Source organism: Haplochromis burtoni, unplaced genomic scaffold (genome assembly GCF_018398535.1).
Source record: "Haplochromis burtoni strain Fernald_Lab_line unplaced genomic scaffold, NCSU_Asbu1 Contig_68, whole genome shotgun sequence".
Lineage (NCBI taxonomy): Eukaryota > Metazoa > Chordata > Actinopteri > Cichliformes > Cichlidae > Haplochromis > Haplochromis burtoni.
In genome coordinates this window covers 865,594-937,682 of record NW_024582429.1, presented here as the reverse complement: position 1 = coordinate 937,682, position 72,089 = coordinate 865,594, and the positions used below count along the sequence as shown (strand labels likewise).

General features: G+C 41.6%; 2 protein-coding genes across 2 annotated transcripts; both read right to left on the bottom strand.

The window, feature by feature from the left end:
* Positions 1-25,868: 25,868 nt before the first annotated feature.
* Positions 25,869-46,861, bottom strand: foxk2b (forkhead box K2b). Its single transcript, XM_005924171.2, has 9 exons — positions 46,358-46,861; positions 37,638-37,832; positions 36,397-36,550; positions 35,230-35,376; positions 34,940-35,133; positions 34,644-34,846; positions 34,293-34,538; positions 32,405-32,605; positions 25,869-31,758 (listed from the first exon to the last, which is right to left on the bottom strand). Exons 1-9 carry the CDS (start codon positions 46,636-46,638, stop codon positions 31,556-31,558), a joined length of 1,824 nt encoding a protein of 607 aa, XP_005924233.1. The 5' UTR covers positions 46,639-46,861; the 3' UTR covers positions 25,869-31,555.
* A 10,925-nt stretch (positions 46,862-57,786) lies between these two features.
* Positions 57,787-60,183, bottom strand: LOC102312500 (phosphoinositide-interacting protein). The gene is made up of 2 exons (XM_005924172.3): positions 59,682-60,183; positions 57,787-59,421 (listed from the first exon to the last, which is right to left on the bottom strand). Exon 2 carries the CDS (start codon positions 59,405-59,407, stop codon positions 59,000-59,002), a length of 408 nt encoding a protein of 135 aa, XP_005924234.1. The 5' UTR covers positions 59,408-59,421; positions 59,682-60,183; the 3' UTR covers positions 57,787-58,999.
* Positions 60,184-72,089: the final 11,906 nt, after the last annotated feature.

Here is a 72,089-nt window from a genome sequence, read left to right as displayed (position 1 = left end):
CTGTGTTGATACAACAGGGTCTGCAGGACGCTCTGGCTCACAGTTGTGAACAAACTGAGGAGTTGGTCGTTGCGTGTGAGTGAACAGCATTCCAAACCTGATAAAAGAATTAATCAACAGATAAAACCAACCTCCAGGTCGGTTTTCCTATAAAGTCGTGTTGCAGTCTGCTGTCACTTCCAAGTTTGCGTGAGGTCGAGAGATACAAGAACTAATGTGCTTCTATAAAATTCAATTTGCGTCAGTTTGTAGTTTGAAAAATATCATAGCCAGCAACCTTCACGGGATCTGTGAGCCCAAGGCATCAGGCTGTTTGTTTGGATAACGAGGAACAGTTTCTCATGAAAACTTAATGTCCCTCTTAATTTGTTATTTGAAAAACAATTAAAACTATTCCCAATCTAATCTCTGTAAAAAAAAATAAAAAAATTTGCAGGCATTTGAATGTAGTACATCTTCTGCTGACTCTCAAGCAGGCTTTGGTTGCAGGTAAACAGTTCACGTGGAGAGCAACCTGTGCTGAAAACCCTTGTACAGACTTTATCGGACAACAATTTATCTTTCAATAGACTTTTTTGGAAATGCATCTGTGTTCATTAACAATATGTCTTGACGAGTGCTGGAAGAAGCACCCAAGTGCAGGATTCAAGATGGAAGCTTAACTTCAGGCACAGCTTTATTCGCCGGGAAAAACAACTCGCAAAACAAACCAAAACCTCAAACGTGAAACCTAAGCTAAATTGACACTAGGAAACACGGGCTCAGAACATGCCGGGAGAAAACACAGCACAAAGAGAGTCAACAGAGGAGATGGCAGGGGACTAAAATACACGGTGGTGTAATCAGGAAACGGGATACAGAAGGGAAACACAGCTGCGACTAATTGGGCAGGATGAGACAAGGGAAGCAAAACTGAATACTCTGACATAAGACACAGACTTTCAAAGTAAAACAGGAAAAACACGGGAGATGTGGGACCTGGACAGGCACTGAGAAAACATGAGAAGAGAGACTGAATGCAGAAAAGGGAATTTCAAAATAAAACAAGGAGCACACGGCAGGCAGAGAGACACAGAGGAAGCATGGGAACAAAAACCTAAGAACTAGAAATTCTCCAGAAACATATCCAACAATTAAACTGAAACATAAGATAATATTAATGAAGTCACCAGACTCAGGACCATGACACGATAACTGCTGGACCGAAACCAAAAGTTTGGCCAGACACTCGCTGGTTACAAATTAGCTGTTTCCCCCAGAGACAAGTCAACTGAAGGTTCCCCAAACGGGTTAAACTGTAGCCAGTGTGCACTAAATTAACAAACTGCAATATTTTATGCAATTTGTAATGAAACTTCAGTCTTTATATTTTTAAAAAGGAGGCTTTCTAAGTAAAAATGAATAGGAAATCTGCTGTAGCTTTGTGAATAAGCGATGATTCATTGCAGCCTGTACAAACTTATCTTTTATCTCCTCGACTCTCAAAGCAGGGAGGGGGTTAGTAAGTTTGTGAGCATGCATAAAAGCGGCGCTTTGGGGTTGTACGGGGTAATGCTGTCCTGATTTGCATCTATTTAATGGCCAAGCTCAGGCCACACAGCAGATGGCTTGTGCAGGTTACGCACCAGTCTTACTTTGACCCTTTGTCTCAGCAGTCTCCATCTATGAATAAATGACAAGGTGTATCTGGAACAACAGAACAGGTAGACGCTGAACATTACTGACTCACCCGCAGGCTTAATCGCTGCTTAACAAGTCTTTACTGCATATATGATAACTGATTTAAAGAAGAAACACTAAACAGTGAGATGGGAACTTTATCTGCTCATTCGTTCTGATGCCATCAGCAGCAAACTGATAAAATGTTTATGAGTAACGCAGAAAATGTTTCTTCTCATAACCTGCTGTTTCCTCACATTTTCATTTCTTTGGAGAAATACAGGAAGGTTGCATTTTTTAAACTCACAGTAGATTTTTTTTTTTTAAATCTTGTTTTCTTCTACAAGATGAATTGAATCTTGCTGTAGGACACATTGGGCTCCTGTGCATCCCTGTGCTGGCAAGCAAGTGCTCCTGTACATGACAGAAAAGGGAAGGAGCCACCACTTGTGTTGTGGTGTGTGGGCACACTTATGACAAAGTAAGGAACTGTTATTTTGTTATGATACTAGTATCTTAAAAGGAGCTGACATAATTTGAATTATGAAGCTTTCTGCTACCAACATTGTTCAGTTTGTCGGTCAAAATGTGTGGATGCCGTTGTTTTTCTCCACCCATGTTTGGGCTCATCAGGGCTAAAGAATAACATTTCACCAGCTACCTCAGTCAATTTTCATCTGAGACAAGGGGGTTCAAACATGGTAATTTTCATCACTTTGTGGAAGGAGGAAAGTGTAAACATCATCCAGAACTGCCACAGACCTTGCTTATGTGTGAAAGGAAACAAAAACAAAGCGTCCTCACAAAAGAAAGCGTTTCAATCGAGCAGTCTTTACGCTAAAGGAGAATATTTATCACCTCCGCACAGAGCTTATTTTAAATAGACAATGTCTTCAATCTCTGGCTCTGCAAGACTTTGCTGATTTTCTGTTGTTCTCTGTGGAGGATGAGGCAGATAACAATACCATTTACAAACCCACCACTGAGCCAGACAACAGAGACCCAATGAAGCAACCAGGCAGCTGTGTGGGCTGCATCTTCCCACTGAAACCATGTTGGCCTGGTGCGCTCAATTTTGCTGCTGAATGGAAAGGTTTTAAGCTCTAACATTATCATACCAACATTATCGTAAGTATAATGAATATCACCAATTTTTTCTCTTCTCGGTGACAAATGTTTTTTAAATGGTAACAAAGCTGTAACATTTAGATAAAGAAATGATGCAAATTTTCCATTTTTTGCTGACATCAAAGCCCTTTAACACTCAGAAAATCACAAGTGTTTGGTGTTCAAGAAGATACGACACTTCCATACCTAAAGCTGATCTCCTCTGGTCCAAATCAGTTGATGAGTTTTAAAAATCATTTTTCTCTCAATTCAGTTTCTATTAATGGACAAAAATCCAGCTCAACCAAAAACAAAACAAAAAACGCTCACGTTCCTACTAAACTCATTTGGACCCAAAAAGTGCACAAAGCCTTTTCAATCTACACATCCTACAAATCAACCTTAATTACTAAACAATGTTTTTAGATGCATGCATTTCAGTTTGGATATGAGGGTGTGAAGCTGTGAAGCTAACACTAGCTGTAACAAACTAGCTAGCTCTGGTTAGCTAGCTAGTTCCCTGGTTAGCTAGCTAGTTTGGTACGTCTGTGATTATTTCCAATATAAAATGATACAGATTTGAAACAAATGTACTTAACTTAAGAACTAAACAGGTCACCCCTTAGAGCACAATTAAAATGGCTTCCATCAGCAGCTATGGCACTAAAAATAAGTTCAAATTGAGCATCAGAATGGGGTAGAAAGTGACTTTCAACAAGACGCGCGCAGAGTATTTCAGAAACTGTTGATCTACTGGGATTTTCCCACGTGACCATCTTCAGGGTTTAAAGAGAAGAAGAGAAACTATCCAGTGAGCGGCTGTTCTTGGCAGGACATGCCTCATTGATGCCAGTGGTCACAGGACAATGGATAATTGGTGACCCGAAATAGGCACTCTGGCAGAGTTACTTTTTGTGTGTCTTTTTAAGTAGTTTTAAACTTGTGATCCACAAAAAGTAACAGCGAAAGAAGACTATTTTTAACCATAACGTTTTTAACAAACTACATTAATAATCAAAATGGACATAGCAAGCCTCACCAGAACGGCTTTAGTCAAAATTGGATATACAAGATGGAGTTAAGGCTCTGCAAGGACATCTGATTTCTAAGTTTGCAATGATTAGAATGATGTATTTTAGTGCATTGATTTATTTTAGACAAAGAAAAATATACATTTATTGCTGCTCCCGCCCTGCGTTACAATCAGCGCGGGAGCAGTGGCTTTGCTAATGCACGATTCATTTGCAGTTTGGACGCATAGGGGTGAACTCTGATAGCAGCTGGGGGGGACAGCTGTGTGAGGACTATCTGCTGCCTGTGAGTGCTTTGGAACGAGCGAGGTGCCCACGGCAGCACCTGCTGCTTGTTGAGAGTAAGAGCGATAGCTACTTGCTTTCATGTCAAAAAGTCATCATAAGTCTCCAATAAGTCGCCAGATTTGTTGCTAGTCGCTTTTTAGAAAAAAAGGCGCTAAGGGGGTCTGAAAACTCGCTAAATATAGTGACAAAGTCACTAAGGTGGCTACACTGGCCGATAGGAAGGAAACAGTGTATCAAATAATCAATCATTTCACCCAAGATATGCAGAAGAGCATCTCTGAACCTTGAAGAGGATTAGATACAGCCGCAGAAGACCACACCAGGTACCACTTCAACTAAGCACAGCAGACTGAGGCAACAGTTGGCATGGCCTCACCAAAATTAGGCAACATAAGATTGAAACATTGGTTTATCTGGTAAGTCTCAGTTTCTTCTGTGGATGCTAGAATCCAGATTTTTCACACACAACATGAAAGCATGAAAGGGTTCAACCTGCTTGTACTGGTTCAGGCGGCTGCTGGTGGTGTAAAGGTATGGCAATATTTTCTTGGCACACTTTTGAGCCCCTTAGGATCAACTGACCATCGTTTAAACATCACAACCTCCCTCAGGATTGTTGCTAACTGCATCCACTGTGTACCTAACCACACCAAGCCACAAAGTTAAAATAATCTCAAACGGTTTTCCTGAACATGACAATGAGTTCACCGTCCACAAATAGCTTCAGCTGTCACCGGATTTCAAACCAGTATAGCAACTTTGGAATGTGATGGAAGAGAAAGATTGCGTTATTGATGTGCAGCAACTGTGTGACGTTTTCATGTCAACATAGACTAAAATCTTGAATGTTTGAGGCACCTTGGTGAAGCTATAGCAAGAATAGCTAAGGCAGTTCTGAAGGACTGAGTATAAATTCATTCTTTAGTGTTTTGCTGTGCAGTCAGAGTTTGAATAGGTGACAAACACATTCAGACAGTTCTGGAATGTGAGTAGGATTAACTGCATAGTATAACTTACGATAAACAAAGAGCAAAGTTATTTGTTCCTCTTCCTTGTTTTACCATTGTTCACTTTCTCAGACGTGTTACTTCGGCCACAGAGGCAGCTCATATGAAAATATTTCATCTAATTTTTGTGAGTGAAGAATTTGACCAGCAGTCTCATGTACTGACATCAATGAGAATCTGAAACCTGAAGTATGGGATCAAAGCTGAAAGCCAGAATTTACACTTAAATTCTCCTCATTTTCTACTTTAATAGCGTTAAATAAAAGGGATGCGAAGTGGGATGGCGGAGTCTAACAACTCTAACAAATCACGGCATTGTCTGGTTTTCTTACATAACACACCTGTCATCTCACCCACACATACAGACCAGTTTGGTTAGACATTTTTCCTCATAATCATTCATAAAACACAAACAAAGAATTCCCGTATTTAAGAAACCACTTAAGGAAAGTACCAGATAAATGTTCTTGCAGGAAGTCACACTCATACTCATACTTTTAGGTTTAATGGATTAAGATTAATTACAAAGATGAATGCAGGAGCCACAAACTCGAAGCGTTTCTATCAGGCTAAGAAGGAAGTGTGACAGATTTCCAAAAAACATCAGTAATCTCCAGCTGTTAATAAGGAAAAGAAGAAAGGATCAGAAACGCAGCAAGAATATAACAGATCATTTATTCCTGCTCATATGCTTTCTTTTTTCTGGTCAGCGGTTCAATTTGACACCTACGGCTCAGTGCTGGGACGTATTTGGGCTTTTCATCAATGGCATCAACACTGTGGCAGCGTACATCATGAATGCAAGGAGAGCCAGCATGAGTGGCAGTTATTTATTCAGCCTGAGGAAAATGGGAACAAGCCGCATCAAGAAATAAAGAAAGTAAGAGAATTTATTAGAATTATGCGGACAGCTGGCTTTTTTTCATGCTTTGACTCAAGGAAACAAACTCAAAGACATAAAATCATGGCATTACGTCCCAGAGAAGCTCTGCTGATACCATTCGTGGAGTCGGCATATCCTGGTATATCCTATATCCCTGTATACTGTGAGGCTGGTTTAGGCCGTCCCACAGTAGCTGCACATCATGCAGATGAAAATAACAGCTTTTAATTATAGAGCTCTAGAGCATTGTTATTCTTACAATGGCCAACATCACTGGATGAGATCATAATCAGGACCATAGGCTGAATGTGATGTAGAACAATAAAGTACTTGTACTTCTACTCCAATATCATTTGAATATGAATAAATATATAAAACTTATTTTAAAAACTTTATTAATTATTTACTGATTTTTTTAAATGAGCAGATGTTAAAACTATATCAATCCATTCACTTCCTCTTATATGTTTCACAGAAACAGTGGTGCTGGAGCCTTTCCCAGCTGTCAGGGGGAATATCAGAATATTTAATCAGAAATAAATAGGAGCTACGCAGTGCAGAAGAAAACTGTAAAGGAAACACTGAGCGTGGTTTTGAGGAGACTCGTGTACAGCCGTGTGCACTAATATTCACATGAAAAGCAGCAGTGCATAAGAAGGAGGTAGAGGGGGACAGACCCCTGCACTCCTAGTGCCAGTTTTAAAGCCATCTAAATGGGAAGGGTTACATTAGGAAGGAGATCCAGTGTAAATTCTTTACCAAGTCAAACATGAGAATCAAGAATCGAGAATTCAATATCTGATCGATCGGCGCTCAGGTATTAACAACAAACGCCTCCGGTGCTGATGGTCAACACGGTGCTGCTGTTGGCTGAAGGGGAGAGGGGGAAGGTGTGTTAGGAGGCAGTGAGAGAGAAGGAAACGTAGAGGTCAGGAGGTGACAGTCGGAAATTTAAATGTAGGGATGATCCGTTAAAGAAGAGCGATAGCTTATAGGAGGAAGGTGGGAGATGAGTGTAGAAGGGAAGCAAGGCCAGCAGCACTGAAGGTGGGCTCAAACTGTTATACCATGGCGTAAACAGGAAGAGAAACTGTAAGTACTATTGTGGTATTCCAAGATGGAAGTGAGACCTGCTATGATGTGTGCTGTGAAGATGGTGACACTAAGAAAAAGGCAGGACACAGGGCTGGAGGTGTTAAGAAGTTGGGAGGGACCAGGATGGACAGAATTAAAAATGAGTACATCAGAGGGAGAGTTTAGTCTGGAGTTAAAGTTGCTTTTTAACTGCTGCAATGGTTTAGACCTGTGCAGAGGGCAGATAGTGGGTATGTTGGACAGCAGATGTTGAATATAGAAGCGACAGGCAGAAGGTAAAGACCACAGAGAAAACTCATGGATGTTGTGAGGGAGGACATGGGTGTGACAGAGGAAGATGCTAGGAGTAGGGTGAGGTAGAGAGAGATAATCCGAGGCTACCATTAAAAAAGACGATGAAGAAGAAGGGGCCGGTCCAAGAGAGCACAAAACTGTGGATATGATGTAAGGTTCATACTTTTATCCAGTGATGCTTTATAAATCCTAAAAGATGATGCTAAATTCTTTAGTTTTCAGTGTTGTGAATGTACTGTTTTAATGAGTTGGGTCCTTTATGAATTCATTTAAATGGCCCACATTGTATTTAAATGCCGATACTATTTTAATGTTGTTAGAAATGATGGAAAACCAAACATGTTTCCCAAATCCACCAGCCACTCTTGTCCTGAGCCAAGAGCTACTAACTGAATGGTTATTACTACAGTCAGGGGCTTAATGAACCAGCAGGCGGTAGCTCTGTGCTGCTCCAAGGGAAGGCTGACATCAAATAAAAATGTTTTGCATAACAAGCAGATAAGAAATCACATAAACCTTTTCCTCTTTTGCTCTTTTGTACCTGGGTCATTTTTGCATGCCCCCAAGCCTGAGATCAGCAGTGATTCAGCACTCGATAACACGTTTTCTTAATATTACCACAGAGCTTTACAGTGCCGCTCGTCATTTTTTTTATTGTGTGCTTTTGCTTTCTCCGTGTCACTGCTGGAGCCAGTCCTAAATAACATGCCACAAAAGTACATCAATCACAGAGCATCCAAAGTCCTCCTGGTTATGTAACAGTCCTGCATTCCAGGTAGGATCCCAGCCGAGACTAAAGCCTCTGCGGACGGGGCTTATTTTGCGCCAGAAAACGGACAATATTTCACACCGAGTGGGCACAGATATGCCTCATGTACCTGCACACGCTCAGACCAAACTCCTGCCAGGTTTTATGAATGTACTGCAAGCTGCGCCAGGCGTGTTGCGAGGAGGCAATGAACTCGACGCGAGTTCATCCTGTCCACATGAGTGTGCATTTCTGCAGAGGTCTCACTTCGTTTCACATGCTCTTTAACGTTAAAACATTTCGTGACCCCTGCCACTGTGACCTCCCCGCTCTTCAGCTTAAAGCTTCAGCTACTATTTATTCATCGTCCTCCTCACGACTGCTCATTAAGGATCCATCTGTTTCCTCAGTGGCATGAAATTTACAACCTGATGTGGGTGGAGAGGTCTCGTACTGAGCTTGCAGTTTTAGCATGAGAAAACAAACCTGATGGGAAAGTTTCACTTTGCTTCCCACTGCAAAACATATTCATCAGTTGGGGTATGTTGTTATTGCTTGCTGGGTCCTTCTATCTCTCTCGCTTGCCCTGCACACCACTGGCTGGCTGCATGTCACCCAGATCACAGTCAAGAGCCCTCACCACACAATCATTCCAGTTGCTGAATAATACAAAGCAAACAGTGACCTACTTTCAATGTAGGGAACAAGCTAGAGGAAAGACTTGGAGTGGAATCCTGCAAGGAAGTGGACTGTGGGAGGGGTGGAGTGACATCGGGAGGTGGGTGGAGCAGTGATGGACATGTTTAAGCATTGGTTTGAGTCAGCATTTAGGAGAAAAGAGGCGTGCCTTTGTGGTTAAGATGCCAGCAGCAAGCATGGCCTGCCATGTGAGCTCTGAGTTCGGTCCAGGAAGCCTGCCGATCCCAATCCGCTGCTTGTATCCCCCTGTAAATGTGATTAAACAGGCAGGCACAAGAATACTGCAGCAAGCCCCTATCCTGGAGGCCTCCCTGCACAAGGAATGCAGTTCACAGAAACAGGGCCTCACACATGTGTCACACCATCAATCTGGGCAGAGTACACTCCTTGACCGAGTACCCGCCCTTCTGCATTCCAGCTATTTTTCTACCTTTTGTTTATGTTGTGTTTATTGCAGGTACGCTGTAATGTTGCACTTGTTGCTAAGGGCGTTTTCTTCTTCCCCGTCATTGTCATCAAGACAGAAAACCACACGCAGGACGGAGAAAACAAACAGCAACCGTACTGCAAATTAAGACAAATGTCCCCAAAAGTTTTCCCCCCAAAACAAAAACTTGTAAGTATTGTATTGGCGTCATTTATTAGTACAGTGACATTAAACATGCCTCACATGTTAATTCAGTGATTAACTAGAGCCATAAATTACGTTTTGTATTAAAGATAATTAATGCGATTTCCAATAAATATGCACTTTTAATCAGTTTGTTCCCCAAAGACATAAATGCCAAGTTTGAATGAGAAGAAGTTCATCACTGACTGAAAGATGTTTCTGTGCTTCATTCTGCAAAAAGCTGCCCACAGCATAAATTAGTAAATGAGGTAGAAACAGGAATTTCACTCTGGGGCATTTTGATGTTTGGCTGCTCCGTGTGCACGAGGTGACAAATAAAGTTGCATTGTGTCATAAACATTAAAAATGTTTTCTTCTCTTTCTGCTGCTTTACACATACAGGTAACAAACCATTTCTGCAGTGTAAGGCTGACAAAGAAAGTAATGAAGTTCAGGTTTGTCAGACCTTTACCTTTCCCCTGGCACATGGAGCCAAAACATGCAACAAGTTGCCCAACGTGGACGCCAGACAAACACAGATGTGGGTTAGTGTTTTTAAAATAAACAGTTTCTTCATTTGTACATTTTGGACCCCAGATTCTTACTAGAATCTTTGGTTGGACAATCTTTAAATTTGTAAAATAAACTGACCAAATTTTCCTTTAATTATTAGGATTTTATATAAAACAAGTCACCTTTGTTGGAACAAATCAACTAGCTTTGAGATGGCTATCAAGCTAAGTTCCTAAACAGATTGCGGTTAAGAAAGCTGGTAACTTAGCCCTCAGCCACACTGACATACAGACTGGTTGATGACCCCCAGCAGCCTCCAGTTGCCAGGGAAAAATGTGTATTCCCTGTCTGGGTGGTGAGTGTCTTTTGCTTTGAAAAATCGATTGCAACGTAGATACCAAAAACCTTGTGACTGCCCATGGTTTGCATGAAAGATGCCAACTTCTCTGCCAAAACGCACTATTTACCCCCTGAGCTGTCTTGAAAAAGGCTGGTGCAAACTGGAAACAGAATGTTGTACCTTACCGCTGCAGCCAACAGAATTAAAAAGGCCATCAGCAGGCTGTTTTTGCCTGAGGTTTCTTCCTGTTATAAAAGGTTTGTCCTCCCACTGTCAGCCAAGTGCTTGCTCAGCAGGGGGTCGTCTGAGTGCTGGGCTTTTCTCTGTATTACAATAAAAAGTGCCCTTGAAGTAACTTGTTGTGATTTAATGTTATACGGAGAAAATGGAATTGAATTAATTTGAATTGTTCACATATTCACTGTCTCTTGGAGAATAGTTTGAGAGTTGGCGTCTAGCATGCAAACTACTGGTGATGAACTTTTTCAGCGATGCTTAAGAGCCGAGTCCAAAATGGGGGGTGCTGTCATGGTCACTTAGCTGTGTTGTACCATTAGCTTTGATTTGACCTCCTCTGCTGGAGCATAAACAGCTAAAGAAACTAAAGATTTACAGACAGGCACAACACAGGAGCTTAGACTTTGTGAACTTGCTATATTCTTAGTAACTGAGTTAAGCTAGTGCTGCAAATATTGTAACTATGCCCTCGTTGATAAAACAACTTGCACAGATATGTGTGGATTAGTGTAAATAACACTATTATATTACTATGATGTCCTCATGAAAATGTGCCAATTATGTCTTGACAGTGTGAGCCCAGTGCTGCAGGAGCTGTTCTCAAATTATCCTCTAGTGGCCAAGTGTTGTACTGCGTCCCTTTGGCTCAAAATAGGTCACACATTAACCCATATACAGGATGTGAAATGTTTCAGACAAAGGTGTTGCACAACTCTTTTATGTGACAGTCGGTGTTTCCTGTGCTGCTCCTCTTGCAGTGACACAGAATCAGTCACGTAGCACAGCTCGGAGACGCTGTAATATGTATGTCTGAGAGGGAAATGTAGGACACTTCATCAGCAATTTGCATCTAACAGCGATATATATGCATGTGAGTGTACGCAAGGTTGGCTAAAAATAGATCAGTAAACAGTTGGCTGAGGCTCCGTGTGACCGGCGTCCCAGGGTTACCAGCTTGTCACTGCCCGCTGTCAAAAGCCTGGGTTGGCTTGACCTTCAATTTGCTTTTTGATTTCAAACTAAGGTAGATGTCATGATGACTAACGGTAAATGGCCTGTATTTGTATAGTGCTTTACTAGCCCCTACGGACCCCAAAGCGCTTTACACATCCAGTCATCCACCCATTCACACACACATTCACACACTGGCAATGGCAAGCTACATTGTAGCCACAGCCACCCTGGGGTGCACTGACAGACTAATGGATTAAGCACAGTGACTGTGGAAGTATGAGTCCATGATGTTAAGTACTGACTAAATCAGACCATTTATCAAAAAAAATGGCATTTGCCTTTGAGTGTTGCATGTAAGACTACATACATACTACAGATTAAGGCTATTAGGCCTATACATCTGTCAGAGAGTGGAGAGCTATGTACCTCCTTAGTGTTTACAACATATTAAATCCTTTTAACCTCATTATTTTCAATGAAATAAAAACAACAGACCAGCAAACACCTGCCTGTATTTATATGCTTTCTGAAAACAGAACTTATTAACAGGTGATTCACATCAAGGAACTAAGCACAAAGGCAAGCATCCCCTTTCCATGTCCATGAGGGAGGTAGCTTATTCTGTGTAGCTGCTGCTACGGACAAAAGCTCAAACATTAGACCAAACAAATATGAAACGGCATCAAAAGCCTAAACACTTTCCAATTTCTTCAGCATGATGTCAGTTGATGTCAGTAAGTCTCTGATGCCAAAAATGAATGAATTAGTATCCAGAGGCTGTTGAAGTGATCTCCTCCATTCAAAGTAACTCTATACATATATAGTATCAATTTTTCAGCCTAAATGTGACCAACTCTTTGCAGTTCTCTTTGATCTGCGTTTGACCCTGACCGACACCATTGACTGGGTGAGTGTGGCTGCCTCGGCTCAGGCCAAGGTTCATCTCATATTGGCCCAATGTCGAGTGTGTTCTGGTATTTGGGCCCACATAACATTTGCCAGCGCCAGAGGTGTGGCGAGCCCAGATGAGGCCAGAATGCGTTCGAGATCTGACCAGAAATTGTATAACCAGTTTGGTCGGAGACCATACCAGTGAACCGTAGGGAAACACAATGAAAACAATGACACAATTTAACGGAATCATTTACAGTCTGGTGGAAATAATCCTTTCTGTAAAGTAAAAACATCTGGAAGAATACAAATATTCACTGAAAAGCTATGAACACTTCACATGCTCATTGCTCATATAATCCTTATTTGTATCAGCAGGGCACACCCTAAAACATATCTTCCTTTTCCCTCACTTTTTCACTCAAACGTCCATCACAGCCCGAGTGCGCTGTTAAAAAAATGACACAAAATTCCAAATTTACCAAATCCAAACTTGTAACTTATATACACACTGAATCTGTTGTGTTTTTCCAAAATATTCATTCTAAAAAAAAACAGTGAAAAAGTGAAGTCGACATCAGAATCATCACACTTTTACTTTATCACCACTAGTGCATCGAAAACCTTCACTTTCCTCCACCAAACATGAGAGATGGTGTCCACCCATCATCTGGTACAAAATACTTACGAGTAATTTGTCTGCATTTTGTAGTAATAATTGCAAAATACAGACTAGAAACTGATGCACTTATCATTTTTGTTTAGTTGTGGGCTGTATCCTTCACGTCTCGTTCAATTGTGGTTGGAGCACTGGTTGCACTGGTTACCAACTGGACACCAACTGTCTGCCATCTATAATGCAGTTTAGAGATCCCCTTCCAGACGCCTTAACGCCCACTCACATCCAGGGCTATTTGGCCTCAGGAAATCACATGATAGAGTGGGCTAGGCTTCACAATGGGTTCACCCGAAACCCTGGCTGATTGTGACCTACACCCATTTTCACAACTTAGCTCGTGTGATTAGGTGGAGGATCAAAAAGGGGTCCATGACCCTCTTGGGGAGACTCCCATAGTGCTTAAATCTGGGACTCTCCACCAGCTGCTTGTAGAACTGAGAAGCTTCTTGGATGAGAGGTGAAACGTCTTAAAGGAAACTAAAAGAAGTCCAGACGCTTTTCTTTCTAAGCTCTTTAGACTACGATGACCTGGATGACTGAGAACCTTCACAAACATACTGGTTAACATTACAGGTTTTACGGGAACTGTTTTCTCTTTTGGCCATTTTAAAAAACAAATTTGAAGTCACAGAAGCTCTCTGCTAGACAAATTGATTGCTTCTTTAATAAAGAGGTTGCAGCTGCGCTAACATCATTTGAAAATTATTATTTAGCCTGTAGGATGAAAAAAGCAAAGAAACTCCCCTTTTCACAATTAAATGGATACTAATTTGATAGTGCCTTTCATCCAGATTAATAATGGTAACACGAAGACTGAATCAAGACTGAGAGCTGAAAACAAATGTTGGTTTCATTCAAGTGACAAAGACCATGATGAAAACCTCCAGTTAGTTCAGGTCTCAACAAAGGGGGCCTGAGACTCTGAAGGAAACATTCAGTGCTTTTTAATCAGTCTTATTCAATCATTACAAAATAGAGTGAAGTGTATTGATCGGAGCCTCTCCGGAGAGTCCACTAATCATTACGAGCAGTCGCTGTGACCTCACGGGTTTATTGCTGTTAAATGATGGCTTGTAGGTGGTTATGTAAGTCACCTTCAACTACTCTGCATGTGAACATGAGCAGGTCAGTCATGTAAGACCTGAAAATACAGGATGGGCCATTTATATGGATACACCGTAATAAAATGTATCCATATAAATGGCCCACCCTGTAGAATAAAAATCTCTAATCATCTCAGAATCGTAACTGTTGCTTTGCTGTCACAGTACCTGTTCTGTTATAGGCAGAACATAAAACTCTAAAAATTGAATTACACATTTCAATACGATTGTTTCTGTCTATCTGGATTTTGGTCCCACAGATCCTTAAGTATCCAAAGCAAGAGATATACAGTGTTGTTTATTTTGCAGAAAGGAGTCACATATACTTTGTGTTGTCATTCCAGTGCATGCATTTACATGAAACATATTTAAAATGCAGCATAAATAGGAAAATTGGAAATATAAGAAATGAACAGTTAGTTTCCGAGCGTACAGATTTGCGTGCAGCGGATCATGCAAACTTTGAACTGCGTGTGCAGATACAGTTACCACTGAACTAGCTCTCCACGCTCTTTACCTCCTGCCTGTAGACAGACTCATCATTATTGGCGACACATCCCAAAGAAGACAAATTAAAACTATTGGAGATAAAGTATCTGAATTTCAGGAGCGGGACCACGCCTCCAAACACTCTCCTTCTGTATAGGTTCTCATCTATATATGTTCCCCCAGTTCTACAAGCTGTTCGTTCTTGTTTATGTGCCCCACCCTCCCTCTCCTTTTCAATTCTTTAACCTCTTTGCTTTTATTTAGTACACGGGGATCTGCCAGCCCCCGTGTTTGGCCTTCCCCAAACTGCAGATCAATTCCTGTCCAAGCCATTCACCTTTATCTACTAAAACGCTGTCAAACCTAAAATGAGGACGTGGGTACAGCGAGTGAATACGAAAGAAAAAGAAAATGTTAAATAAAAGAACATGAAATTGAAGAAACAGCAAAATGTAATTTTTTTCAGGTGATGGGGTTCTTTTGGCTTCAACCTACAGCTCACACAGGGGCAGTTCAGAATTAGCTTGTCAGTGTCCGAGGCCATGGTTCTTGGTTAAAAGGGATGCCCAGCTGCTGCCCTGAGGTGGACGAGTTTAAGTATCTCTGGGTTTCGTTGATGACTCAGAGGAGAGTGGACTGAGAGACTGACAGATGGGCTGATGTGGTGTCAGCAGTGATGCAAACGCAGCACCGGTCTGCTGTGGTGGAGAGAGCTAAATGTGAAAGTGTTGATCTACGTTCCGACCCTGACCTACAGCGGCTGTGAGAAGTGACAGATCATGTGACCTTCACTCATCTGTTTTCATTCTCCATGTTCATACACCACCCTAAATTTAATCATTAGTCATTTAATCAGCTTTGGCTCTGAATTAATTAGATAATTAATTAAATAACTGAAGTAATCTTAGATACTTTTTTGCACCAACAAAAACCTTTGAAACCTCTTTATTTAGTGGTTGTGTTTAAAAGAGCTAACCAAATCACAGAGCACACGCTGGATTCAGCTGCTTTTCAAGTTCCCTGTGAAGAGCTTAAATTATTAGATGATGAGGACACTGTAACCTTCCTCACATTCATTTAAAAAAAGCAGACAAAATCATGTGTGGTGTTAAATTGTAAGTGCTTCAAGTTCTTGAAGATAACTGAATGAAAAACCATCACAATTTGCACAACTTTTGCTTTGGGGGATGCTCATATGGATCCTGCTGCTGGTTACTGGTTACTTTAATGTAGAATTAATACCTCCATTAAACCTAATGATAATATCTGTGTATGTTTTGGATGAAAATGCACATGATGTTGAATTTTCTGATATATCTGCATATATTTAGATTGAAATTGGATATTTGTTTTTGTAGAAGAATAACTTAGGTACCCTATCTTAAACCAAACATGGCTTCATTCTCCTCACACCCAGGTTAAATAGGAAAACTCTTCATAACCAAGGCTAAGATTTGATCTTGTCTTAAAGTTTTTAAATTCCAGCTACAGTGACTTGCCTGCACATCTGCAGAGTTCACAGCCAGCCACAGGTGTGCAGGTACATTTTCCTCATGACAACACATTATTCATAACATTCATAACAGGTTACAAAAGCTGCCACCATCAGAAAGTCCTGGAGACATGATGCAACGAGCAAGCATGAAGTAAGTATTATAAAATGGAAACGTGGAGGGAGATGTGATCATTCAGCAACGGGAAGTCTTACGTGCAGGATGAGATTGTTTACTAAGAACTTGGAGTTTATTCATCTCAGTGAAAAAAGCTAAATGACTCAAAGAAAAATCTCTGATTGAAAAACATTCTGTCTGTCTGTGTTGGCTGTGTGGAAGCCCACAACTCTATGCTGGCGGGAGCTGAAAAAGAGCCTGCTGCAGTGTGAAAAGTGGCCTCGTTGTTTCCTTGGGAACTAAAAGGAGGCTTTCCATCTTTGAGTTGAGTGCTGTGAGAGAGTGACACCGACCAATTAGGAGGTTAGAGAGCCGGCGGCGCAGTGCCTCTCACGTGGCCTTGGTAAATTATCTTCAAGAGCCTTCAGAGTCGCACTAGTGAAGATTGTAATTAAAAAGCAGGAAGAAAACAGCTCGGAAAATTATTAAAGCTCTGGACTTTATGCATTAAAATTTTTCAATCCGCTACAGTTCCTCCTAAAATGTTCTCCTTCTTAATTGGCACTAGTGGCATAGGAATATTTTGTTTGATGCAGCACTCAAAATCTATTACTCTAAGTGGACCTTTTAGCTTGTATTTGGTTAAAAGAGGCACACAAATAGATTTTGGTGCATACTAATATGATCTGAGTTTCTTTAAGATCATTTAAACACTCAAATCTGAAGGTAAATCACCGTGAACAGGGGAGTGTTGTGTGATTACCAGCCCTGCTTTCATGTTGTGAACATCAAACTCTGACCCTGCAGTTTAAATATCAGAGCGGAAATTAAGATGCATCAGGCTAGACGACCTTTTTCCTCTTCTTAACACATTATGCATTCAGAGATGATCTTCTGCTTATTCTGACGAGTGGTTATTTGAGTTACTGTTGCCCTCTGTCTGCCCACTGTTCACCTCTGACATCTGCAAGGCTTTTCCTTACAGAGAACTTCTATTCACTGGATATCTTAATATTTTTTTTTAGCCCCTTGAAATCACCTTTCTCCTTTGGACTTCAGCAGATTAATGTGAATAAACCGAATCACTGCCATGTGATTGGCTGATTATATATTTGTGTGTGTAAAAAGTAGGCCATTATCTGTTTTTGTGAAACTACTTTTGGGAATAAAGGAAAGATTATAGCGTCCCCGTCTAGTTGTACCTGATTTCTTGACTCTTTCAAATGACAGCGCTTGTAGATACTGTGAATATCCTTTGTGATGATAAATAAAATATCAGGAGCATTGCATCTAACCAAAGACAGAATAAAAACCTCTCTGCAGATGAAAATAATCATTGCTGTATTTCTTGCACAGCAGCTTGAATTAATGACTTGACTGTTAAATAAACTCCACACAGGGCTGAGTGGATCTCTACAACATTTCCAGGGGGCAGAGGAGGCAAATTTGGGGTTTTCAGGGGTTTTTTGTAGGCGAACCATCTCTCCCCGAGGTTAATATCCGATGTCGCACAGTCCTCAGTGTGTTCTGGTGCATGGGGATCTTGTTACCAGGCCAAGCAGACATGAGATCTCGTGTTGTCGTCTGTTCGGTGTTACGAAATAAACGTCTGCCTCCCTTAATCAGTCTCCACCAGCAGTTGCTCCTTGTCAACACATTTAACTGCTGATGGCAATTAACATGATGATTTCAAAAGCCAAATGCTCTGACATTCACACATTCAGCGTAATTCAAAGCTGCTGTTATCATGTTTTCTGCACACTTTGGTAATTAAAGAAGCACACACAGGCCTCTAAATACAAACAGTGAATTAATGAAAATGTCTCCGGAACACGAGGGGTCATCGGGCTTTCTAAATTTCTGCAATCAGTGAAAATCAAGAGGCAGCAGATGTAGAGCAAATCCACCATGAGATCAGTGTACTAGGCAGGCCAATATAATCATAAAACCAAGCAGTTCACGGGTCACAGCAGCGGCTATTATGATGCAGATTCTTCCTTGAAGTCTGAGTAAATAAACTCTATTGAGACCTTTGAACGCAGCAGCAGAGTGATCCTTTACAGCTCCTGTGAAAATATTTTAATGTGCTTTCGGGGATTGTACTGTAGATGGTGAGACATGCAGAAAACAGACCTTCCCCCGAACACAGGTTTCAAACGTGTTCTAGTTTCAGGGCCACACAGAGCCCAAGTTGAACTCAAGTGGGTCAGACAGGATTAGGAGCTTAGCGAGGTAATTCCAGGTTTAACCACAAACGGTATAAAAATGGACGTAGCCACGCTGACACCACATACTGGCTTGTGTTGAGAGGCCTCGAGCTGAGCGTCGGCATCCTGGATGGTTAAAACTGGACGTAACGAAGGAGGGAGGGATCCGACTGTGAAGCCACATGCTTAATGGCTAGCCAAAATCCCTAAAAATGTTTTATTCGGCGTGCCCTGAAACATGTGACCGAGCCTATCCGATTGTTCAGTCTGACGTCACTAGCCGTGTCTGGGCCTAAACTCCGCTGCAGGTCCATATATCAAACGATCACTGTGGCATTACTGAGAGTTGAAAAATTGTCTAAAGTCTTTCATCTTTAATAAAATGATCAGCGTTCTGCTCTACCAGGTGTAACAATTGAGTTTAACATCCAGGCATCCATGAAAACGGAATTTATGACATTTAACGGACTTAGAAGTTAGCAGGAAGTTAGCTCGCTAGCTTCTATCTAAATACAATATAGCATGTCCTGACTGCGGGGTTTTGGAAACAAATTAAAACGTACAGCTCTGCTATCACTTCCAACATAAATGAAGACAGAAAACTAAACAGCAGTGACGTTTGTAGGGTTACTGAAGTTGGGCTAGCTGGTATATAATGATGTGCTACGTGACCGCTAGCGACACAGCTATGTTAGCATAATATAAACAAGCTAACTTTTTTCCACTCGATAAAAGTTAACGTGAGTGTTCTCGGTGGTCAGGAACAAATGTAATCGCATGGCAGGATGCTGTAAAAGGACCAAACTTCAGCCAGGAGAACAACTGAGATAATCCATCCACAATACGAGGTTAGTCATTCATATACTGCTGCATGGGCTGGGCTGTAGTTACATCCTAAGGTTTTAAAAACTGAGCTTAAATAAATGATTAGCGGTAATAAAAGCCAAGGGAGGTCAACAGGGATCACTGACTGTTTTAGGAGCTTTTTGAGATCAAATAGAAGAAAATACATAACATTAAACATGTTAACAACACAAAAGCCATATTAAACGCAGACTACTTTAGACCCGGAAGTAGGATTCGTCGCGTCATCACTGAACAACCGGATAAACTCACGAGGGAAGTGTTTTCTGAGTTCAGGTGAGCGGTGGGTTAGTTACGAATATGTTTTATATTTGCAAAGTATTCAGATCTGCAGCTACGTCTCTAACACTGCTGGAACTGCGACTACTAGACGACGGATCAAGCACAGCGGACCTGTCATCTTTAACCTTTCATCTGGATCCAGTTTAAAGTTTAAAAGCTGTACTGTGCAGCTGTGAGCTTAAGCACTAAGAGAAAACTTAATGTCACAATAAACTTAAGCAAAAATAACTTTCACCACTAAATCCCAAGATGAACATCTTTCTCCAGCATTACTTGCAACATTGTTACATTTTATTGCTTTTTTATGCTCTTTATAGAATGTTATCACCATTTTGTCACCATCATCTGGTGACATCTCTGACTGGAGTACAAAGTACATTCCAGACAGAAGTGAAAGTATTTTGTTAACCACAAAGGTCGCCTCCTCACTGCACTGACCTCCCGTTTCAGACCCAGTACCAATTCATTCATACTTTATAAGAAGCTGTTATGGAGCAACTATGGCAACTTATGCGGCACACCTAAACTGTGGTTATGTCTGACGTATGCTATTTTATGATCGATAACTTATGATGCCGTTAAACATTAAACACATATTTAAACAAGCCGGCATATTAACTTAATAAATTATGCAGTTGTAATTAGACTCAGGTCTTTCCGTCTTTTAACACTCACAGTTTTTACCGGCTTTCCCTCCGGGCTCAAAACAGGCCTGATTTTACTTTTGTAAAATCATATAAACAAAGCGCACAATGATATAGTGCTGTTTAACACCATACTAATACCTGCACACTACCTTCAGCTATCATACATGCACGCTGCTGCACTGGCTGCAGTGGCCGCCTTCATTTCAGCCTCTGTGTTTTTGTAACATAAAATATTCCACCCTCATCAAGTTAATGACCATCATCATGTGACCGCCTATAGCCTGGCTGCTGATTGTAGGGTAACTGAACCCAGACAAGGAAAAGATATCTTGATTTGCTGAACATGTGTTGTAGTCAAAGATCCTAAACTGCTGCTTGTGTGCTTGACAAAGATATAGATAAAATACACCCCACGCACACGCAGCCCAAATGGCGGCATGGAAAAAGCACACTCCTCATGTTATGCACTGCTGGTGGTGACTATTGAGTTGAGACCACATCCACACAACAACCCACAGTACACCTGCTCAGCTCGTGACAAGACAAATTTACTGCATGAATGAAAGAAAAAATATATTTTCAGAAAAATTCATTGGCTTATCCAAATATGGTCACTTCTGGCTCCAAAATAATCAGATGGTCCTGACCGAGATGAAAAACCTCAGGGTTTAAAATGCTTGCAGATGAGTGACGTCACTGTTTCACTAAAGATTGTTATTTTCTTTGTATAAGTTATTCAGTTCTCTTTTGTCTTTCCCTTCTTCTGCCAATCAGCTGAGGCAGATAACTCCCCCGTACTGAGCCTGGAAGTGTTTCTTCTTTCCCTCCTTCGCCAATCGCTTCCTCGTAGAGGTGTCATGGTCCGTGGGAGCAGCTGAGGAGTTTTTGCTGTGGTCATTCTGTGGTCAGTTACAGGAAGACTATCTAAGCTACTCATTGCCAGTTCGTTCAGTCTACAGCCTACTTTGGTAACTGGGCCTCGTCTAGGCTCCGCTCTTCCCTCGTCCTGTCTTCGAATTTAACTCTGCTCCCTCGTGCACAGGTCTCCGTACCATCTCGCCCTGGACTCACCGGCTATTGTTCACTTCCTCCAGCGCTGGTTTCCTCGTTCCACCTCCGTCGTCAGCTCTCACTAAGGAAATCATCATCCAGTCACTTCACCTGCCTGTCATCCTGCCAGCCCTCACGCTCTTGGCAACTCAGGGAACCATTCCTCCCCCTGTACTGCCCCTGTCCCATGGAAACTCTCCCCACAGCTCTTCAGCCTGGCCCTGCATGTAAGCCAACAGCACCTTTGTCAGATTCTCCTTACTCACCTGCCAGTAACTGTTTCTCCCTGGTTATCTCGGGACAGCCCTCCTCATAAGCTGTCCCGTTACCTCCAGCTTCTGCTTCACTCTTCTTATCCTCGTAAATAAAGTCTTGTACATAGTTCTCAGCGAGTGCATGGCGTCTGCTTTTGGGTCCAGCTCTCATATGAACCTCATGACAAGAAGAGCATCTCTCTGGTATTGCACATTCTGATTTTTATTTGATTCATTTATTTATTTAATGCGGACTTTAGTTTGTACAGGAGATACAAAAATGAGTGATCACTTCCCTGATTCGGGGCTGAGAACCATGACCTCAGACTTGTGTTACAAAGTAACGCAAAAGTAAACAAATTATTTAAGCGTCTTCCCTTAAAACAATTTCAGTGACAAAAATATGAGTTAAAAATATGTCCATACAATCTTTAAAATTATAGAGCAAAAGTCTCCACAAAGATTTCCAGATTTCTCAGACTGGGTGATTTAAGAGTTGCTTCAATCACCACATTTCTTCTGTCAACTATCTAATATAAACATGATTTATATGACAGGATACAAGCCATGAACACTTGTGCATCTACACATTTTGCACACATGCACCTTGTAACACGCACTGATAATTTTAGAAAAGGCTGAAGAATCAACACAGTTTGCTCAGTGTCTCTATGTTCTTGCTTTACAACTGGAACAATCTGTTTTTCGAAGCAATGTTCTGGTATAAAATTCACCACAAGAGCTGCCTCTGATGTGCATCCAAGAGGATCTCATGTGATGCTTTCAAGACCACTCGATGATCTGTAGGCACCTCTTCACCCAGAGCGAACGGTCACCCAGTACACAATCCACCAGAGATGGAGAGATAAAACACGGCACAGAGAGAGATGAGGTCAAAGAAAAGCAAAAGGATGGTCCTCGTGAAGCTGACACAAAGCCGAAGCACCTCATATGTATTATGGCGATATTATTTAGCATTTCATTTGCATGTAAACATCATCAGAGCACTGTGTGTGTCAGGCCTCTCAGTGAAATACCTCTGAGTGCTCTTAGCATCTATTTGCTCCTGCTGTTGCTGTGAAAGAGGTTTTTAAAACACTGAGATTTGTGGGAGTCCTGCATGTTTGGGGCTCTGGGATCTGGTCCAGGCCAGGTGCGGAGCAGCTGTTATCCAGGGGTTAAAATCTCCACAGAGGGTCACAGGCGGCTTGGCTCATCCCCGAGCTACTCGCCGGCAACGAACGCCCACACAGCCTTCCAGAGCAGAGCATCTTTCCTCTCTGCTCAAAACCACCCACATCTCTCTATCTCTCTCTTTCGCTCCCTTTCGCTGTGTTTTTTTTTAACTCTCCCACTCTGTCTCCATCAAGCTCTCATCCCTCTATCCCCATTCTCCTCACTCACTGCTTACGGAAATGGCTGCTGCTCAGCATCAGCCATCAGATGTCAGGGAGGTGAGAGGCTGAGAGAGTGAAAAAAAAAATTACATTCACCAAAGGAGGCACTTCTGCTGTGCGGTGTTGTGACCACTACTGTTTGGTCCAGCACTTGTTGTAGTGTGTGTGTGTGTGTGTGTGTGTGTGTGTGTGTGTGTGTGTGTGTGTGTGTGTGTGTGTGTGTGTGTGTGTGTGTGTGTGTGTTTGTGGACCAAGAGTGCTAGTTGGCATGCTTTGCTCTGCACTGCCATCATGTGGTCAGTAAGAGCACAAATAAGAGCTCAGTTTCTCACTTAAATCTTGGCTGTTTGTTCACATACAGTTAGTTTGTGTCATTTTTTTCTGATTAAGATGTGAGGGACAAATTGTCTTGATTGAATTAAATGTGTTTATTCCTTAATAGTCAGTTTCTCCACATCTTTTTTGTGACAGCTGAAAATTTGGTCCCAACAGAACACGGAAATCGTTTCGTTCAACTCAATTCAATTAAAAAAACAAAACAAAAAAAACACAGAGCCAAATAACAACAAACAAGTCACTCCAGGGTGTTTTACATTGTAGGGTAAAGACCCTACAGTAATACAGAGAAAACCCCAACAATCAGAGAACCCCCATGAGCAAATAGTTGGCGACAGCGGGGAGGAAAAACTCCCCTTTAACGGAAAGACACCTCTAGCAGAACCAGGCTCAGGGAGGGCTGCGACCACTTGGGGGTGAGGAGGAAAAGTAACTAATGATTAAATGGTTGATGCACTGAGCACAGTTTTCATCCAATGCAGTCTTCGTGGCATTTATTTTACAAAAATGTTAGCTCACTTTCAAAACAGTAGACCTCATCTTACTATAATGATTGTAACGTCTGCATGTATGGCTGTTCAGTAATTCGTTTTATTTAATCAATCAGGGAGGGACTTACTATAAAAACTGCTCAGGATACCAGCAACATGTAGCTAATGCTACAATGGTACATTCGCTATGTAAGCTATAGCTAGCTTGCTAATTGTAGCTTTGTTCCCCGTTAATGTTACTGATAGCAAAATCATTCTAAATGGTAATGCTTGTAGACTTGTGTGATCAAAGAACTAACTTATTTAAGGTGTAAAACAATATTTATTTTACATAATTAATCAATTATTAGCACAAAGAAAATGAGTGCTGCTAGCTACAGTGATAGGTTAGCGCAGAGCTGGTCAGCCAGGTGTTTTATTAGATCCACAGCAAACCTCTATCATTATACTCAGGTATACATGTATATTTGGGCAACTCTAAACCATTTTTAGCACTAGCCTGTAAATATGTTTATTTCAGTGGTACTGCCATGTAAGTTTAACATCAGTCTTCCCCAAACTCACGTTGGGAGCCAAGGTCAAGTGGCTACAAAAGACACTGCATTTTTTCTTCTGCTTTGTCTTTATGTTGTTGCTGCATATGACAGGTAGCATATCAAACAACTCTTAAATTAACGTTTGTAACAAAATAATTCTATATAAGCAGCAATAATATGACATGATAGGAAAAGTGACTCTTGCTGAATATTTCTGCTGTGAAGTTTAAGCTTCATTAGCTTAAATGATATTACAATAAACACATTGTCCACAAAGAACTTATTTTAAGAGGCTGATAAGAGGACATACACTATGATTTGGAACATTAAGAGTGTAAATTTTATAAAAATTAGTAATAAAACATGTGCCTTGTTGTTAATTATCATTATCTTCAATTTAGAACAACACACTACAGAGATAAGTAACAACTGAAACAGCACGAGTAAATCAGAGCAAGCTCTGGTTTCAGTAACCACAGCTCCCAGTGGATAAAAACGGATTCTGCTCAGCTGACTGAGAGGCTTGTTTTTCTCTGTGATGACAAAACAGGGATTGAAATAATTACCAAATAATTGGATTTGGCTTCTTAAAATAGAAGGATCACAAGAGGAAATCCACGTGGAAAGGGATTTTTGTGTAACCAGGACTGAGCGCTCTTGACGTGTCTGTTTCTGATTTCGTATACTTTTTCCTATGTTGACATGCTAGAAAGAGCCATATCCACTTTCTGCTGGCCCTCGCATCCTCCACTGTTGTCTGGAGACGTCCTTATGGAAACAGCAGCTTTAAAAAGCTAGAAACCAGATACAACCAGAGGATTAGAGACCAGGAAAACGTTTGTTTTTTTTCTCAGAATACGAAGTGTCCTCCTTACCTCCTTAGGTTTGAGTGCCTGTTAACAGTTATGTCTTTAGGAAACTGATGTGTTACATGTGATACTTTGGAAAACAACTTTCATTGAGACAACCATCCAGAGTGTTGGTGGTTTGGATTGTTTTTGGGCAGATGGTTCCCTCTTCATCATCTCTCTAAGCTCCTCCAGCTTCCAGAGTATCAACACTCGATACAGGCAGCCGTAACAAGCTCTGGTTTCTATGGAGACACCACCTACACAGCCAGCAGTGGAGGCAACACAAATGTGTTCATGATGCCAATCTTCCCCCACCCGCCATCTCCTTCCAGTGTATTAAATGCTGCTGTTTCTTACTCTCCACATGGTGTCTGCCAGCAGGCTCTTTGGGCTCCACAGAGACTCTGCTGTACAGTTTTTCCTGTCTGAAGCCACAGGTCAGAGCCTCATCATCAGCTCAGCAGACTCGTTAGCTGCTGCAGTCGTTACATAACTCTGTTATTCTGAAGTCTGAGAAGTAATGCGTATCTTCTTCTGGAGTTGAAACCTTCCGGAGTTCAGAGTTTTTGTTTCTTTATGTGTTTGTTTACAGGTCAAACTGCACAGAGATGCTTTTATTAATCCAGTTTTATTTATACAGCGCCAAATCACAGTAACAGTCACCTCAAGGCGCTTTATATGTAAAATAAAGACCCTTCAATAATGTAAAGAAAACCCCAACAATCAGATGACTCACTTATGAGCAAGCATGGTCGACAGTGGGAACAAAAAACTCCCTTTTAACAGGAAGAAACCTCCTGCGGAGCCAGGCTCAAGGAGGGCCGGCCATCTGCAACCGGTTCGGGTTGAGGGGAGGGAGACACGACAAAAGACACTGTGAAAGAGCAGGAATGGGAATAGAGAACCGCTTCCTGGAATCTGAATCGTTAAATTCTTATAAATTTATGAAAGAGAGCCAGCGAGTCATAAAAAAGGACATTAAAAATTTAAAAAATACAACCTCCACATAACTGATGACACACACAGTGACCTGCAGTCAGTCTGTCCTGCACTCTCGTGTTGCACTGTTGCATGTACACTATGTCACACATCCTAAGAGAGAAGCGCTTATGCCAAACAGCAATATCCTGAGCTAAAACCAAAGCTAACGCAAAGAGACCTAAACTGTTGTTGAGGGTCCAAAACATGTTTACAGTCTTGTATAAAAAACGTTTTGGCTTCTATGAGTTGCAGAGTGTGTGAGTGTATCCTTTTGAATGCTGGTAAGGTGTAAAGTTAGGCTGCTTCAATTGACAGATGTGACGATTCAGGCAACTGTAGCTGTAACTGTGAGGAAAATGCATTTGTGGATTGAGCAACAGATTTGACTATGTGTTGGCTATGACTGATTTATTGGCTAAAAGGAGTAGTTCTGCCCATAAGATAGTATGCTTATATTAGCTGATGAAACACCCAACTAGCATTTGCATTCAGATAGGATTTTTCTACCAATAACTTCCCCTGAACAAATCTGCTATTGAAAAATCATAACATGAGCTGATAATAAGCTCAAAACTTCTCATATGATGTTATGCACCTATTGCTTGAGAGCTGTCTGCCATATCTGACATGATATAACCACCAACTGTATTATGTTGATGAATCTGAATCTGGCAATCTGCTACGACCAAAACAGTCGTATGGATGCTTTTGGTGTTTGATCCTGTTTGAGAATGACAGGCAGCAACCTCGAGGAACCAAATGCCAGCCAGTAGGGCTGATAGTGCTGTCACCGACTGGTCTCTACGTCTGCGTCTGTAGGGTTTTATTCACCAGACCCTACATCATCACTTCGATTGTCAAACCTCTAAAATTGATTATTTGTTTAATCTTAGATGGTTATCAGTCACATGACAGCAAAACCACATTGTGGGGATTGACTTGATTTAGGAACCAGCCTCAAGTGTTCAACTTTGTTCAGTGTTTTTGTGTCTTTAAAAGTGCATATATCCTGTTCAGAAACCCGTCTTTATTTTGATGTAATCCCAGAGTGACTGTGGTCAAATATTTGCATCAGTGTCTTGCTAGAAACCCAATTTCTCTCTAATACAGTTAAGTTTAGTTTGGGCACCGTGGAGGAGGATACAAAGTGTTTTTGCACAGCATTGTCTACACCAGACAGTACAAGGCAGCCCAAGTGAGGAAACACCTTCGACAAAGCGGCTTAATTTAGCTCCTCATCACAAAGGAGGAATGTGGGAACTCTGCAGGGCGCAGACAGGATAATTGTTTCACCGCTGCCTGGGCGTCAGAACAACATCGACACAGAAACAAACCATCAGCGAGCAGATGTTTTATAAGCTCTGCTGCTTCTTAGTCTAATAAACCAGGAATTTTTATTCCTCGGTCTGTGATTCGGTTTCACCTAAAACACCTACAGTATGTGTGCGATGGCTCAAATGTGGTCTTTGTTCTTGGAAACGTCACGTATTGTACATCAGGTGTACGGAGTCCCTAGTTTTTAATATCGTTTGGAAACAAACTAACCCAAAGGTTGACTCAGCTGCACTAAATTATGTTATAAATTTTTATCCTTGGCAACAGAAACTTAGACAAAATATTGTCACAAATTTTTTGTTTGGTTGTGCAACATGATTTAATCTCCCCCCCCTCCTGCCCTTTTGTTGATCTTTTTACCATCCGGGCTCCTATATCTTGGAAAAGGCTACAGCATCCACCATCCTACAACAAAAATACTTTTCTTTGGACTTCCTGGTTCATCTCCAACTTTCCTTCATGATTAAAGCTTAGAGTTCAGGTTACACTGAACCATCCTTTAGTTATTCTCCTTGTCCAGAGTGCATGCCAGTAACTTTTATCTTCCGTTTTCAGTATTTTAAGGAGCTTGGAAAAAAAAGCGACTGGACATCTTTAAGTTTCTTGAAGACGTTTCATCTGAGAAGCTTCTTCAGTTCTAAGACCAAACGGTGAAGAGTCCCAGATTTTAAATCCTGGTTGGAGTTATCCCTTCAGTCTTCAGTAGTTGGCAGTCTTTCTCTGAGAATAGTTCTGTTCAGGACGTTCTTCCTCTCCACTGTTGCCATGTGTTTGCTGAAAGAACCATCTTGGTCTTTAATTATTGAAGCATTTTAAGGATACCACTGTCCAGACTGGGAACTGTATAATTAAAGTTGGAGTGGTTTAAATAACTTTAACCTTATCAAATACTTTTTGATAAGGTTAAGGTTGCATGCTAATTTCTGACCGACTTCATATTATTAGCTCTCTGTAATACAGTGCCCTTCAGAACCTCATTTAGTGTCACGGTGCATTCAGTTTTGTGGTTTCTGTTTCTTATCAGGGTTTGATTGGTGTGCCACAGCCTGACCCAACATCTCTGTACAAGAGGCAAAAACACCAGTGGCTGGGCCGCGGTTACCTGAACACTTTTTTGGCACAAGTGTCAGTTGTTTCCTTCCAGAGGATTTCAGTCCTAGAGTGCAGAAGACTGCTTTATAAGAGAGTTCTGGTGACGTAAAAGCTTTTCTAATATGATGTTGTGTGCATAATTTGGTTTTCCACTGTTATACTAACCTTACCGGTTTGTTCCTTTGGAAAATGTGCATGTGAGGATGGCTCAGACACATACTGTAAACCAAATACCCCCAAATAAAGTAACCTGAACCAACGTTTTCTGATGGATTTTTTCGTTTCTGTAGATTTTGCTTCCAAGGAACAGTTTTCGAATGAAGTCTAACGTCTAATTTCTTTTAATTTTTTTGTTTTGAGTGGTCTTCCGTAATTGTTCTTCAGGCTTTCTGAAGGTCTTTCAAAGATTTGGCTACTTTTCACTCATCTTCAGTCCAGTCCTTGTACCTGATCATTTTCAGGAGTTGTCCTGTTAAGCCACTTAACAGTAAACTATGAATTATTCAAGGACTAAGGGATTGAGACAAAAGTCAACATCCCCCCCAAACCTTTTGGGTTTGATAGACATAAAAATAGTATTTTCACCAACAAGGTGATTTCTGAAGTCCACAGCAAACAGCATACTCCGACATCTGTGTATAGCACGTCCTTAAAGATAGAAAATTGAGGAAACGGGACAAGTGGAAGACTGAAGAAGAATTAATAGGTCTAGAGAGATGATGAAGTCAGGAGAGGTGCAAAAGTCAGTGTTTGTTCTAGCTCTCCTGACAGCTGTCTGTAAAACATGGAGGCTCTGTCATGGTTTGGGACTATATTTCAGTCAGTGGTGTTGGAGATTTGTCAAAACTGATGGAATTATGAACCCAGAGATCTGTCAGACTTTCATCCACATTTTTAGGCTTAAAAATAGAGCTGCCCCAATGACCCCAAACCCACTGAAAATGCAGTGAAAGTGTACTTGGATAGAAAAAAGGAAAACAAAAGCATAGTAGAACACCATCAGTCATTGATTGGTTTCCAGAGCCTGGACCTCCATTACTGAAGCAGTGTGGGATCATCCTTAGAACGGAACAAAAGGCAGCCGACATCCAAAGAGGCTGAATGTCAGTGAAGCCTGGAGAGCTATTCCTTATGAGTACTTAAATTACAAGGAAGCTGTCTGAAAGAGTTGTGGTGCTGTGAAGAATTAATTTGGTCAAATGAACAACTTGATTTTTGTCTTATATTGTTTTTCAATGGATGTTGGAACCTATTTCCCCGTTTTCTTAACATAAAAACAACAAAAAAGGAGGGGTGGCTCAAGACTTATGAGGTCACCAACTGAGCACTAATATGTTAGAGAACATGATAAACATGCTTTTCTCACCAGCTGACATATTTAAAGATGTTCCAATGCTGCCCCCTGGTGGAGGAGTGGAACTATAACCACACTGTTTACCATTTACTGAAAGGGGAAAAGAACCACACACACTATATAGATGCACCACGGAAGCAAAAGATAAGGGGGGGAAAAAAAAGGACGTTAAATTAATTTATTTAAAAAAAAAAAAAAAAATCAAAAAAAACCCCAAAAAGCATTTCTCCACTGAAGCAGAACAAACATTTGTTTCCTTTTACTGTTGGTTGAAACATGTACAATCAGGAAGAAAAAAAATAAAAAATAAAAAGGAAAAAGACTCGCTGGGTCGCCAGAACAGAGCAAAAGTTAATTAAGCAAAAGGGGGGGTTGGGCGGGTTAGCCAACACCACAACGTCAACACAGCCGAGAAGGACCAGGAGGAGGAGGAGGAGGAGGAGGAGGAAGAGGTGTGAGGAGAAACAGAAAACAAAAAACAAAAGGGAAAATAAAACACGAACATTCAATTAAGTGCAGGTCTGGTTGGGACAAAGCAGTCTTTTTTTTTTTCCTCTTCAATTTACATTTAACAACATCTGTTGTCGGACACATGCAAGGTCAACATCTGGAACTACACAAGGAGATTTCATATGCTTATATCGGTTATCTGTGCACGTATTAAAATATGTAGGCGTAACGAAGCAATTTCATACGGATATGTCAGAACGAGGGAAATAAAGTTCATGAAAAAAAGTTACTGTTTCACTGAACAGAAAAAAAACAAAAAACAAAAAACAAAAAAAGAACAAAACCGAAAGTGAGATTTCTATCTTGGTTACCGAAATGTCACCGACCTCACCGTTTTGTACGCTTCCTTTAAATTATTTCTCTTCTAGGTAAGTGAAAACACAGTTTAAAAAAACAAAACAAAAACAAAGACCCTACGCTCCACATTTTGAACAACAAAATACTGCATATCTACGTACAGCTGCGATTAAGGAAGGTCAGTATCATGAGAGGCTAGCTGCCAGAGTTTCAGGAATATTGGCTCCGAGTTGATCCCTTTCTGAAAGTCTAATTTAAATTCATTTTTTAAATCTAACCACTGAATGCTCATCGCGCTCGCCGCTTGGTTGGTTGGTCACGTCACGCTTCCCGACGGGTCAGTGGGGAGAGATGTTCTCTGTTGGCTGCCGGAGTCTCCGATCCGCTCTGAGGTAGACGCGGCAGAAAGGCAGCATCCAGCCTGAGCCGAGTCAGGGCCTCTCCTAGTGGGATCACTTGAGGTCAAAGGTCAGCTCTTAAGTGTTAATTGTTGTTAAGGCTTCCTGTGGTCTCGCTTCAGTCACTCTCCAGTTTCAGGGGCTCAGGGGGGTGGGACACCTACAAGTTCACCTTTGTCCCGTTCCTATATTTTCTTCTCAACCCACATTCCAGTCTTTAAAGGGGCAGACAATTTTTTTTTAGTTAATCTTTGATGGTGTAAAACAAGATTATCCAAAATGAAAAGGAACAGAATCTTCTCCGTTTGGCACCTCGGGCGGCTGTGGTAGGAGGAGGAGAAACAAAACTAACAACGAGGACGAGAGAGAGAGAGAGAAACTGTGGATTAGGAGGGGGAGCGAGTGGTGGTGGCGGCGCGCTGCGTGTGGAAACAAACTAGTTGGGTTGGCTGCCTTGGTCGTTAGCTGCCGACGAGACTGAATCTGGTGCGCCGGCCGGGGCAGGCTCTTCTTCAGACTTGCTGCGCTTGGCTTCCGGCTGCTCGGCAGGCTGGTCCCCGTTCTGCCGCTTGGTGGGGAGGGAGGCCGAGGCGGAGGCGTGGGCCGCCAGCAAGTGGAGGGGGCTTGCCACAGCTGAGGCTGTTTGGGGGAAACAAGCAGGAAGACGAGGGTTAAAAGAGGAAACACTTCACTGTTGAGCTGTGGTTCAATAACATCTAGAAGCAGAAGGCCTGTGGGATGTGTGGTTTGGATCAGCTGCCACAAGTGAGCACACCAAAAACCTTTTCAGATCCAGAGGAGGCAGAAAAATTCTCTGTGGCGACGCTGCTGCTGCTGGATCTCGTGTTTAACTTCAATTTGTGTGGTTTGTTCAAAATAGTTCTCATTTATTAGCCTTTGTGAAAGCCAGCCCACTTCCCCCTCCCCTGAAGCAAGCTTTATTCTGATTGGAGGCCTCACTAGGGATCTCTCCCTCTAGATGCTGTGGTCGTGTTTATAAAGATGATTTAACAGGTTTCAGTAAAATAAGCGTTAGTTTATTTTTTATTTTGTCCTCTAACATCCAGATGTCAAAATCCAGAAGGAAAAGAATAGTTGCTTAAATGTCCAGTGGCTATTTTGGCACATTACACCAAAAGCAACAAGAGAGCATGCTTGTTTCTAAGCTTCATACCCCATACACCACCAGACGTAAAAGCAATAATGTCTCAGTTCCATCTAAGCATCTAAAACATCTCGACTTGAACCAGCCTTGATGTCCCTGCTAAGTGTTCCTGCGTCTCACCTGAGCTGGAGGGTCCCTGGATGGCAGTGGTGATGCTATGGGTGCCATTCTGTGTGATGGCCTTAACAGGCAGCTGGTGTTGACCCATGGGGGCCTGCTGAACTATGGTAACAGTCTGCAGGGGGGTGGCTGCTTGGGAGCTCTGGATGATCCGACTGGAGGGACCTATAGAGGTGATGGTAGGAACCGTCTCTACTTTGACTGAGGATGAGGAACACAAACACAAACACCGGCTTTAGTGGTGGAAACTCATCACAAGTGTTAGAATGAGGTATGAGCAGGGCTCAGTCAGTGTAGTGACACCAAACAAACACAGAGTGCAAGCGATCAGATCTGCTGAGGCGCTCGGTGTTTGGGGTACAGCAAACAGCGAGATGTTTTCAGAACAACACCGAGGTGACTTTCATGAAGCTGTGCCAAATCCTGGGGCTTCCCCTCAACCTGTAACACTTCCTTTACCTTTCTTAACATGACACGTTTGATCATGTGACTTCAAACAACTGTCAAAGTTAAAAAAAGGCAGAATCTCAGATTAGACCGTCACATTTTTGAGAAATTTTCTAATCAGATCACTTGATCCGATTAGAAAGTTGATGCATTCAAAAATACTGCGACCATGAATGGCAGCAGCAGCTGAATGACTGGTTAAAAAGCTGCTGCTTTTAACCAAGTGAAACTTTGGAAGACGTGAAGTCTGGTTCAAGAAATATTGTCACAGAAAATAAATACAAGATTGTTGAATTTCCAAGCTTCTGGTTGACATGCTAAACTCTTTAGCTCCTGGAAGCAGACTAGGAGTAACCCTTGAAGTTGAGTTTGTCACATATCAGACGTGCTTATAGAACAACACGAGTGTGTTTGCATCAGAGGTCAGTGATGGTGGTCTCTGCAGCTACTCATGGAAAAACCCAGAAACTACTGAGGTATCAAAACTCGCGGGGCTCAAATGTCTTCCTGTGGAAAGAGTTAGTCTTTTAAACTTGATTCTGCTACTAACTCCTTTAATTTCCTGTCATTTTATTATGATTACTCATTTTGTTGCACAGTACAAGTCTGTGTAGAGACTTAAACTTTACCTGCTTCCATCGCAGGTTAATGCAAATCTTCCTTTACTTTAGATTCTCTTGTCATTGATTGACTGTGTTGCACAACTAGCCAAGATGAACAAACAGATGGACACTTTGCCATGACATGAGCTCAATCCTTTGACTGGATGAGCTAAAAATGAAAGCGCGTGTTAGAAACTGCTGGAACTGGATCAACATGAAATCAGAGCCTTTAGCTGTTGATAATGAGATAACCCTGCAGATTAAAGGGTCTCAAATTAAACACAACTTCATGAACCGTCTAAATATTGGTCGCTTATATTAGTCCATCATATTTTTAATCATGACTTTGTTTCCGAGTTGTGGAAGAATAAAAGTTTAAGAGCAAAGCCACTAAATTATCCAGCCTATTAATTAGTTAAAAAGATTCAATGTGGCTAATCACGGTGACCCTCGGCATCTTCGGGCCCACAGGGCACAGTGGGGTGTCCCCTGTTGTAGGAATGCTACAAGCTAGTAAAAATGGCGCCCATGTCTTGTTTGAAGTCTGGCACCTCCTTCGCTGCTCAGCTTTTCATTATAGGTCAATATTTCGCCAAAATCTTCTTTAAATTAGTAATAAATTAACAACAGTTATTACTACTGATGAAGGAAATCTTTATTTTACATGGTTAGGAGGAAAATCTCTCTTCGGGAAACCATCCCCAAGTCTTGGATTAAGGTAATATTGTGTAATATGGTGAAGAATTGAAGCAGGGTTAGAAGCCAAACATTTCACTCTGACAAAATTCAAAGCCAAAACACTCCTTGTAGAGAATTTAATGCCCTAGCTGCTGGCTCACCTTTGACCTCCGTGTGCTCTCCATTCTCCTGCGTCTCGCTCTTGATGATGGTGGCTGGCTGGGCGATGACAGTGGCGGGGCTGAGCGACCCTGCGGGGATCTGCTGCAGGACGTGGACAGTCTGGACAGTGGGCTGGGAGGTGCTGGTGCTCACTGGGGAGGCCATGGTGTAAGTCACTGGCTTGATGGTTTGAGGTAACTGACGCTGGACTGCTATGAGTACCGGCTGGTTGTTAACAGGCGAGCCTGGCACAGCAAAAAATCGAGGTGCACAGAAGTTTTAACACATTGAACAAGAAACAGAAAAGAGTCGCGCAGTCAGTATGTGTGGCGCAAAGTGTCGTCTCACACCTGGTGTGTTTTGTGCAAAGCGTGCTTCCTTGATCACTGCCAGTTTGGGCTGGACTGCTGTGGTGGACACTGGGGTGGGAGCAGAGGAAGTCTCCAGCTCCAGGGGAACTGGGGAGCCCTCTCGGGAAAGGCTGTCAGGGGTCTGGACACCGCTGGAGTGCGCAGAGAGCACCCCTGAGTGATTGGGAGATGCCGGGGCACTCCTGAGAGTCAGAAGGAGTTGTTGGAATGAGAAAAATCACACCATGTCCGCTAAAATGTACCATTAAATTTGTCACGGGAGGACGCAGCCAAACCTGGAAGAGAGGGGTCCATGTGGGGTCCTGAAGCAGGGGACGCCCCGCGGCCTTCGTTTCCTGAAGGCCTGCTCGATGAGCTTGGCCTCCGAGGACGGGTCTATCCTCCAGAATGAACCTTTGCCGGGCTCCTCCTGCGACCGTGCCACTTTGATAAAATAACGGTTCAGAGACAGATTGTGACGGATCGAGTTCTGCAACAGAGAACAGTCTCGAGTTACTTATTGATGACTGAGGTCACGTGTGTGACCGCGTCTGAGGAATCTGTACACTGAGGCAAAGAAACACACCTGCCAGCCCTTATCTGCCGTCCTGTAGTAAGGATAGTTCTTTGTGATGTGATTGTAAATTCCATTTAGTGTGAGCTGCTTGTCCGGAGCCAGCGTTATGGCCTGGACTATCAGCTGTGCATAGGAGTACGGAGGTTTGGAGTCGTCCTGTGGGGAAGGGACAGGACGCAGATTTAGACACCAGAGCAAATTACCTGTGCAGCGCACATGAAGCAAGCTTTCAACAGACATGAATACATAACACTGCTGGTTCTCCTAAAGTGACTGTCATTCAGACATGCGCCACTTTTCCCACAGCGACGGAGCGTCGTGATAGATTTCAGCTCCGATGCTGAAGGTATGCAAGAAACTAGACTAGAGACAGCTGCAGGCTGCAAAATAACCTCAGCTGCTGGTAATGTTTGACAAAAGCCCTGAGGAGGAGGAGGAGGAGGAGGAGGAGGAGGAGAGAAAGAAGAAGGAGGAGAAAAGGAGACAAATGCTTCAATCTCATTAATCTGACCGTCACAGCGTCTTCATCTTAATTTCCATCTTTACATTCATGTTTGCTTCTTTTACAGCAGCGGCTTTAAAAGCTGTAAATTAAAAGCTCGTCACCATTTAGTGCCGCTGAGATGACCAAAAGAGAATCTTTGGTCACAAGTTAAACTCATCAGGTGTTAATAGGTGAACCTGTAGAAGGACCGTTAATGGCTGCCAGCAGCTGCCTTTATCACTCTCACCATCTGCTTTCAGAGGCATGCAACAGTTGGTTGTTGGCTTCAAGTCTAACGGTTGATCCCGTGGGGGCATCCGCAGAGAGCCTGCAGGCCAGCACGAACTGTGCATCGCAGGTTATACACTCACATACTAATTCAGGGTCGAACCAGGAGGCATTCAGATGCCATCAGGTTAATAAAAAGGTTGTTTCAAGCTGTTTCACTATAAATCACCACACATCACACATACACAAGTCGGAGAACATCAATAATAATTTGCATTTTGAGTTAAAGGATTATAATTTTATATTTCAAGAACCATATTCATGCCCTATTGCATGTTATCCATAAAAGATATCTAGCAAGGAATGAGTTACATAGTCTGAAGTGAAGTGTGACGCAGGAAAGTGAAATAAGTGATTAAATGTTGGAGCAAGGCTGAAGTTTGGAGCGGGCTGGGAATTCTCACCTTGGGACTGTCCCCTCCAGAGGCCTCTTTATCGTTCTCAGGCTGGGAGTTGTCGTTTATGAGCTGCAGTTCTGCAGAGCTCACCATGCGACCACCCATCCTGTAGCCTGAGGAGCCCGCACCCCGAGGGCTGGAGGGGCAGGAATTAGCAGCACTGCAGCAACAAAACAAAAGAGGACAGTCAGCTGCCAGGAGATTTTATGCTGAAGCATAAACAGCCAACATTATGTTTGGATTAAACCTCAACATAAGCGCCTGGTATTTTTCAGAAATGGTGTCACTACATTCGCTGGCTCTGCTCATCCGCAGTCTTTGCTGCAGTGACACGCTTTCCGACGACATCTATGCAAATCGCTCTACCACCCAGATCGCACGGGAACACTGCAATCACCACAATCAGGCCTAAAGCAGCGCAGCTTTAAAACCTTAATCAAGTCTAATTATCTGGTGAACAGTGTGAAAAACCAGGGGGCGAACAGGCCTAATGTAAAGGATGATTTGCATATTTCATGTCTGGTTCTGGAGATGCGGGTGCACCAAACAAAAATGCACTGCCTCACGACCCCTGCATATACAGCACCTGCTGCCTCGAGCGTCGGCCTAAATGTTTGTTTCTTAACAGCAGACCACTCTAATGTTTACATTTTACAGATGGCGTACATGTCAGAAGAAAGCAGCCATCTGGCTGAGAGGATCTGAGTGTGAGATGGATCCGCTTTCCTCTCCGAGCCCTGTGGCTGGAGGACTAAGCTTAAGCTGATCAATATACAGTGAACATGTCGAGGTCAGCTGACCTTAAGGTAAACTAAGGCAGCGTGGGAGAGCGTCCTATAACCCTGTGCACTGATCCAGGATCAGCCACTAATGTAATCTTCAGTTAAATTGACTGAATATTGATTTTTGCTTATTAAAATAATTCTTGTACATACAAACATACAAGTTTGTTTACACGTAAGAGAGTTTGTCCCAGTTTTAACTCTTTTCCATCGTTGCCTGTGTCGGGTCAACTCAGTTTTTTTAAAAACACATTTTTTGAATTCTCCCACATTTAAATTCAGGGTTCTCTTATTAACACGCCTCTCTCCTGCATAAATCTATGCAATATGCACTCTGGTTAAATACCCAGCATTCACCTGTGAGGCACATTAGAATTTGCATATTTAAGCCATTTAAAAAAAAAAAAAAATTCAGACTTCAATCCCACATCTACTGCTGAATACATCATTTCCAGTAATGAATACCTAATGGTGCCAGTAGGCGATGGCAGAGGGCTCATTAGGTGAGCAATGTTTTCTGGAATGTTGATGGTCAGCGGGGAGATCTGGGGCTGCACTGGCTTCACGGGGGACTCGGGCGCCTCTCGCTTCACTTTCTTCCCGCTGGACAGGGCCGTAAATGCGATCTTGATGTTTGTGCTGGGGAACCTGAACGTGCACCTGCAAAACAGGGAACCCACAGAATTTTAAAAACTCAGCAGCTGTCAATGAAAACTGTAATTCAAGGTGACATGAACCTCTGACATTCTTGGTTTAGAGGTTTGTGAGGTATTATACAGCGCTCAAACTCATTTACACATAAAGCACGCCAACGTCTGTCAATGAACAGAAGTTTTAACTGCACATTGAATCGCACAGATCACAACATAAGAAGAAGCACAATTACAACAGTAAGTCTTCAATATTTTCAAATTCTTTTACAAACATGATTGGGAAATGTTGCTGTAGCAAATGAAAGAAATCTGTCAATGCGATTCCTTAAATTGTAAGAAATAAGTAGAAAAAAAGAAAAAGAAACTTTCTGTCATTTAACGATTCATCTGTTGCTCAATGACTTTGATGCAGCACGAACAGCCACACGCCATGAAGCCATGACGCTCCCAGCACAGTTTTTGTGCCGATGCCGGCGGAGGATTGGCGCTCTGCGCTTATAGAGTCAGAGTGCTGGTGGAGTTGCGTTGGTCCTCAGACATTCCACGATCAACTCTGAGTTTTATTGTTGCAAAGAGAAAAAATTTAAGAGTGAAGAAATTTAACAGACTTGTTGCAACAGCAGCATCCTATTGCAGTACCACACTCAAATTCAGCAAACTCTTTAGCGTGACCCCGTCTTTCACAAAGGTTTGTACAGGCAGACTGCACAGCTGAGTGTGTGATTGTATACATGATGCAGCAGCAGGAGTTCAAAGATTCAGACAGGTGTGGTCCAGAGGTTGTGAATTTTAGACTGGCGGATATAGGAGATCTAAAGAAATCCCAACAGCTGTGGATCTCACAGCTGTTTACTCATTTTCAGATTTTTTATTTTAAACTACAGGATAAACAGAAATACTGAGTGTTGGTTTACATAAACAGTTACACAACGTATACAAAACTGCATATGAAGAACAAGAGGGACTAATGTTATAGAGTGCTGCTGGAACAGGAAAGGAATGAGCGTGTCATTGACCCTCAAACTGTCTGGGGGGGAAAAAAGAAGTTGTGGGTGTGAGAGTTGACAACAATGAATGGGCTGAGATCCTCCGAGAACTCTGAGGATACGCCTTACACAGCCATACAGTGACTATCATGAAAATCACAGTTTGCACAGCACACACGAAAGCCTGCTTCATAAAACAAAACTAAATATTGGACGGGTAATTATTAATTAAAATCCCAGCAGTTATAGCTCAGGAAGTTATTTAAGACCGTCACATCAGCCACATGTAATATGCAAACAGTGTGGGACTTAATTCACTCATCTGTTTTATCCAGCTTCCTTGCAGCCTTCATTTATTTTCCCAGATTGCCTTCCAACTCGCTGCAGGAAATGCAGAAATTGTTGTTGGTGCATCGTCAAATGAGGAAGTGTTCAATCGACTGTGGTCTCTTCGATTCAAGGTTAGATCTGCTACATGTTCCGTTTTTCTCTTAGTGAACGAGGTTATCGCTGCTCTTTTCATTATTACAAAAATACATATATAATAACAACGTTGCTTTTGCTGATGGTCCAGTCCATGGGAATCAAAGGCTGCCAATTCCTTTGATCGTGGCAGCGGGGCTTTTACACACCTCAAAAAACTAATACAAATACAAACAGTTACACCAGTTATCCAGAACTGATAAAGACATGGCATCAATACAATCTTTTCAACATCCGTCCCTATACTGCTGAACATCATCCGAGGAGTAATCAGGTGTTTTGGGAAACCGTTCAGTGTTCAACAAAAGACTGAAGTTTTATTATTGAAACTGTGGTATCACAGTTAGGCTCTCTTGCTGTTGGTTCATTCAGTCTTTATCTAGCTCAGGAGTGGCACCTGCAGTAGATCCCATTTTTTATAATAACGTATTAAATTTTGTCCAATTCATTTCAGCCCATCACAAACACACACCTGCCTGGTTAATGCAACAAGAGTAATGTATTCAGATGTATTTAGTGCTTAAGATTACAAGTCACATTTAAACCATACATTAACTTACATCAATGGCCAACAGCCTCACCAGTCGCCTAATAGGCACGTCTTCGATACATGAGGGAAATCTCTATAGGTAAGGTCCCAGCCATGGAAAACCACTGTGTTGCTCAACTCTGTTATTGATGCTTAAAAGTTGGTTCTGAACTAGATGCACCAACTGGACATTACCAAATCTCAACATATGTACAAGAAATCCCAATGAGACCCAAACGGCTCCCAGTCAGACAGCTCTGTGAGCACAGAAGCCCCACTCACCCACTGTTCAAATCTTTTTTCGAGGGGCAGCTTAATCACAAGCGAGTGATTAAAAAGAGGAGCTAAAACAAGCCGTTTCAGTCGGCGGATGAACCGCAGGCCTCACCGAGGCCCAGGATTACCTCAGTTTCACCAACCGGCTGGCTGTTGCCTAGCACCTGCATTGAAAATTTTTCATTTGTGATTTGTAGCAGCTATGAAGGACGAAAGAAGAAGAAAAGACAATTTCACTGACACAGAAATTGGAAAATAAGGGAAGTAAGACTAAGAACACACTGGATGGGAAGCGGTCCGACACTCTGTCAGGAAATAAATACACCATTAAGCTGCGCTCTGACTGAAAACAATGCAGCCACCTAAGCAAGGCAAAGACAGACAAATATAAAACCTTGCAGTTACTATTTATGCAATCTATGAACGTGAAGTTATGACTGACGCTCAAGTTCGTGCAAAAAAAAAAAAAAAAAAAAATCTTAGAAACTAAGATTTCAAGTGGATGTTTTTAATGAAACGATTCTGGATTTGACAGCAGCTTCACGGCTGCCGTACACGAGAGGAGATGAAGGGAAAGAGTCGAGGAGGAGGTCTCGCAGCAGTCACAGTCTGATTAGAAAGAACTCTTCTAAATGGCTGCCTGACGCCCTGGAGACCGTGCAGGGACACATTTTACTTAGCTGAAGTCTGCCAGGCACAGCAGGGTTTTTTCTGCCAGGCCCTCACTGAGCTGGCATCTGCTGAGAGAACTCTATCCTCGACACCTACATCTCAAATTAGCTTTGTCGCTAACAGGAGGAGACTGAAACACTTTTTGGAGCCTGGCTGGTGAGGTGAGGGGGGACGCTTTGATTATTCATGCACCCTTTCCAGGAAGGGTTGTGCCTTCCCTGTAGATCTGTTAAAGATATAGAAGATCCTTAAATAAACATCAGACACTTTCAGCGAGTAGCAACTGACAGGGTGGGAACAATGAAAGCTAAATATATCAGTAAATCATAAAATCTTAAAAATAATTTGGTTGCTTTGTCTTCGCTGCACACCATCCTGCTGTCAATGAACACTGCTGCATTTTGAAATATATATGATACTTATTCTGCTTTCTATACTGCACAGGTAGGCCATTAATCAGCTGGTTAATCAACGGTCAGAAAGTAGCAGTAGTATAGAAGGAAACCATTTTGATAATTTAACAAATGTCTTAATTTACAGTGGGAGTATTTTTAAGGTACTGTTTGACCAAAGTTCAATTCAATTTGATGATATTTACAGCACAAAATTCCAACAACATCAGCTCAGTGGGTTATATTGTGAGGTAAAGACCCTGCAATAACACAGAGAAAACCCCAACAATCAAATGACTCCCTATGAGCAAGCACTTAGCGACAGTGGGAAGGAAAAACTCCCTTTTAACAGGAAGAATCATCTGGCACAGCGAGACTCAGGGAGGGGCGGTCATCTCCCGCGACCAGTTGGGGGGTGAAGTTAAGCAAACATGTTAAGGACGTCTTGAAGCCTCTAACCAAGCAACCAGTGTTTGTTGTTAATAATCGCGGTGCACAACTTTAAAAGTGTAGCAGTAGAAAAACTAGCAACACGCAGCTAGCGTACATGGCACGTGTCGGGAAAGTTTGTCACATAATTTATGCAGCAGCAAGGAATCTAAGTTGTAGCCCGAAACTCCTTTTAACCCTACGCTGTAATTTCCACGCAACAATAACTTAACAGTTGTGATGTAAGGTTACGAGGACCTGGTAACAACAAGTTGGGACAGATTTCCCGCAGAAGTGTAAATCCAGCCGGACTCTGAACTTTGACCTAGTTCCACAGCACTAACATTGACCACATAACAACAGGTTTCCATGGCGCTATAACAGCATTTATACATTAATGGAACCATTAATGTTTTTTTCCCCCCTGTCATACATTGAGACTGCTCCAGTTGTGGCTGCTAACAGAAATTGCCGCCAATGTCAATGTGCTTACTATTTGTTGGAGCCAAAAATGAACTTTTGTCCTACTTTTAGCTCTGTATGATGTTAGTGAGGGTTATCACTAATATGATGACAGCTCTGGCTGCCCGACTCGAAACCCCCACCTACCTGCTGTTCATATTTTTTGCTTGCTAAGGGTAACCAATCTGATGAAAGTTGGCTTACGAGGAATTTAAGTTCGGTTGCTATCCGTTAGCAGTCGGGGGATGGGCCGTCTACCTGCAGAGATGGAGGCAGCGAGCAAAGTATGTGGAACAACCAGTCGGTGGGCCTCTCGTACTTGTGCTGTTGTTGGTCCATCAGCCAGCCGTGGAGAAGAGCGAAGCTACTGTATAAAAAAATAAAAGAGCTGAATTTCAAATGTTCACTGCAGCCACTGTCTGTGCTTTTCATTCTGTATTTTTTGATCTCGGAAACTTCCGCCCCACAGTCCTCCCATTCCCTTCCCCTTCCTGCCCACATGTCAACCAATTAGCATTCAACAGACGCATTTATCATCAGCTTCCAGCGACGTGCAGTGAAGATTCTGAAGTGCACTGAATGAACCCAGACGCTGTACAAGGTATGTAAGGACTGTGGTGACAGGGGCTACTTCACTCTTGATCCACAAGTAAAATTACAGAGTTTCAAAAAAGGATGAACGCAGGCCACAAACACTATGCTGAGAGGATTTAACACATCGTCACATTTACCAGACAAACTGCTGCCAGTCACAGACACAGTAGTGACATAAACTTTAAGGACCAGCGGGTAAGTTTCAAATATGTTCCGAAGAATTTTAGGTAATGAACAAAAACGTTAACATCCAATCAGAATCAATCTGTCATTTCTGCTCATGACTAAATAAACAGATTAGAAAAATATCAAACATTTCTGTGTTGTTTGAAATGATCAGAGGTGGCCTAATTTCAGAGGTAACAAAATGACATTGTTTGCAAGACACAAAGTAACAAGTGCTAATCACCTCGGCTACTCTAATATCCATTTTCACAGTCTGAATGAGGCTCAGAGAGGGGAAAGCTGTTTACGGTATCCAACACCCCCCTCCTAACATGCAATCACAGAAGCCTTTTTATTTCTCATTTTCCTCTGTGTGAATAATGAGGCTTCAACTCCAAATGCTCAGTTGCTACGCTGCTAAGCTGTGAGGACGGCAACAAACAAAGCTGGTTTCGCTGAAGACTTTCGCTTGATGTTCACCCCCACCCAGCCTGCACAAGAGAATGTAAACAAAAGAAGACAGGAAGAGCACCAACTTGGAGTGAATTTTGGGGTGTGGGAGAGGACAGGGAAGGGGGAGGGAGGATGGGAAAGGGAAGGCTGTTGCTTTTTTGTTCACTCCGTTTACATCACCAAAAAGGAATCCCTGGAATACAACCGACCTGTCCCCTGAGCCGCGGCTCTACGAGTTCTCTCATGCTGTCAATCTGCTTCCTCAGCTACACCCGTCGTATCGTGGGCAGCGAGGCTCTTTTAAGGGTCTTCTGTGACATGAAGGTTACTTTTAAAACACGTGAGCACGAGCTCGGTGGTGTTCCATTCATGGAAGTCGCATTAACCGCGATTATAAGCTCACAGTTGGCCTGATCAATATGAGAATTTGACACCCCTGCTGTTCCTTCCTTGATCCTTGTAGGCCTTTTACATTTGGGAATGCACTGATCTTTGTATGCTGCCGAAAAAGAGCAGTGCAGAAATGTATTCAGCTTTCAAACACATGCCTGCAGAAAAGATTTTTCTGCAAAAGGACAATTTGGAAATTGCTTCAAGTCAAAACAAGTCCGTGTTGTGTAAAACGTGTTTTCATATTGAGATATTGCACAATAGCTGAGAGCAGTGTGCAAAGTCTGACCAGAGCTGGCAGAAGTTTGCAGGCTTGTCGACATTGCAGTGAATAAACTGTAAACACTTTCTGGCACGCTTAAATCCCAGATAACTGCTTTGGCAAAATGGAAACCAGGAGGTTTTTTTTTCCTCTTTAAACCGAATCACACGCAAAAGGCTGACTGAATACTTTCTGTTCAAGGAAAAATATGTATCGTTGTTTTCCCTCTCTTCTTCTTACAAGGCTGAAATTACACCCAAAATAAAATCACACTAAAAGTTCTTTAGTCTTGTATTTTCTGATCATTTCATTTTGACATTTTGTTTTAAATTCGCTTTAGTTTCAGTTGCTTTCCAGACTGGGTTTACTCAATTCAGTCTAGTTTTTATTGTTTAAAACTGATTTGTTTTAGTTTTGGTTGTAATTTTATCTAATTATGTTTTTTACTGACTATAGTATGGATGGTATTCAGCACAGGTAAGGTTTGGAAAAATCTGGGTTGAATACAATACACTAAAAACGGCACATTTTTAAGACATTTTACAAACTTGCAATTTTTAAAATTAAAAATTAATACTCTACATATAGTTTTCAAAGTTTACCAAATTGTTTTAGAGATTTACATATATTATTGTATAGAAATTTTAAAGAGGGTGTCCAGCAACAAATATTTATGTTGAAGGTGAGTTTCGGATAGTAATTAAAATATTGCTTATTTTAATTGTTGGGTCTCTTCACAGATCAGAAACGTTTCGAGGTGATGTCTTCAAATACTTCATTTCTAAAATCCATATATATTTTAGATTTCATTCATCAGTAGAAAAAAAATGTAAATAAAGTAAATAATCACATGACAAAATAAAGTGACACCATTATGAAAACCGAATCAGTACAAATGAAGGAATGATCGTTAAAACTAGCACATTTTGGGAACTGGCCAATTAAATTAAACAATAAATGACTTTTTTTTTTTTTAAACCATAACTGAGCATTTAAAACATTGATTTACTGGTATGGCTATTTCCTGGTCAGGGCTGGTTTTTGGCATACATATTTCAATATTTGGCATTTAAAAAAAAGAAAGGAAAAACAGACAGTTGTCCCCAATCCGGGCTGGTCAGCAGTGTAGCTCCTACAACTCTGTCAGAATGAGTACATGTCACGGGTAAAAAGCCCGGAGCCCAGAATAGCACATTCAGCAGAGCTGTGCTCAAAGGTAAGGTAGCAGTTATCAATGAAGTTGCAATAGACATCACAATGTGACCATGCAGCTCCACAACCACGCTCCTTTTGAACAGCTTCCCCATTACACTGAAATCCAGAATAATGAACTTTCCTGCAGTAACATTTGGTGAAGGCTGGGCTCCACCTATGATTTGGAGGCCAGCCTATCCTACCATTTCTATATTAGTAGACTGAAGGCAATATTATTTTTAAGCTTGCTATATTACTTTTATATAATTTTTTTGAGGAGTGGTTTAACTGGAAATGTGTATCGAGTCCTTATACCAGTTATCAGTTTCCATAATTACTAATAATTCATAGCCAATTCACCAGTTCTGAAAATGCCAAATCAGTACCCCCAAAAAATAATGCCTTAAAATTTTTTACCTATAAGTGTGTCTGTATAAACAACATGGGCTACATTCATACAGGGATTTACCGGAACAAAGAAACAAAACTGAAGTACCAATCAGACCTGTCCCCGGTCTGGCTGATAGAGTATTTCACAAGAAAACAACGTCATCAAGCCTAATAGTTAAACAATGGCGAGAAGCAGGCTACAACCTGCAACTCGGAAACCAGCCTCTCAGGACATCAACGTATGTCAGAAAAGACGTGAATTTCGTGTTTAACAGTTGGATGGCACACACAGCTGTCATGACCTCCATATGTGCGGACCGAGGTCAAAGGTCCTGCAGGTTGAGCTGCTGTGAGCAGACAGGGAGGGGACGCCAGGTTTGTTTACGTTTAGGGGTCAAACAGAAGCTCCATTCACAAGTACAGGGAGGCTACAGCTAACCGCTAACTAACGTGTTGACATGGCCGAAATGACGGATGTTTACAGTATCACGAGAATGCATTTCTCGCTTAAGGGTGTCCACGTGACAGAAAGAGAAAAAAACACTACCATTCAATGTCAACAACAGCGTCCCCGTAGCTACGAGTTAAGTTGATTATTTTTTAGCTAACTAGGTTAACTAACTAACTATGGCTGAAATGTGGTAGTTAGGCAGGCGGCTAAATAACACTGCTGCTAACAAAAATGTCAACAAAGAAAAATGGCATTGGGAACAGGATGCGGGGTTCTTGCTAACATGCTAAAACACGTGGTGCTGTCGACTCCACTGCTAGCCTACATAAACCCAATGTTGTTAACTTTAGCCGCCTGGCTGCTGGAGATGGGAGCCCACATGTTCACTGAGAGGGGTAACTTACATTCGTGGTAGCTGCAGAGGAGGGGCGCCCCGTCTGAGGAACACTCCGTCTACAAACACCCCGTTTTTACCCAGACATTTCAGGTAAAAATCTCCGGTGCTGTCGTCGGTGAATATCTCCAGATGCCTCCGCGAGATGAAGCTGGAGTGGCCCATGCTCACGTCCACGGAGCCCTGCGACGAGTTCCGGCCGATGGTCACAGAGCGCTTTTTCATCATGTATTCGAATTCACGGCCCTCGAGCCGGGCAACCGGCCCAGACGATCCGCTCACCACAGCCATGTTCGGGTTAAAGTCTCTAAACGCCAAAAATACCAGGGGGCAACTAAAGCACTGGAGTACGGACGCCCGACTGTGGTCCTTCAGAGGCGCGTGTAAATAAAGCAAAACTACAAGAGGGGCATCAAATTCAAAACAGGAATCTAAAGGGGAACATGCGAGGCCAGGGACAGCGGCTCCGACCCACCGCCGAGAGAAAGGCTAGCTACCAAATCGAGCAAGGGGAGGATATGGCTTTACTGACAGCGCTAAAAGCCAATCACGAGCAGGGAAGCTGGTGCGGTTCCGCGTCTCCGACCAATCATACGCGAGAATTAATCCGAGGACCGATTCAAGGTCGGTTGAGGGGCCCATATGGCTGGGTGGAGAGCTGCAAGCTGCGGGGGGACGAAAAACGAGCAAAGGAGCGGATCGATGGGTCTACACGTGCAATCAGTCGCAGCAATCACTCCCTCTACCGATGATCTATAATCTGCGAGTGTGCGTCGATATAATCGATTAATCGAGGATCCAGGGCGAGAATCTGACGCTTATATTGTGGGAGTTTGAAGGATTTAGCTCGGCACGGTCTGCGAGCGGTATCAGCGCAAAGCCACCATGCGCCGTTTCTCTTCCTCCTCCACTACAGAATCCACGCCTGGTTTTGCGCAACGCTTCCTTTGCAGCATCTTGTTACTTTGTAATATGAGGTTAGATATATTTTTAAGTGATTATAGTTACGCTCTGTAATCAGTACACACATCTGGCGGCCATCACAGACAGGCAGACCTCATTTTGGTTTGCTGGAGCTTTGTAGCCCCGCGCTGTAACGGTCTGCAGGTGAATGACCCCTCCATCTGCATGCCACTTGTTTGTAAACAGTGGCTGGCACAGGCGCGCACGAGACTAGTCAATGTCTCTGTCAGACATCTGATCAGGTGCGAAGTGATAATTAGGTGTTAACAGCCTGTGGGTGCATCCACGAGGTAAAGCCAAGGTTAGTTAACATATCAATGGTTTGAATACACAGTTGGTCAGAGTGTTGGGAAAGTTTAACAAAAGGAAAATGCTGGAATCTGCAGCAGTTTAAGCAAACAGATGATCGAGAATGAAGGAGAAAAAGCTTGGAAATCCACGTTTATGCAGTAATAAAGATTCAGTTTTATTTTGTGGACTTGATAATATAGCCTTTAGTCCCGGATGGCATATCACAGAACATCAGGAGGCTAAAGTAAACTTTGGGTCGTTCACTTTGGGGGTTGCTTGAGACAAAATTACAGCTGTTGTACTTGTGTGGTGCTGTACGCTTGGGTCCACCCTTCGTTTTCCCAATGCTTTGTCTATTTTTTTAAAAATTGAAATATAGCACCAAATGCCAACATCAGTTGCATCAATTATGTTTTTTTCCCCTTTGTTGTTGTTGTTTATTTTGCAATGTAATCTGTACTTGTACGTTAAAACCTTCTATGTTCTTGCTCTTCTTTCGGCTGTGTTCTTTAGGGGTTCTCACAGCAGATCATCTGCCTCCATCTCACCCTATTCACACCATCCTCCTCTGTCACATCAGCCCTCTCCTTCACTCCACGAATCTCCTCTGTGATCTTTTCCTCTTGCCTGGATGCTCATCATAATTTCTCCCTTTATGAGGTTTGATAGATTTGTTATATATCAATGAAAAAAAAAAACGAAAGCAACACTGAAACCAGTATGAATCGCAGCACTAAAGTTGCAGCCACCAATGCTACGTAAAATAAGCCCTGCACCGGCCCCCAGACAATTACAACCTGACCCGCTGTCTTTCAGAAAGAAAATTGTAGAAGAAAATCAGTAGCAGCATTATGTTAAACAGTCTCAAAGCAGTCTGTGACTGCAGTGAGTCAGAACTGCTTTTTAACTCAATTCCAGTCAGTCAGACTCAGATCCAGCTGTCACGCCTCACTTCCAGTTTCAAAAACACCAACACAGCAACAGCAAAAGTGCTCAGCAACAGGGTTCCTCCACAAACCAGTGGGTGACATCCAAGTGGCTACATCCATCTTTCAGACTGTCAATGGGCCAAGCATGGGGACACCTGTCACACCTGTGAGTATGCAAGGGTCTGTTTAACATCATTTTCATTACTGTACTGAGTGAGAGGGCCCGTGTAGATGTTTGCATGCCTTCCTGTTTTTTGTGACTGAGTCTTTGGGTGTTTTCACACCTATAGTTTGTTTACTCTGGTCCAAATCAGTCGATGATTTCTTTTTAATTTGTAGCTTTTCCTCCTGTGGTGTGGTTTGTTTTCACACAGAGAAAAATGGAATTGAACTCCAAGTGAACCGACATGCATCACCGCAGACCACATTTGAGTATTCAGTCTGCTGATTGGCCAGATGTGTCTGGGACAGGAGTAACAAAAGTAAAAACAGGAAGAAGGTGTTGTCTTCTGGACTATTGGAGAAAACTGAGAATTTCTGTTAATTTCACAGCTAGTTGCTAGACTGTACAGATCTTTACACATCTATAGTACCTTACCGTATCCCACATTATCCCAAACTGACACATACGCACATCTGAACTCCGCAGTTGTGCAAACATCCTTACATTACGATGCACCAGCTACATGTGCCCAGATGGCTAACTTCATGAAGATTTCAAAGAAATATAAAACTTTAATTATACTCAGGTTTGGACATGGAGAGAAACTGCTAGAGACACAATGGCCAAGTAAAAACTGATGTAGTCATTGTGACTTGTAACAGATTTATGGAAAATACCATCAAGGCTTAGCTTCATCATCCACATTTGAGTTATAAAAAATAATCTTCCTTATAGTGTTTATCAAGAGCAACCTATCCATAAAGGACAGATATTTTGTATCATGCTGTAAACATATTTGTTTGTGCTGTAAAGCTGAACATTTTAATATGGAAGTCTGAGGGGTCTGACTCACTGCTATAGCAGCCTCATGTGGCCAAAAGAGGAACTGCGGTTTTTTGTTGCCGCTTGCTTAAAAGAGGTAAAAGGAGTAGAAATAAAATGAAATAATAGTAAAGATTAAGTAGACATAAAAAAGATAAAAATAAATAAATAAAAAGGACCATTTAGACCATGCAGGAACTAGACAAATGAAAGAGTAAACGGGGGTGGCTTTAATTTGGTTTTAAACACCGATACCTCTGGAAACATCTAAATGGCTCTGGTGAAATTCTAAAATGTACAGGACAGATATAAAGATATTTAAACAGGAACAGGAGGTTTGTTGAAAACATATACTTTAGAGGTTCTCACTGGTTATTTCCAACAGGTTGGAGATTGATATCCACATAAAATACTATGCTTTTGTACACTTGGAAGGGTAATGCATTTGCCTTGACTGAAAGTTACTCAGGGTCAATTCCTTCTTGTTTTTAAATGTCCAAAACAAAGAAAAGCAACCTTTTTAAATAAACCTCAAAAATAAATAAAGGCTCACCTGTTGGTTTATTCCAGTGTACACGTTATACATGCGCACCTGCCACTTTGTTAGGGCGTGGCATGGTTTATGGTGTCAGACAGACTGGTCTGAGTAGTTTAGAAACTGTTGAACATTTAATGGTTTGTGGAAATATTCAATGAGTGGCAGTTCTTTGAGAAAAATGCCTTGCTGATGCCAGATGTCTGAGGAAAATGTCTGCTTTGAGCTGATATGAAGCTCAACAGTAACTGAAATAATCACTAGTTACCACCAAAGTTTACAGAAAAGCGTACTGGAAAATGTAAATCTCAATTTCAGCTGTGAGATTTAAATAGTAAGTTCATAATTTGGCGTAAACAGCATGACAGCATGGGTCCATTCTGCCTTGTGTCATTTGTTCAGGTGGTTGTTGTTGTGATGCGTCGGGGGTATTTTCATGGTACATCTTGGGCCCCTTTACTTACTTCATAACCACGCTGATGGCTCCTTCCAGCAGGACAACACACCAGGTCACAAAGCTTAAGTCAAACTGGTTTCTTGAACATGACGATGAGTTCACTGTACTCAAATAGCCTCCATGCTCACCAGATCTCGATGAAACAGAGCGCTGTAGGGATGCGATGGAACGGGAGATTCACATCAGAGATCGCAGCTGGCAAATCTGCAGGAACAGTGTGATGGTGGTTGAATCTATGCCACGAAGAATCAAAGCAATCCAGAGAGTAAAGTAAAAATGGGGTCCAACCCAGACCTAGCAGGGTGTACGTAACAGTAAAATCAGATGTAAAATTAATTTTATAAAATGGTTTTACTGAGATAATTTTGTACAAATGCAATGACGCAAACACAAGAAATGATTTTTATTTTTATTTAACTATATATTGATTAAAGACATAATCAGCTGTAATTTTACAGTATAGTTAATGTAAATTTCCACCTTTTAAGTGTAATAACTCAAACAGTTTGATTTATAGGCTGTATTTCACCTCATAAACACAAATATTATTTCCACAGATTTAATAGAGAGAATAGTTTGGCCAGTTCACTGCACTCAACTGTAAGTAGAATCAAAATAAATACAGGGTCACTTTCTCTCCAAAAACGAGGTCATGTGGTTTCATTTCTTCTTCCTTTTCCGTTCTGCAGTAGTGTCAACAATATTCCAACCAGGGACATAAACCTTACTGACCACTGGGGGGAGACATACACCTTCCCTGGTGCTGAAACGATGACATCATGAAGCCAACAGCCATTTTAAGCTGTTAGGCTGGAGAAGTAGAAATAATAAACACATTATGATCACTTCATCGCCTGCCAAAAGAAAGATTTATCTGCCTACCGCCAACACAGACATCCATCTGCTTTTTAATAACAACATTCAAAGAGTGCAGCTTATCAAAAAAAGCTTCCTAATGGGCTGATGTTTATCTGATAATACATTAATACACAACAGAGATTTTCAGTAATTGATAGTTCTCAAACATTAGGTTACAATTCATGATTTATGGACTCAAAATGATTCATTGACGCCTAGCAGAAACCACGGCAGAAAAACGAAAGACAAATTTATTCTTCCTGATCTTTATGCTCGTCATACTTTCCGTAGTGACAGTCAGGCCAGTTTTCGCTACAATCCAGGAAGTGGCGTCCACTAATGGCTAGAAAATATTGGACAAAGCTCTTTAAAACCACAGGCGCTTCTCTGACGCGGTGTATGCTTTACCATATTGTGCTAACCACCCAGGATTGAAATTTGAGTCTCATGGCCTCATTCTACCCCCTCATAAACAGCGTGTCACATGGGAAGTGCAAGTATTGATTGTGTTACGTGTGGCTGTGATTAAGATTGCAACAACATATACCATGTAGGCAACTTTGGGATTTTAGCATAATAGAAAAGGTGGTGTCCCCGGGGGGAGAGGAGCAGCTGAGCAGGAGGGGTTTCCATCTCTTTCCAAAGAGAGAGAGACCCATTATGCCTCTTCTCCATTTCCTCTCTCAGGGGCAGAAACCAAATGGACACATTAATAACAGTTCGCATGTCTGAGGGAGCTAATGGCGCCTTGAGTGCTGATTAAGGCTGGGAAGAATTGGGTGCGGAGAAAGAGTATTCGTTTCACTCCCTTTAGTGACTGTTGCGGTGCGTAAACTGAATCCAGCATTCAGGTTGCGCATTTCTGTTTCTTTTTAAGGTAAACTACTTTAAATGAGCTGCTGGTGTGCCGCTGTTTCTGACCTCTCTACTTACATTTCTTTGTGTGAGAGCGTTTAGACTGGGTGGATCTAACTAAAAATAACCCCAACCCAAAACCCACAGTGCCAGTTTGGCCAGTTTGAGGAGCTATCACACAAAGATCACACGTCAGTCATCCCAGAGCATATTTAGTTACTAGTTTCAAAGGCTTACATGAATGTGCAAAGTCAGGTTGAAATATAAATATAAACTCACAATATATAGACAGATATAACAGTGACATAAATAAGGCACAATGCATCAACTTGGCACAAGTTTTTAAATGCATGAAAGTGCTGTCAAATATATTTCCATCAAAGTGTGGGGATCGCTGCTGTCCAGTGCGCCGGAAACTTGTTTTTAGCCTGAAGACAAATGGTGGAGTTTTCTTTCTGTCCTGGGAGTAGTCAGATGTGCTCCTGGTCTTTGCCGGATTTGGATGTAAAGCACAAAACCTCAATGAGTTCCAGAGAACCACAGAGTCAGCTCAGTTTGACCTGCTCGTGCGATCAGTTTGAAAGTGATCCGAAGCTCGCCCAGACACGACTCAGTCCAGTTTCACTCACACTGTAGTTACAGGATGTCATGTTTGGGTAAGTTGAGCTCCTCCTCAGACACAGTCAGGTCCCCCATGTACCAGAATATCCAGAAGATCAGACTCAGGAAGATCAGCAAAGGTCCAGATATCACAAAAAAGTCCCAGAAGCTCAACGGAGCGAAGATCCCGATGAAGAAGAGGATCAGGCCGACGATGTCAAAAATCAAAGCCAGCGCCAGGAATGTGCTGCTGCACTTATTTGGCTCCATAGCCGGGACGGATGAGACGGGCAGATGGACGTCGTCTGAAGGCCTGATGAGACTGAAAAGTCTGTGCTTCCTGTCTTGGGGAACATTCTTTTTTTTATCCAGCACACCTCTACATTTCTTTCATAGCAGAGCTTTGTGGGAAAACTGGTCTAAAAACCAAAACAACAGGTTTTGCTCATTAACAGATCTTTAAAACCCCACAGCACGCCTTCATTCCTCTGAAGGGCTGACTTGTTTTGCACCTTCCACGTGTCATTACTGCGACACCTCAACCCATTGTCTCAAACCAGTGTGACAGATTTATGCACATATATTTCATAATCAGCTGCCACCGAGCTTGTGTTTACACGGTGATAAGCTTGCAGTAATTATTCAGGGACCCCGGATCTTTCTGTTCAGCTAATGAAACCAAAGCGATTCGAGGCGTCGCATCTTTTATCAGATCGCTCAGAGCCTCCTCGTCGCTTCAGTCTCACTGACTAGAGATTTATCCCTGGAGATATACTCTAGTTACCTTTTGTATTTGTCTTGGGAGCAGCTCTGCAGGGTGGATACACTGCATTAAAGCATTTCCAACTATTTGATATTTCACGGTTCGTGCAGCTCGACAATAGTGACACGTATTATAAAGTGCAGCCGCAAAGAGGAAATGCACGTAATGGAAACTTCTCTGAGTACCTTGTTTGACCAGTCATGCTGCCACTATTTGTCTTTTTGTCTCCGGCTTTGACTCGCTGTCCTCTCTACTGTTAGAGGAAGTGTGCACAGCGGAGACGGATTCAGCTTTATTTACTGTAACGCCGCGGCTCTGATTAAAGCGAGCTGAGCTGTCAGTCACACTGACTCTGTTTGTCAGAAGCCATTTCAGTGCTTGATCAACTGAACCCTGCAGAGGCCGCGTTTGCATAAGGTGTGCCGTCAGTGGAACTTGAACCTCCGGATCAAACAGAGGCTGCTGCTCCCAAACATATCTATAAATATAAACGTACAATCAGAAATGTACTCTCCCAAACAAATCCATATCATATCTGCGTATGGAAAATGCTATAAAGTAAAGTTACGCCTTGTCTAGCTTTGCTTTGCCATCACCGTTCTGCTGAGTCAAACCAGTCTGACCAGTGTTTGTTTTGAACTGACAGCAAAGCAAACAGCAAACATGACCTATCTTTACTATGTCTAGTTATCAGTGGAAAAGTGGAAAAAATGAAGTAATGTAGAGCTATCAATAATCAGTCCTTTCACCTTGTAATTGTAGCTGTGGCTCAGAGGTATATCTGTGCATTCTCTGCTTATCCAGCTTATATTAAATCTACAATCAGGTACAGAAAAAATACAAATAAAAAAAAGTCTGATTTTCTTAGACTCTAAATCTGTAACAATTGTTAAAATGAATGTTAATGTTCATTTTTTTATACAAGCAAAAATAAATAAATAAACATTGAGCATCCAGAATTGTATTTCTAGCTGCAAGGCTGTCCGTCTGCTCAGGGCCCCTGATGCCCTCACTGTTTCCCCCAATTCTTTCCTTTTTATTGCACAATTTTACATATTAAATTTGCAACACAAGCTGAAAATAAGCTCTAATAGATAAAAGCCTCAACAAAATGGGAGAGAGTGGGTCACAATAGGTGATTCATAAAAAGAGTTACTGCAAACTATTAGTTGGAAGACTCTAAAGAGTCCGTGGCCAGTGAGGTTCTGGGGCCTGAAGCAGCTACAGCACAACAGGTCGTGTTTTATCTTATATAGATCCACCGTTCCTAATCATTCCTTTTAAAAGTTTTCTGGAAAGAACAAAGAAAGTTCTGCTTTAACACATTTTCAAGTTAAAGTGCCCCGCTGTGCTGCGACTGAAAAGGACTCACGATTCATTTTGAATTGATTCGCTGAGAATGCCTCGAGTGAACTCTCTTTCTTATTTCCCTGCAAATGGTGGCGAATTCTTTCCAGGAAATGTACAAAGTCATTAATATGAAATTGCAGACCAGAAAAGCAAAGTATAAGCTCAGTGAGAAAGAACAGAGTATAAAGGGCCTTGTGCCTCAGTATTTCTAACATTGTGATTTACAGCCTATTTAAACATGTTTGACAGAACAGGTCCAGACATAATGCCCATCTAGGCTTGACTGAGAAGCCTGGAAAATATAACTTGCAGTAGTATCATCCCTCTTTCTCTGCATACTGTACAGAAGGCTCCAGAAAGAGGCACAATAAAGCGGCCAGATGCGCATTTTAACATGGAGGTACTCATCATGACATCAGGTCGTGTCATTTTTGCCCATTTTGCTCTCCACGTCAGGGATGTCCGATGAGGTATCGTAGCCTTCGTTGGAGTAGGCGGTGGATCTGCCCCACGTCACCCTGCTGGCTTTGTGTGGAGAGGATCCCCCATGGCTGCTCTCCTCATCCTCCACACACTTCATGCTTTCCTCCCCTCCCTTCAGCTTCATGGTTAACCTCTCGGATAGTTTCCTGGCCAGCTGCACGATGCTGTTCCTCTTCTTACAGCCGTCATCCACCGACACCTGGACGTTGCCCACGTACCACATGAGCCAGCAGGCCAGGCTGATGAAAATGATCAGGGAGCCGGTGTAGATCAAGAAGTCGCCATAAAAGAGTCCGTTGATGCGCAAGTTGGCGAAGATCCCGATTAAAAGCAGGATCACGCCGAGCACGTCAAACACGACGGCGATGAGAAACATAAGAAAGCAGTTTCCGATGCACTTGATCGCATCCATCCTAGACAGATCACAGCCGCTTCAAGCTTGTATAACGGCAAGCTGCTTCATCCTTTATACCTGAGCCGAGGCTGCGCACCTGTGGAGAGAGACGCCCCGCCTTAAAGTAGAAATAAACAATGTGTTCACGCAGGTGCATTCAGTGTACACACAAAACAAACACACACGTATGCACACTTCCTTTTTGCTCGTTTTTCACACTGAAAAGTCAAACATCCTGAATTCTCCAGTTCACAACAACAACAGTCATTTCAGGGAACTTTTCACTGTAGGCGCGCTGTGAAATATTAGAAAGACCCCTTATGAGGAAGCGCTCAGCCAGGTGGAGCAGACATCTGCCACGTGGTGAGGGGACAGAGGAAGCAGATACAGCAGGCAGGTTTCGTTTTTGATATTTATTGATATTTAATAAAGGATTCAAAATTGTAGTTAGAGTCCAGGATCTCGCAGGCTGGTCTGGGCAATGCAAATAATGCAGGACTCACAAGACTCCTTAGCATAATATTTGGCTGTCAAATTATACAGATGTACCCATCGTGTATGTTGTGAATATCAGGAAGAAGCAGGTGTATTTATTTGTTGTGCTGATGTTGGATTAGAACTTCTTCGGGTGTTTTTTCCATTCATGGTTGTTTTGCTAACTCCCCAAACATTTTTGTTTAATTTTCAGTTAGTTTGATTTTAGAGTGCAAAAAGTTTACCACGTCCTTCTTTAATTTCCAATTTTAAAGGGATTTCAAGTTGACTTTTATTTTCCCCTCACATTGCGATAAGTGTATGTGCACATACATGTTTGATTGAATCATTTTTACTAACACTTCTAAACCTCCAAACAGGGAAAGTTAAAGTTAACTTTGAGTAATCAGAACTTGAGTAGTAGAACTTGTTGCGCCCCGCATGAACACTGACAGACGTGGTTGTAACTGAGTAACGACAGCTAAATAAATAAAAACCTGAAACCGCTTCTTCACAAAAATCAAAATGTAAACGCATCATAACTGAAATAATGATTAAAACACTGTCACCTTTGATTTTCAGCTGAACTATTACATTTGATTTGAGTCTTTGCACTTAACTTGCAGGAGTCTTCTGCATTATATTTAAATAAATAAATAAAGGATGAACAACTCCTCAACACAAAGGTCAAAAGCATTAATAATAAAATATAATCAAAAAATTTAACAAGCTTCAAAGACTAAAGTTCAAGTTATAACGGCACTAATTGAAAACACTTTGCATGTACAGTGCTTCTGACATTATGAATGCATCCTACTGGCCTGTGAATAATGATTATTTTCAGCATGAATTAATCCGTTTGTTTCTATAAAAGGGTGAAATATTCAAAAAGCAATTTTGTTGTCTAAAACCAAAAGGTTTGTATTGTTATATCCAAGGCAAATGTGAAGACCATGAACTTTGGATTAAAAAAAATTATTTTAATAATCTGTTTATTGCAAATAAAACTCTGATTACATCAGAGGATCATTTGTAAATGTCTATAAGGTTTATATGTCTATATCTCAATATAAACCTGTAGCAACACACCAATAACAACTTCACTGTTATTTTGTACATTTAGACTTGATTTATGTTGATGACTGGAGGTGCAGTAATCACTACTGCAGTAACTTCAACTTGTGTAAATCAGTATTTTAGTATTTTTTTTAGTTCAACATTTATTTTTAGATGTTATATGTTGTATATGTTCCTGGTCTTGTGTGTTACCTGGTAACCTGTATGACAAAATGTATAAATAATTGCTCAAAGATTAATTCACAAGCAGACTGACACATGAAAACACTGGCTCAATAATTACAGATATTGCATTGTTTCAGATTCAACACATAGAGTACAAGTATCGGTATTGAAATAGAAATAATCCTGATTAAATAAAGCAAAGATTGCAAACTTAAATGTCTCTGCTAATTAAATATTCAGAGTTTCTCTAACATTTTCATCTTCTGATTATTTGACATCTGCTGTGGTCGTTATATTAAATAAAAATATTTAAGCTGAGCAGGCATTCGAATTTAATGTAATGATACATATAAATTAAATACTTTAATTCTGAACAAATTTGAGTGAGTTACCAGATATTTGCACACGTGTCTCTATCTAATATTTCCTCTTCCATTACCTCTGGCTTTGCTCTCGTTAGAAACCTGCCTCATGGCTGCAAAACACTTTATTGTGTTCGCTCAGCTTGTGTCTGACTCTCTGTGGTGAACAATGCTGCGCTGGAAGGGTTCACACAGGTCTTTGGAGCTTTTTCCTCTGAAGCTGCCTGCCGTCATCACAAATGAGAGCTCAGTCAGTGAACCAACACAGTAAACCAAACAAAGGAGTTAAAGAGGCTAAAATGCTTCTGGGAGCCGAGGGGAACCGTGGAGTTTGGTGATAATCGTTGTTCATTCATTACAAAGAGTGATTCCTTTCTGTAGCAGTCATACGATTCTTTGCAAATATACAAATATTGATTATCGTTACTTTAAATATGATCTGCACTGCTAGCCCAAAGAGTGCATTTTCAGTGGATAGAAGGAATTAATATTTAATGCACATTACAGTGGAATCTGGCTGTGAAGGGGTTACTTTAAATTGGCTGCTACCTAATATTGAAATCTTATGTAAATGTGCTTTCAGGTCACACCAGTCAAATCGTCACTCTTTACATAATTCAAGGATGAATACATTTAGATTCAAAGCATCCTTCCTTGTAGTTCTTTCAACAAACACTCACAGCCACACACAGCTGGACACAGTAAAACACAAAGTGACAATAAGAAGATGTCGTGACTTCGACTGACACGGTCAGTCTTTGCATAATTTTTATTTTATTCTTTGCAAATATTCATAAGGACACTTTACTGCCTTGTATCTTCTTGCTAAATTGTTTGTGCAGGTGTAAATAATTGCATTTTCTGCAGCGCATTCCTGTCCATGCGCTCTCATCCTATTTTCAACAGCCGCTGTTATTAATGAAATTACATCATGCACACTAGAAACTTCGATAGTGTCGTCAATCCAGAGAGATAAACATAATTGTTGTCAAACAGTCTTCTATTAATCATTTTCCACAGAGCTGAAAATATTAGCCTCAGTTCAGAGTGCTCTCCACGTTTCTCCTGAAATTACATCCAAACATAGTTGTGCTGAAAAACATCACAGCCCTCACAGGTTAAACACCGGAGGCCTGTAATAACTCAGGGGCTTCTTCATTTTCGACCGCTTCCTGTTCTCTTTGGTAATAGGAATCAGGACCACGCCCACCACAAAAACCATCAATCCAATGGACAGCAGGGCTGGTCCCAGGATGTTGGTGACTTTCCGGCAGTGGCCAGCGAAGTAAAGGCCGCTGATGATGATGCCACATGCCAGGAAGCTGCCCCCGGTAGACATGAGGTGGATGGGGAACCAAAAGACTTCAGACTTCTTGGGGGAATTCTCCGTAGTCCAAACTGACTCGGTGCGGGACAGGCTGAACACGGTGCTCTCCGTGCGGCTCGGGGGTGTGAGCTGGTCCCTGGACTGGGACAGCGTGCACTCCCCCAGGGGGATGTTCTCTGGGCTCCCTGGCATGACTTCCTGGCTGACTGTATGGAAGCAATGTGGAATAAAAATCAATCTGGAAGGGAGGATGTGTCTTTTTCCTATACACGAACGTTACTAAGGATATTGTAGAACATTTACTGCAATAAGCAAAACACTCTGTGTGTCACAACAAATCCAGAAAAGTACAATGAGGAAGTTTATGCTGCAATCAGAAATTCTAAAGAAAATACAAACAGCTTCTTTGCCCACTGGAAACGAGTCCACACCCAGGAAAGGAGCAAACAAGTCAACAAACACCTACCTTCGAATTCTGGATCAAGTCTCTTAGTCTGTATTTTTGAAGAACTGACAATAAGTTACAGTGAAAAATCACAAATCCTGAAGGAGAAGCCGACAAAATCTCTGCCCACCGTCTGACCAGAGAACCCAGTAAAATACAGCCATACAGATTTAGCAAACATCTACCCACCCTCCTACATTATCTCCACCTACTCAAGAGAACCCTGTGACCACCATCCCCTTACCATCTTCTACCATCGCAGGCGGTCTGTCCTGATATTACATGCAGGGCGAGGTGCTTGGCTTTCTTTCCCCAGAGGATATCCATAGACTCCCCCCAAACCACTCAGACTCACGGCTCCATTGGGCTCTAAAACGATTTCACAAAAACTTCAATAAACAGCTCCAGTACAGCCTTTTTTTTTTTGTTTTTTCAGAAAAAAAAGCCTCAAATTTTCCAGGACAGGACAATGAGAGGAAAATATCTGCCTTACTAGCCTGAACTCTTTCCATACAAAGAAGAGTAGGGGCAGGAAATGGCTCTCTGTTATAGGCAGATTGATGCAGCAAGCTTTCCAATACTGACGGTTATGTTGGTACAGTATTGATCTCTAAGTACCCTGGAGCAATTATCTGCAAGTTGTTCACTGGTCATGAGATCTGTGTAGTAAAATTAACCCTGTGAAAGTAAAGGAAATCGTTTAGAAATTTGGTCAAATTTGGGATTTTCCTTTGTCGTCTTCTTATTGAGCTTCTGAGATTTCGCACCTCGGGTGTGTAGGGGACCACAGCGTCAGAGGGGTGTCGCTGCAATCTGATGCTGCTGCTTCCATTAAACTGGCCTGATATTACATTTGTGTCTGCTTCGCTTCGTGCGCTCTTTTGGAAAGACAAGTGCCACTATGTGGCCATTGATCTGAACACGAGCTCACACATTAACACAATTACGCTCGATGGAGAGCTCCTCAGCTACGAAGACGGCTCTTCGGGGCTGTTTCTACTTAGCAAAGGCTGCACCTACTCCCTGGTTTCATTAGATTACTGCTGTCCTCTCTTTAAAATGCACCATCATGTGGCGCTGATACATGAAGCTTGTCTATACTTGCAATGAGCAGCATGATCCAGCAGAGGGCAGCGCTGCCATGTGGCTTAGAATTGGACTTCGGGCTTGCTGTGTCATTAACTTTTAGTGAAATTTTAAACAGTACGAGCTGTTAATTGATCAGCTAATTCAATGTTTTACTAATGAACTTAGTTTGTTCTTTTACTTTGCACTGACATATGAGGAATTAATTGCCCGTTCCATGTAGTGCTTGTGATCATGACGTGCCTAATTCTCTTAAACGGCCTATTTAGATGGGCTTTATCTCAGTCATCTGAGGGCATATTCCACCAGCAGGCCTGCAGACTAGATGTGATGTGAGATTGAGTTAATATATCATTTTAGACAAAAGTTAAAGAACCGTGTCTCATTTGAACGTGTTTTTGAACATAAAGTTTTGTGCACGAGCCAAAAGGTTGGAGGATGTAAAAGGGTCAAAAGATTACCTAATAAAGCTACAAGGATGTGCAGCCCTGATGTGTTTGGATGACTGCACTAATATGCTACAGTATAATATTGTTGTCTGTTTCACAGTTCCTAACTTAGTGGTCTGCCACCCTGAGAATTCAACATGCTGACATTAATTAACCTGTAAACTGATCATAACCACAACGTGGTGGCTCTTTTGCTTTTGCTTCTTGCTGTAATGAGCTAGCATTGGGAGATGAACACAGAAACATGCAAAGGATTTAGAGCTGGTCTTGTAATGCGTTTGATACTAAGCACTGCAGAATAAAGTGTTAGTGTGGACGTCTGATCCCTACGTTTGAGAAATGTCCGAGCTAAATAGCTGTCCTGGACACCAATCGTTTTGCTTGCTTTTCTAGCATCGTGTTGCTACAGGCTAACTGTAACGATCCAGAGTAGCGTTCCTGGGACCTTCAGTTTATAGATAAATAAATCTGATGGGTAGTTTGATACATAATAATGTTAATCAAGTTAATTGTTCTTGATCATTGGTTGTTTTCTGTGATTTCATGTGCTTGAGTTGCCGGCGGCATGAGGAAGCCTGTCTCACCTCTGTGTGACACTCAGGTTAATGTTGGCTATTCCTGGGTGGAACAAACATTAAGAGGAGCTGAGGTTCTGTTCCCTTCAGCTTCATAGGATACACATGCTCGTGCCCAAAGGAAGAAGGTGGCACACAGTTACACACAGCAACTGTATCCTCATTACTCATTCGGAGCTGTGAGTTTTTGCTGACAGAAAGAGAGGAATAAGAAGCTGATAATACAATCTGCTTTGTGCAACTGAGTCATCTCAACTGAGTCAGTGTTTTAGGGTTAATCATTTGTTAGACAGCAGCAGGAGCAGAGGTCCTAAATTTTAATCAAGCTTTAATATTTATGAATGTTTTTTTCTCCTTCTCCTTCAATCCAAAGCCAGGAATGGTATGTTGGCGTGCTGAGCCATGAACTTTAGAAGTGAAGCAGCGTGGGTCAGCTCATTGTACAAAGAAACGCCGGTGCTCACAATAAAAACTGAAATTCTTTCTCTACTGGGCCTCCACAGCAGATCCACCATGTTCCAGTAAGTGACATTACATTACTCCTGGTTTATGCTCTTTACATCTGCAGTTCCCTTTAAATTAAAGTAAAAAATAATAATAATAGATTAAATAATTAAATTACCTACAGAGCCCTTCACAGACAGATTATTTATCTCAACTGCTGTATAAACTCTCTGCTGCTTGCAGTCTTCATTCGCAGGTTTTAAATTTATTAGCTCTTCCTCGTACAAGATTAAAGACCAGGGCTGACAGAGCCTTTCAGTCTGCAGCACCAAAACTCTGGAACATACGCCACTTCATCTACGTTTAGCTGACTCTGTGGAGTCCTTCAAAAACTAGTTGAAAACTTTCCTGTTTAAGCAGGACTTCTGCGTAGATTATTATATATATTTATATCACTGTTTCTATTATGATTTTATTCTATTTTAACACGTTTTTGTTGCATTTTACTGCGAATTGATTTCATCCCTGTGAGAAACACTATAGAAATAAACTTTTTAAATCCTGGTTTTGTGCAAATACATCCGTTTTTCCCCCCATTGTTGATATTTCACGCTGAAATGATATTATGTGACAGAAAAGCAATGACTGTTGTATGATGGAGTGAAGGAATCGATTTAAATAAGAGTAGCTGTGCAAGATTGTGTAAGACAGGGTGACTCACCGCATTTATAGCATCTTTGAAATGATTTATTATGATTCATTAAGTGATCTGGACAAATTCCAATACACATCAGACCTTTAGGAATATACGATTGGCAGATACATTTAAAGAAATGCTTGGTTTGGGTCAGTTAAAGGAAGGGTAATTGGAAATCAGTACAAAGATGACCTTTATCTGTTGGTGAAATATTTCGGTCCTGATGGGAGTGGATTCTTTCGGGATATGGCCTTCATACTCAGACTGGACAAATACAGTAGGCGACACTCTCCACTGACTTCATCAAAACTCCAAATTAGGGAATATCCCAAAAGATACACCCATCTCATAAAGTTCCACAGAATCAAAAATCTTAAGGCACAATAAAGGTCTTCTTGTGGCCGCCAGAGATGGACAGTAACGCATTAAAACTAATGTGTTACTTGTTACTAGAAAAAAGTAACAATTACAGTAAGGGATTACTATTGCAAAAAAAGTAATTAGATTACTGTTACTTTCCTGTAAGCACGCTGCGTTACTGCGTTATTGGACCGTGATTTTGTTTGTGAGAGCGTCTCATGACGATGATGTACAAGCACGCGGCGTCCGTGGCAGCGACAGACGTGTGCAGATCAACAATGAATAATATGGAGTGATGGAGAGAGTACGACCATGTAGCGTTTAAAGCTCAGACATACTTAAATTACTTTAATGTTTTTGTCACTTTTTACAGAATCAAACTTAGTGTCAGCTGTTCACTCTGCGTTGGAAGAAACTTCTTTCTACAGCAAAAAAATTAAACTTCAAATCTGAGCACCGAGCGCGCTGCCACGGGAATGTGACATTCACAGGGAAACCCCCGGATCCTCCCACTGACACGACCGCTGTGGGCAAACCTCCACCCACCCCACTCCTGCCAAACAGGTGACAACAGATTTAAGCGCAACAGGTCTCAGAGCTGCTGAATCTTTGATTTTATTTATTTTCTGATGCGTTTTACTTGCATCTATTTGAAAGAGTGTAAACACAAAACATTATTTTATTTTATATGCTGGAATATGTAGGAAATAGGTTTAAATGTTAAACACATTTATTCCGGTTACAGACTGTTGCATTTAATTTAATTTTTGCTGATGCAATGCGCATAAAGTTAAAAGATTAAAACCAATAAAACAAGTTTTAAAAAAGAGACTTTTGCATTTGATTACATTTTATAGGATGGATTATGCAGAAAAACTAGAATTGAGCTGAAAAGTCTATTGTTTTGTTACGTATTCAGATTGTGTATCATGTTTTTGAAAAGCAACTAAATAATGAAGTAATTAATACTTTTGAAAATAAGTAATCAGTAAAGTAACAGGATTGCTTTCTTGGAGAAGTAATCAGTAATTAGTAACTAACTACTTTTTTCAAGTAACTTGACCAACACTGGTGGCCTGCAAGGCAACCAAACCTCAAGTCCTGTAAGAAGCCCAACAACAATGCACATGAGTGATTTTAAGGCTACGTCCACACGTACACGGGTATTTTTGAAAACTGAGATTTGCTAGGAACATGCCAAAGCAACAGGTGGCGATATATTCCTAACCGTGGAGAAATGTTAGCCAATCAGAAGTCTAGAAGCCTCGTGGGAAATAGTAAACAAGGATGGGGCATAGCCGAGTCGTATGTGTGGAGGGACAGTAACTGTGTGTGTATATGTAAGCATTTAAACACTGCAGAGAGTACAAGTAACAGTATTTTGTCATTTCACCGAAACAATAACGTGGCGCACAGTGTGACGTCAAAAAAGGCGCACATCTTTGACGCTGCGTTTTCTCCGTTTTCCTCGTCCACACGCAAAAACTGAGTTTTCGAAAATATCCACCCTGACAGGCGTTTTTAAAAATCTCCGTTTTCAGTGACCGACAACGCCGTTTACATGTAGAGGAAAGGTGCAAACGCACAGAAAAAATAAAAATTTTCAATAATACCCGGGTACGTGTGGACGTAGCCTAAATGTACTTTATGTCAAAACACTACAGCTGGATAGAGTAGACATGTTTCCTTTGAGACATCAGGATTCATCTCTAACAGTTGATTACTTGTTGGGCTTGAATTTCACTGTATCATTGCACATAATTTAACTGATTTTTGCAAATGTAGTACTCACAATAATACTACTACTAATGATATGGCAGTCCCACTGAAGTTGATGTTAAGACCACAAATCTTCATGATCCTCTCGATTGGTCTAACATTACTAAGGTTAACTGGCTCAGAATCTGTGACCCGGTCTTACGAAGGTGACATGAGCTGCAGTTGACTGTGCTGAGGCGCCGATGCAGGTCAAGGATACGCCAAGAACACATAAGATGAAGAGAAACAGCCACCAAAAGACCAAGCAGAACGTAGAGCGATGGAGTTTAAGGTGAATGATAAAACACGAGCTGAGGTAAGAATGGGACAATGCCAAACCTGTAGTTAAAATCACAAGTTGTATGAATCCCCTAAAGGGTGAATTCCCCAATTCTGTAATAAACATGTACATCCAATGAACTTAAGGTTTGAATTTGGGCTTTTTTCTTGTAATTAGAAGCTTATTTAACAACTGTTTTATCCCTAAAATATGATCAAACGCTTTTTTTCCAGGCTTTTGGCAGCATTTTCTAATGAATGCATGAAAAACCCTTCTGAAAAACAAACAACCAACCAACAACAACAACAACAACATTGTCCAAGTTAAACCTGAACTGAACTGTTATGTTTCAACTATCACTAATCTGTGGGGCTCAGCAAAGACGCGTCCCAAGACTGGACCATCTATTCTCCAGCCACATGTATTTCGTGGGACCCACGTGTCCTGTCACGTCACTTCATATTCCCTCACTGTGTGAAAAATAACTGCTTTGCTCAGTTCGGAGCAGTTTCCTGGTTCTTGTGGATTTTGTTTTCTTTGAGATATTTTTCATCATATTTCGCTGTAGTCTGCATAGCTGGTGACCTTGTAAAGATTTCCATTGGGTACAGTGTAGGCAGTAAAAGACGAGATGGGTTAACCTACACTTGACCCGTGACGAGAGCCTTCTCTGCTTTCTTCTTAGCCATTGAATAAAAGACAGACTTAGATTTGCAGTGTTCAGTTTCAAAACTAGAGCCAATTAAACTGGAACGTTGTCTCAGTATGTGGTCCAATCAACAAGGGATGCAAATGCTGTGCAGTCCCACATAAAGCATGATGCCTGGTCTCCCTGCTTGGAGGTGTTGAGACTCTTTATGTCAGCTTTTCCTTTAGATCCACTGTTGTTGTGTTTTTTTTAAAAAATAACACTGAAATGTAAAATAAAATTACGTGCAATTTCAAAATATAATTCCAGGTTTCCGAGACGTGCGGTCAAAGAGAGACTTCTCATATCACAGGCAGATTATGTGACTTAGTAGTGTTGAAAAGTTAAAAGTTGAGCCAGTATATTGGTAAACCAACATACAGGTATCAGTCTAATCCTGTTTGATAATACAAACAGAGAGCATTGCCAGGGATTAGAGCTAATAAGCTTCGTCTTGAGTCAGCACGCTGAGTTTGTTGGTTTGGCAGGAGCTTTAGGATGGGATTCAAATGAACTGTGGACTTTGAGGTGCAGCGCGCACGCCCCCCGGTTAAAGCCACCAGAACTAAGATGCTCTAACAACTCCAACCCTTGCGGTTTTTTAAGGCTGTGGATTAAACAGAAATACTTTTTGGCCAATGAAGCCACGCACAGAGCCTCGTTAACTCCAGAGCAAATATCAATAAAACTGTGCAGATATTCATTCCTCTGCAGACAAATTACATTTTAGGTACTACATCACTGATTTATTGACACATGGAGCCCTTTTCTTTGCACAGGTCACCTTGGAAAACTAATTAATCTGCTTTGCATATTTACAGCTTTTTGTAGAGTAATCCCAGAGGTTGAGGCATACAAGCAACTGTAGCATAAAGGCTCTTTCACCTTTGCAAATGCATGAGGAAATGTGATATTCATTGTTTTTCTGAAAGGTAAACAGCAGCCACTAACACCATGCTACATATCAGTGCTCTGTAATGATAAATGAATTAAGAGGAAATGTAAGCATTTACTTTGTAAAGGATTCCACTCTTTCCCAAACCAACAAATTGTCAGTACATGCTGCTGTCCACTGCTACTTTTCTGTGACGTGTCTGTCCAGATTTCATTTCAGTGATCCCCCTGCACTGTTTTCAATGAGATCTAGGGAAAATAAACCCATCTAATCCCCCTCTACCTGCAAAAACTCATCCATTTCAGCTCCACCATGCACTGCGATCTCCTGCAAATTTCATACATATCTATACAGAGTCCTAACACTATCTGAAGTGGGGGAGATTTTATATTGAGTATAGGTTAATAAGCTCTTAGTGCAAAAGCAATAACTTAAAGTTGCCTAGAGTCAACCCAAACATGGAATAGTGTATTATTAAGAATAAGTGAGGGCAAATTGTCTTTGCCTGTTCAGCTTTAATAATTTTTACATATGCATATATTACTTATTTGCAGGTAATCAAGAAAAAAAAATACTGCTTCAGCATCTGTTATCGAGCATCAGCCACGGACTTAAACCAGCTGCATGTTGCTGCCATGACGTTATCCATTTGCAGCAGCCTCAACATTGTAGTATTGACTGCTGCTGTACTTGGAGTGCTAATACTAATTAGCTTCATTAGCATGCTGCATCCATCAACGTGTATGGATGCAACGCACAGATAGCACTTCTTAGTAGCTTTGTGAAAGTAACATACAAACATGAGCCTTGAATTCTGTGCAGCAAAACTGGGATTATCTGAATAGTAAACTGTATTTCTTTGTCAGACAGTCAATGAAAGGTTTCAAAAGGCACCAACAGCACAAACAGTCAAGGGATCTAGGTCAGTGACTCAAATTAGTTAGGTTTACCTCCACCTCGGGCGCAATTATCGATGTTTACTTCAACCCAGCTTAGATGCTTTGGTAGAAAATTCACCCACCGAAAAACTGTTGATACATCAAGACCAAACAATTTATTCTACCTGTCTGCAAACATGATTATTTCTGTTCCAAATTTGGGTATTTCAACATGGGAGTGTAGGGGAATTTACTCGCTTTTGTAGCAAGCTCCAGGTGGCCATTAGAAGAACTGCGATGTTTAATACTTCGGCGTTGGCTTCATTTTTCAGCCTCAGAGTTTGTTGCTTGAAACACATTAGAATAAAATGTCAGGTTGGTTTGTGCCTGCACCAGTCCACCTTCCTCTTCACACGAACACATCATTTGAGGTCCAGATGGCAGGAACAAACAAGACTGTTCACATTTGATGGAAGCGAGTAAAATAAGAAATGCTTATGAAAACTTTATTGTCCATTTTGATTAATTCAGAAGTGCGTAACTGTTTCTCAGATTGTTTTGGGTTTAATTTGATTGTTGAAGAAGTTAAAGACTTGTTACTCAAATTTTTCATTTATGAGGTTTGCCTTTGTGGTTTGACTGTCGCAGTAGCACTCAGGGAGCCCAACATGCAGCCAGGCATTAATAAAACGCTAACTTATAGACTGAACCCATAAAGTATTTTACAAACAGGTTGCATTTATACCTTTACTTATCTTTTCCACTCTTATTGATTTCTCAGAGCACTCTACAGTACAACCCACATTCACACAGTACTTTTGGAAGAAACCCTGTTTTTTCTTTTTTTATGAAGAGGTGTGGATAGGAAAGAGGAGGGAAAGACGGAATAGAGACCTTGGAAGAGTTTTTCCCACCGTATGTCAACCTATGGAGGATCGGCGGTGTTAGGATGAGAGAAAGTGGCAGCCGAGAGTTGAGGAAGAACAGTGATGTATTGCTAAGCCAACAAACTGCACTTAAATTGCACAAAAAAATTAAACAAGGCTCTATCATTTTTGTATTCTTTTTTATAATTCATTTTGTAGTAAGAATATTAGAATAATATTATAAAATATATCAAAATAATTGTACCAAACAGGTAAGACAGATCTCCCTGCACTGGTGCATGTGTATTATAGAAGTGTGAAAGCAGTGTGAATCATAACTAACATGAAATTGTGTGGATTGTTGTAAATACTAACAAGAAGTGGATGATCTCACAATTGATTCAAGAGCACAAAATAAAGTAAAAAGACATTTAAAAAACAAAACACTGTTCTGTGGAGGCTAAATCCCCTCCACAGAGGTGTAGGGGGATTGTCTACCTTTTGGGTTATAATATAATATATTTTGAATTTTTGTTTTTCATAGACCACTCTTTTTGATAGCCCAAAACTTTAAGAGCTTCACAATAACTTAGCATGTGGACCAATTAGTCAGATGGGAGTGACTACAGTGGAACCCCAAAGATGACCTACGAGGGAGGGAGGGAGGAGCAGAACAACTGAACAGGAGATTTAAGGGATAGTTTAGATGATCCAGTCGGCCCCTAGGACCGTGCACTAAAGCAGAGGTCTCCAACCTTTTTTGCGCCACGGACCGGTTTATGCCCGACAATATTTTCACGGACCGGCCTTTAAGGTGTTGCGGATAAATACAACAAAATAAAACTAGTACCGGTACCGAAAAAAAGAAGATTTATTCATAACACACGTGAAAAGACTCTAACGCTGAAAACCAGACATTTCACACCTGAGCCTCTACTCTCGCGGCCCGGTACCAAACGACTCACGGACCGGTACCGGTCCGAGGCCCGGGGGTTGGGGACCGCTGCACTAAAGCTTTAATGAAAGAGAACTAAGAGACATCATCCCTATACCTAACCACCCAATTGTGACCCTGACACCAAAACCACATTTTAAGTCTCAAAAATGCCTTCAAACTTATGGGGACCAGGATTTTGGTCCCCACAAAGATTTGACACACACACACTTTGGGTGTAACTTGGGGTTCATTATCTTGCACAAGAATGCGCGTTGGACAATCAGAGATTTTTCAAGCATACCCCTACTTTTTCATTTGAGTCACTTTGATGGTATTTATTGAAAAAAAAGAAGCATGATTCATGCTTCAGGGGAGTGTACAGCTTTGGCTGCAAGCACAGATGCAACCACCCACCTGCTGTTCACATCCTTTGTTCATGAGGGGGGAGTCAGTCAGACGAAAGTTGGCTTAAAGTGAACGAGGCTAAAACAGCTCGGAAAGCACTGAAGCCCAGCGTTTTGAGCTGTGAATCAAGCAAAGCCTAATAGTACACATTTGGAGCTGGAAATAAGCATAATAGGTTACCTTTAACGACTAAGAAATTCTAGAGAATAAAGAGAACACATACTAACAGGTTTGCTATACACCTTGAAACTGTGAACATCTATTAAATAGGGGGACATTTTATTTACTAGAGTTCACCATCAGGGTGTGATGCAACCTTCACTCTGTGTGTCATTTCTTTAGGAGCAGCCTAATGGTCATGGCCATCTAGTTTATTCATACAGCTCAAATGAAAATAGAGCCCATAACACATTTGATTCCTGCATGCTAGAGAATAGGTATCTGGCCTCCAGTGGTCCTTGGACCTTCATGACGTAAATGGCTTGCACTGTTCTCCCCTGCTGTGGCATGAGATGGAGAAAGGCAAGCAGTGCTAATAGATTCTGTGGGAAAGTGAAAAAGATGTGGACTGTATAAACAGATCAATAGCTCAGCCACGTATCATTTCTGACAGATTTGTTTTCTCAGTCTGATAATTGGAGAAAGAACAAAGCATGCCATGCGCCTGCTGATCTGACTGCGTGTGGTCTCTGGGTTCACAGCTGTTTCAGTTCAAGGTGGAGATGCTGGAAGGTCCTAAAAGGGGCCAGTAATTATACCCGTAAGATTTTTGCAAGACCCTTTGTCATTGGAGAGGATAAATTTAGGTTGACTGTTGTTCCAGAGAGGCTATTGATTGTTATTTAGTGGTTTTCATTATTTTGGTGCGTTCTATATTAGAAAGAAAATACTGTCATTCCTTCAACGGCACATTCAGTGAGCAGGTGGACACATTTTTGAGAAAAAAAAAAGAAAGAAAGAAAAAAAAAGTGCAATTTCTTTCAATTTCTCTCTCACTCTCAAACTCATAATTAAGGCCATTCATGCCAGAATAGAGCAGATCTGCATGAAGTGTTGTAAATCAAAAATCGATATTTGCAATAAGTGAATACCCTGTCCAATCATGGGGTAAAGTGGGCAGTCATTAGACAGTCTCGACCGTTTCACCCCCCCAAACTCCCCAAAACCCCCCCTTTCAGCTAGAGGTTATTGACTATCATCTATCATCTTCTAGCTTCAGCTTGTAACTTCAGTCAGATCTTAAATCTGATCAAAATTAAGTCAGACTAAGAAATCGAGGTGCAGAGAAAGCACAAAATAGGAACAAAGGCACAGTCTGAGGGGATTTAAAGGCAAGCAAGCTGCAAGGCTAAATAGACATATATTTACAATGTAAGTGACTGAATTAAGCTGTCATGAACCAAGTAATTAGGACCCAAAGGCAGACTCAGAAACAGGCCATCGTTAACTCCAAACACACCTTTTAACCTGGCAGTTGAAACAGTCCAAAAATACAAAATTCACAATGCAACAGGCAAAACAAAAGCCAGCAATTACAGTGAACACACAATTGGAGATTAGTAGATGCTGAGACAAAGACTAAAGGAAAGACATCACCATTTGTACACTAGAGGGCAATTAAAGGGGAAGTGAACACAGCTGGGTAACGAGTCGCAGGTAATAGTAATCAAAGACAATGAGCAAGGAGGGGGAAGTAAAAGTAAATGTGAAGCACAAAAGAAAAGTGATGATCAAAAGGAAGCAGGAAGTGAGAAGTAATACAAAATCAGGGAAACTCAGCCACATGAAGGAACTTAACAAAGGCGATGAAAGAGAAACACTGAGGGATAAAAGAAGAACTAAGAACGGATAAATAAAAACACTAAGGAGATACACACAGATGAAAATGTAAAGAACTAGCAAACTAAGAATCAAATAACAATTTAAATAACAAGAACTAATCAGAGAAAACAAACTAAACCAAGGCAGCTAAGCTGCTTGGGAGCATTTGCAGGGAAATGGATTGTGTTTTGTATATATATTAATTTTTCCCCATACCTAGGCCACCCAGCCAACCTTCAAAGAAAGCCCATTTCTGCCGCTTGTATCAGCGATCTCACCTTTAGTCACTG

Coding starts and splice junctions, on each gene's coding strand:
- foxk2b (XM_005924171.2), bottom strand. CDS start 46,638: ATGGCTGTGGTGAGCGGATCGTCTGGGCCGGTTGCCCGGCTCGAGGGC. Junction 35,134..35,229: donor CGGCAGATAAGGGCTGGCAG/GTGTGTTTCTTT, acceptor TCTCTGTTGCAG/AACTCGATCCGTCACAATCT. Junction 34,847..34,939: donor CATGGACCCCTCTCTTCCAG/GTTTGGCTGCGT, acceptor TCTGACTCTCAG/GAGTGCCCCGGCATCTCCCA.
- LOC102312500 (XM_005924172.3), bottom strand. CDS start 59,407: ATGCCAGGGAGCCCAGAGAACATCCCCCTGGGGGAGTGCACGCTGTCC.